Source organism: Apodemus sylvaticus, chromosome 1 (assembly GCF_947179515.1).
Source record: "Apodemus sylvaticus chromosome 1, mApoSyl1.1, whole genome shotgun sequence".
In the NCBI taxonomy this organism is placed as follows: Eukaryota; Metazoa; Chordata; class Mammalia; order Rodentia; family Muridae; genus Apodemus; species Apodemus sylvaticus.
In genome coordinates, this window is record NC_067472.1 from 183,079,730 (window position 1) to 183,140,768 (window position 61,039).

Genomic DNA, 61,039 nt, shown 5'->3' on the forward strand with positions numbered 1-61,039 from the left:
TTTATTCATCAATGTATACTTAAATCCCCCTGCTGTGCAATTAATACCCTTTCCTATTTAACTTCTTATGCTTTCCTATGTATTTAATGTCAATTACATTCTCTTCAACATACTTTATGAACCTATTTTAGGCTGTTAATTTGTCATACCAGGCTAAACAACACCAGAATTCCTGCTCAGACCACGTTCAAAAGAACCCAAGTGCTGGCCTCGCATTGACTTTTTCAATTTTCTTTTAATGTATTTTCTCTTTCGTTCTCAATTCTATCTCTGTGCCTTTGTTTCCTACATTTGAGATCAGAAGCCTGTATTTCTTTATTCGATACCTAAAAACACTTAAACAATTATCATTATTTCTTCTATCCTTAAAACAAACTAATATCCTTGTTTCCTATGTTATTCAGGCCTGGAGCATGTAATTTTTAAAAACACGCTATTGCTTTGCCTGTGACTGAAGCCGACCCTGGCTCCTTCCCTGCTTAGTTCTGAGACTGGCTGCTGCCCACACCACTCACAACTTCCCTGGGTGACACAGGATTTTCCCTGTGTAATTACATCAGTGCAGAGGAGGTCTGTGATTGGACAGGGAAAAGGGATGCGGGGCTAATTTGAAGAGACAGAGAGTCTCAGAGTAGGAAAGGAAGATGGCTGCTGACATGTACCTCCGTGGTGTTTTCCAGCCACAAGTAGCCATTTCACAAGATTAGAAATATTAGGATAAAGCTTTTATCATTATCAATTGGTTCTGAAATTATTGTATTGGTATCTTGTAAATCTGATTGAATCTGATTGGTTAACTAAGCATTAAGAGTCTTGATTCTCCTGGGGTATTGGATATTGTGATATGATGTCTGACCGTAGGGTGCGTGGTAGGGAGAAGAAGGGGGGCGCGCTGGAGAGATGGCCCAGCGGGAGCCCTGTGGTCTGGTGTGGCTGAAGAGTTGGCAAGCCCACTGGAGTGCAGAAGCGTGCTTTGGCCCCGTGGAGAGTTGGATCATTTTTTAATATTTCCTGCAACATCTGGGAGCTGTTTGGTTCTACCTGCTCACTCTCGGATTCCCTTTCGTTCCTCTCAGCTTAGCTTCCCCACGCTGCCATCACTGACCTGGCTTTTCTCTCTACCCACCTTTGCTCTGCAGATGAAAAGCGCACAGACAGCTTTATTACTTTAGAATTTGCCTACTTAACACAATGGCTGAACACAGAGGCTCCTGCCCTAAAGTTACAAGCTAACCTGTTTTAGGGAACCAGACTTTAGTATCAGCACCTCCCCCTTAGCCTGCCTTATCTCAGCGGGAGCTCTCAGCATCTGTGGCTTGAACTTTCCGAGGCCCCTAGAAGTCTTTGTGAAGGGCCCAGGGTAGATCCCCGCCCACACCTTTTGTTCTAGTTCCAAACCTGCGCAGCTAGGGGAGGAGCTTGACTCTGTTAGGCTCAGCTGAGAAACCAATTCTCCCCACCTCCTAATCTCAAGTCATGGCGTGTGTTTTCCATTTTGGAATCTCTAATTAATTTTTAAAAGTGAGTATAAGCCTAACACATTGGACTCCATCTGTTGCATAAATTAAATACGCTACTCAAATCTTCCCACTGGCAGCTTGCCACCCGCCAAAATGCTCTGATTCCACACACGCCCGGCATTATATTTAATGTGCCTTAAACAACAGTGGCTGGGCACTTCCAAACCTCTCCGCAGCTAACACACTCCCCCCTTGGATACTCCTAAATTATTACTTGCTAAAATCTATATTACATCTTTGCTACCCCAGACCCAGTAGGGGAAAGGGCCCCTGGGGCTGCTCTTCCCCCCACTCTTTCATGGCTGAATGTTCTCTCCCGCAGCTCTCATTTCGTACCCCCACTTTCCCGGCTTAGTGATACTACCTCCCCCTTCCTGTTGTTCCCTTGCCCGGGAAATCTAAAGTCCCGCATCTGTCTCCATGCCTAGCCGCTGGCCACCGGTAACTCTACTTACATTGGTAAGAACCAGCTGGGGACAGGGACCCTCAGCATCTCACACACAGACGTGCAGACTCCCATGTGATTTGGCAACCCAATTAATATAAGCAATAAACCAAATCTACAACTAAACAAACATCATTTTCATAAGACTTGAGATTGTAATGGCAGCTAGCAGAGGCCAGGTTTTGTGGCAAAGAAGGAGGAATGGGCGAGACTGGCCAATGGATGCAAAGCCACAGCCAGACAGAATCAAGAGGTTTACTGCTGGCCTGATCTAATGCAGGCTGCATATCTGTGGAGAAGCCCAGCCGGCAGGGGTCCTCGGTCCAGTCTGGTGGCTGGAGACGCTGAGAGGCCTGTTCCATTGCTCCAACACGGCGGGTTTAGATAAGAGGAGATAGCCCATGACTGTAAAGCTTTATTGTAGAGAAATAAAGTGAAAAGGGGGAGGTAGAGAAGTAAAAAGTAGGGGGAAAGAAAAGAGATAGAAAAGTAAAGAGAGAAAGAAGAGATAGAGGGGTGAGAGCTGGCCATGACCACGTGGAAAGAGGGGAAAAAGAATGGGGGAGGGGGCAGAGGAGTCAAGAGACAAGGGAGAGAGTGAGAGAAGAAAGGAGGGCAAGAGAGCCCCGGGAGCGAGGAAGAGCCCTGCATCCCCTTTTAGAGTGGGCTGAGCTACCTGGCTGTTGCCAGGCAACTGTGGGGCGGGGCAAACCTGGCTGCAGCTAGGTGATTGTGGGGGTGGAGTCTAGCCAGAACACTAGGGGTCTGGGGCGTGGCCCTACATGACTGATGGTCACAGGGTTTTGTCCAACATTTTACCACACGGTGAGTGAAGACAAAGATGGTGTACTACTACGCATTTGAAAGAGCAGCTAGAAGAGAGACTTCTGACAGTTTTTCAGAAAAGGAATAGTCAGTGCCAGTAACAGTTGCTTTTGAATGGATTCCACACATGGACTTGGATTAAAATATCTCATGCTATTTCCTAAATACATATAATCTATTTTAGTATAAAAAATCAGTATCTCATTTATTTCTTATGTTTTTCTGACAATCTTGATTTTTTTGAACACAAATAAACTTATTCTATATCCTGTAGGGGATTAGTCTGATTCTGCTTGTATTTAAGTGCTAAATATTGGTTATAGTGGGTTTGGGCTAATGCTGCTTGCATTCTAATGTTAATTTGGGTCCTCCAAAACCATTTGCACAAGAGAATACACTTGTAAGAAACCGAGGGATGCTGCCCCCAGTTAATTCTGATTGGCAAATAAAATGCCAGCAACCAATAGCTGCAGAGAAGAAACATAGGAAGGTTTTAGGTTTCCCAGACTTGGGAGGATGAGGAAAGAGAGAAGGAAGGAAGCCGCCATGCCTTACAAGTGTGTGCAGGAGAGAGACAAGAGCCACCATGGGGTGGAGACACAAGGAAAGTGCCCTGAACTCTAGGCCAAGAGAACATGGTGCAGAGAGAGGGCTGACTGATTGGAGTTGAGAGCAGCCAGGATGGAGCATAGAAATTATAGGTAGAAGGTAGATTCTAGCAGTATGGAGGGTAGGCAGTTACCCAGCTATTGTGCTACTTGAGACATATTAAAATAAAAAGGCTGTGAGTAAATTTCATTAGGAAACATAAACCACTGAGGTGGGTAGTAATCCCATACCAGGATTTATTAAAATTTATAACTACAAATGGCGCCCAACTTGGGGCAAAGACTCACTTTTAAAAAAATTAATAGGAGAGTCACAAATGAAAAACATGTCATCCCTTTAAGATTAGGAGGCAAGGAGAATCAGTTTCTTTGCCACACTGTGTGGTTTCTCCCCTAACCATGCATGTTTGGGACTAGGAGGTTCATGGCTTAAAATTAAGACACAGCTGCACCCCCAAGTTCACCCAGGCACACTGAGGCTTTCTCAAATGCTTCTAAGCTGTGACAGAGAGCTTAACCTGCAGATACTTGGAGCTCTTGCTGAGAATAAAGGGCAGGCTATACAAAGAGAAGGCTTAAATTAAGATAGGAATAGAAAATTTAATGGAACTGTAAGAAGTCAATGCTATGTCAGCAACTGGGTTCTTTGAATGTGGGCTCTGTGGGAATTCTGTGATCACTTAGCCTGGCATTGACCCATAAATTGGACTGAGAATAAGCTTGTACAGAAAATAGAAGTTAATTTAATTGACGTTAAATACCTAGAATAGAATGTTAATTAAATTTCTCTAAAGAGAAAAGGGATATAATTATATACCTACCGATGCTAATCTTCTTAGAAGGGAGGAATAAATGAAAATTGCTTTCATTGCTTTAAGGATAGAAGGGAGAAATAATGGTAATCGTCTAAGTGTTTTTAACTATACACAGAAGAATAAAGAAATCCAGGCCTTTGGTCTCAAATATAAGGAACAAAGGCACAGAGACAGAGAGAAACCCTATCTTAATAAATAACATTTATTGTTTTAAATTGTTTTAATTGGAGCTTGAGAGATGGCTCAGTGGTTAAGAGCACTGACTGCTCTTCTAGAGGTACTGAGTTCAAGTCTCAGCAACCACATGGTGGCTCGCAACCATCTCTAATGGAATCTGTCGCCTCTTCTGGTGTGTCTGAAAACAGCTGCAGTGCATTCATAAGCATAAAATAAATAAATGAATCTTTTAAAAATTGTTTTAATTGTTTTGAGTTGTTTTAATTATAAAATGAAGGTGGTTATAAGTTTGGTGGCATTTGTTTGTTTCTTTGTTTTTTTGTTTTTTTGGATTTGGTTTTTTGAGACAGGGTTTCTCTGTGTAGCCCTGGCTGTCCTGGAACTCACTCTGTAGACCAGGCTGGCCTTGAACTCAGAAATCCGCCTGCCTCTGCCTCCCAGAGTGCTGGGATTACAGGCATGTGCCACCACTGCCTGGCAAGTTTGGTGGTATTAATGACATTACTAATCCTCTGGAAGAGAGGGAAGGGAAGAGGCTGCTAAATTGAATCAATTGATTTTAAATTGTCAGACTAAGAACATGCTATTTTGGGTGAAGGGCTCTGTATTTGTGTTAACAGGAAAGGAGAAAAGGCTTTGTAACTCTCCCAAAGTAATATGGATCAGACATGACAGAGGAAGACCCCCTGGAGATCTTGGCTGTAAACAGGAAAGAAAAATTCTAGAAGACCGAACCCCCTACATGGGAACAGCCCTGAAACTGGCTGAGACATAAAAATGTCACTAGCCAAAATTTCAGCCATGAACAGCCAATAAATCTCCCTGGTTACACAATCCTCAAAATTCATCCTGTCATCTTTTCATATGGCATGAATGAAGATTTATTACAATTTGGTCATTGATCAAACTAACTCAAAAAAAAGACAGTTGTCTTTGACCTGCTCAAAGTAGAAACAAAAATTCATCCTCAACTGATCTTTGCACCTTCCACAATGCAGACAAATATCTTTATAGAACTAAATATTGGTTGTAAGTTTCACATATTACAAAATTAAACACCAAGATGCAGCTCTGACAAGATTCTCCCAAGGGATGCTGAGAGGACCTGCTGTGGCAGCTCCCTGCCTGATCCTGCCTCACCTGGTGCCATTTCCAAAGACTTGCTTCCAGTGTAGTTCAAGAATGGCTGTTGATCCTCAGTGACCTCAGTTCATCCAGCCTTTCAGATGGTTCCAGTCAGGACTTCAGTTAAGCCCTGAACTTTCTCAGCATACAAAAACTGGACAACAAATGCCACATCTAGCTTTCTCACCATTTTTGCTAATTTTCTTGTTCCCCCCACCCCTCAAGAAAAAAAGAAATTCTTTGCCCCAATTCAGCAGGGAGCAGTCAAGGAAAACCATTACCCTAATCCCTTTAGTTTTGGTGTCTGATTATCATTATTTTAAGAATTATAGATGTATTGTCGTTTTAAGGGGTAATTTGGAAATGGTTTCAATTTTGGACAGGGAAGAAACTAAATAGAGAACTTAGACTTGTGGATTTCTATCTTTCCTTTCCTCTTTTCTATCATTTCTTTCTTCAGTAAAGGGAAGGGGGTTGAAAGGGGAAAGGGAGGCATAGAGTGATATTATAGAAATTAGACAAATAGGGATGGATTAGTAAATTTACTCTTAAACAAAGCCTTTTATAGACATAATCTTACATTGGTAGAAAGCTTTATAGTTTGATGCAGAATTAAAATTATATTTCCTTATATTGATATAGAACTTAGATATTGATACAGATTTAAGGTGTTAATTGGTATAAATCTTTGTATATTGATACAAAATTTAAACTTAATTTTGTAACTCTTAGATAGGCATTGTGCCTATGCAACTCATTTAAGAACACAAGGCTGAGACCCAGTCCTTCTGCTAGCTGATAGAACAAACTTGTTAAGATGATTAAGTAATGCAAGTTAATAGTCAGATAGTAAATTCATGGTCATATTAGATTCTCTTTTAATTAGAATGAAATAGTTTCAGGATTATTCAAATAATAAATAGCTAAGAGTAATCATTATTTAACAATTCAATTAAAGTATATATAGATAGATGGTCTTCACTGAGTCAGAGATCCACAGAATATGACATTTAAAATCATCATATTATTAATAGATCTAAGGGACATGTCTGCTCCTGCCAGTGCCCCCCATTCCATTTCAAAGAAGATATTGATCACCATTACCTCCAGCCAGAGGTGGAGTTGCCTCAATTGTGGCAAGCTAGCTTCTGGGGAAGAAATGCCCTAACTTCATTTTTAGACAAATATGTTCAATTTTTTTGACAAAATACTGTCCAAAGGGGACAACTGGGTACAGGATAGCTGACTGCTAAGCTCTGTCAAGACAGGTTAAGCTGGTTCTTAATAATCCATGCTTCACTTAAGGTCTGTCAGATATTCTGGGCCAAAGGCCCAACGTCATAAGGAATACTGGGGACTGACCAGGCAGTCAGCTGTCTCTGCCAAACGTGTAAGTTTTGGAAGCTATGACTCACGCTTGCTGCATATTCAGGTAATATGTAATTCCTTTTCAAATCTCTGGCAGGACTGAAGACTAGTTATAGCCTTGCAATTGAACTTAAGTTGTTTAGCATTAAAGAAGATGTCCCAGGTTTGAAAGGATGGTTTTCAGATAGTAATGCAAGTTAAAATCAAACATTATTGGGCTAGAGAATCATAAACTCTTTAAGTTAGGATAGAGGATAGAAGATAGAACACTTTATCTATATTACTGGACATTATAAATTACCTTATAATTTTTACAATTGTTATAATTGTGTTCAATTTATACCTGAAAGAGAAGAATGAAAAGCAAATCACCCCCCCCCCCAAAAGAAAGAGTCAGGGCACTTCACTTTCAGTTTTTCAGGGGCACTGCCAGTTAATTCAGTTGTGTGCTTGAGGCTCTAGTGGTACCTATGGCAAAAGCCTTTTCTGAGCCAAAAGCATACTAATTGTGGTCTCCCGGCAAGATATCTCACTAGTACTGTAACCACACGGTATTCCGCTGGTGTTGCCCCCTGGACTCCTCTGACAGCCTTTTTTTGCATGCTGGTGAAGCCTGAGAAAGTTTATAGAGTACTGAGCTGGGAATGTCACGTTTTACCAGAATCATAAGGGCAATTTGAGATGCATCATAGGTTTGGCTATCATTTGCAGTCCTTTAATTACCTTTTATTAAAATCTTTATCCTAATTACCTTTTATTATTTTAATTACTCTTATTACCTTGGTATTAGTGTGTCTCCTGATTCATGTAGAATCTCTTAATGTGAAACTACTCAGAGGCACAGCCTGGAACCAGGAAGCAACCATACCATGAGAGAGGACCCTTGGATAGAATCTGTCTTTGTAAGATGGGTAAGCAGGTAGATTCCCCCTTCTCTTCCACAGTCCCACCATAGCATCTCTTCACATGATGTATCTTGAGCTGAGAAAGAGGTTTCGTCAGACATTAAACTCATTGACACACTGATTTGAACAGCGCTGTCTTTGAAACTGTAAGAAATTAATACATGTACAGTGTATGAATTATCCAGTGCTATGCTCTACTACAGGAGCAAAATCGCTCTCAAACAGATGCGATTGTCACATTCAACTTGTCTTCCAAAACTCCGATAGAAATGTTGAGAGGCCAAATCTTTTAAGTTCAGACTCCAATTTAGAGAACCTGTCCTAAGTTTAAATTCAGTTAAACTAACAGGCTGGTACCTAGCATTAGTTTCCAAGTGCCCCCCCCCAACAAAACCCAGTCTCTAGGCTAATCCCCAACAACACCAGAGTCTCTAGGTTACAACTCCAATAAGACCAGTGTCTCCAGGTTATCCCCCCATCAAACCTGCACCCCCAGGTTACAAGCCCACCCCCTGCCTAATGACCACCAATGCAAAGGGGAGCAGAAATTAAGTTTGTGATATGACTCCCAGCACCAACCAATTATGTTAAAGACCACAGTAGCTTTCCAATTAGATGTTTGCACATTTACCTCCCAATAGCTGCTTACTATAAAGCCTTTCCCTAATAGATATTCAGGGCTCCCCCATCACCAAAACTGTCCTGTGTGACAGTGGTGTGTTGGGAGTGGGTCCCAAGCTAGCTCAAATAGAATAAAGACCCCTCTGTGAGTTACATCAGATCAGCACCTGTCTGTTTTTTGAGGGGAGGATCACTAACATTTCTCTGGCACTACAAAGTTACATTAGAAAACTAAAAATTGAAATAATTTTTAAAAATGGTTGATTGTATCAAAAAGTTATGCTGATCTCACAGAATAAGTTTTTAAAAATATTTTTGGAATATATCATAACAAAGATATTCTTTTGTTGCAGGATATTTGATCACACTTGAACCCTAAGATTGTGTTAGTTACTGGGAAAAAATTGTTTCTAGCTGTCTTGTGGCTTAGCCCTTAACACACACCTTTAATTTCCCTGGTTGGAAATATATACACACACCTTTAATTTTACAAAACTTGCCTGTTTCATGTAGATTTTGGTATTTGTGTGGTTTCTCTTGTGACTTCCTTAGTTTAAAACAGGATTTCGGTGCTTACTGTTGACCTTACAATTTCCTACCTAGTTTCATTTTTACTACTGTAACAGAATTCAAAAAGTGGAACCATTTATAAATAATCAGTCTTATCTTAAGTTAGGAAGTTCAGTTTCCAAGTGCCGATGCCTAAGACAAGCCTTCCCCACAACCTCACAGTGACCAGCTCTCACACAGGAGACCCTCCTTGTTATAATACCATATACTCATCAGGAGTGAACCTTTCTCATGGCTCTGTCTAATTAGCCTTCACCTCCAGATAGACATGACACATGAGTAGGATTTCCAATTGAACCTTCAGGACCACATTCGAGCTTAAGGCAATCATTTGTTGCTTTCAGAAGTCTCACTCCACTTGTGCTCTGGCTCTGATGCCCATTCATTCAAGATTACACTTGACCAGCTTGTGAGAAATCATAGGGCAAGGTCACTGGCTATCAGCTTTGGCCTCACTTTGGTGATGAGCTTTTAAGGTCCTGGCTCAGGCCTCTGACATCATCATCATCAAATACCAGAGCCTGTGGTCATAATGATCTTGCTGAATCCATGAGTCATCCTAACGGGACCACATCCCCTAGATTCACCTCCATTTTCTGTTTATCCATCTCCTTTTTTTTTAACTACCTCCTTTTCATCTTTTCCCCTTTTTCTTCAGTCTGGGACCCAAGAGGATATAGTAATGCCTCCCATATCTAGGGTGTTCTTTTATCTTCAGTTAAACCTTCTAGAAACTCCTGAAGATATCCAAAAGTTTGTCTCTTATGTGATTTTAAGGTTTGACAATCAAAACTTATGGTCATAGGGGTCTTACTGAACAAATGCATATTTCTTCAGGTATCACCTGTCAATAAAAAAAGCCCATGGCAGGAAATAGAAAGTGGAGCACTGGGAAAAAGAAAGAGGATTCTGGGAAATGGTGAGAGGTGTGTGAGATTCATGAGCTAGACCCTGAGGATGAAGTGGGCTGGGCCTAAAGGAGAGGTAACTAACACAGAGATAGATGAATTCAGGTTAGATTCAATGGAGATTTGCCCCAGGAATGCTGAGGAGAAGGAGGTAAGAAGACAAGGAGAGAAAACCAGCAACATAGCTGAACCCAGGCTAGAATAAAAGGGATAATAAATTAAGAGAATGTCAGAGAGTAAGCCAAAGTTTATGGCCTAGGCATTCGGTAATCAATGTGTAGTCTCAGAGTTGTTGTTCTGGGAGAAGGGTCTGGGAAGGATTTTATTTTTTACATTCAGGCCTTGTGAGCAGGGAAGTGCAGTGGGGGATTCAGCGACTCCCCATGCTCTCTAGAGACTGGCAGCTGCAGCTGCTCTTCTCAGGAACCCTAATTCTTATCTCCAAATGGCCTTGATAGGGCAAGGTTCATGTCCCAAACCTGCCCCCCCCCATCTGCCCTGCAAATTGGAAAGGCAAAAGGCTAACTCCTCAGAAGGCTTGCTATTGGGGTGTCAAGCCACATGGTAGGAACTCGGCATTGATCAAGGTGAACTTCCTCTCCCAGCCTTTGTTGAGCAGGGATTCCTGTGCTAGTCAGGATCCTGCTCTACCTAAGGTGGAGTGCTCAGAGTGAAGGTGAAGTTCATTGTTCCTCCAGGTCTACAAATTCCTGAATTAAGCAGATGACCCACCCAGCTGCCTGAGCAGTGTAGCCATTGCCCAATGAACAGCAAGACCACTTCCCCAGAGCACACCCCCGAGTTTGGGGGAAGGGACTCACCCAAACCCTTAAATTGTCAGACCACCATTAAACTTTGGGCCTCGATCAGCAATTGGGTTGTCCTGGCCTCTGTTTTTTTCACTGCTCCCCCCTCCCATCTATCCCCAGCTTCTCTTCCAGGGATCCACTTCATTGTAACTGCTGGTACTTACAGAATGGTGCCCAACATGGGGCTGGACACAGGAAAGTCTTCTGAGGGGACCCTGTCTTGGCGAAGCTTCACAGAAAACGGAAAAAGATAGTATCCTGCACGTTGAGCAACTATAGGTGCAGAAGGATATTGACTAAGTGAGGCAGCATCGACCCAATGCTGAACTCACTTGGGGCAGACAGTGGAAAATGGGGTAGGAACTTTATAGGCGTTTGTCTGTAGCCTCCAAGAGCCGCTTCAGGACGGTTTGAAAAATGAAAGAGAAAGAGAGAAGGAAAATGGATTTTAAAACTCTCCTAGGGAGAAGTGGAAATATAGAGAGGTCCTGTTTCCTCTGTGAACCCTACTGGAGATATTCTTAGTACTGTGCAGCACACTTCCCTTTCTATGTATTATTTGTCTTTGGTGACACCAATTTGTATGTGTCAATTTGTGTCTGTTTTTGTTTGGTTGTTTGAATGACTGTTGTTCTATGTTCCATGTTAAAAAGAAAAATTGGTAAAAGTTTCATCTGCTGGCGGTCTCTTATTCTAGTTGCAGTTTACACAGCAGAGGCTGATTTAAGGTGTGACCTTAAATCACACCTGAAGGTGTGACTCAGCTAGGAGTCAAACATAGCTAGAGAGAAAGCTGCTTTTTAAAGGGGCCAGCAGTCTCAAGTTTTAGGGCAAGTGGGCTAATGGGTATTTCTCCTAGAAAAATCTCTGCAATTGTGATGATTGGGCTCAAAGTGCTTTTTTTCCTCTTAAAATTACAGCTAGAAAAGGAAAAAAATTCATTTGGATTAAATTAATGAGATTCATATAATCACTCTATTTTTGTTTCTAATTGGTCTTAAAGGTATAAGTATGTTTTTGCATGTCTTGAATATAGAGAGTATTGGCTTAGAAGTCATTGGGCATGACACCCCAATATGGCTCTGTACAGAAGTGCAGTGGGGGATTCAGCAACTGCCCATGCTCTCTAGAGACTACAGAGGCACTCCTCAGGAACCCTAATTCTTATTTCCAAATGGCCTTGATAAGGCAAGGTTCATGCTCCAAACCTGCCCCCCACCCCCACCCCACAAATTGGAAAGGCAAATAGCTATCTTCCCAGAAGACTTGCTCTTTTTATTTGGAAGGAGGTGTGAAGTGGAAACTTCTGGTTTCTTTGGAGATTTGGTCATGTCATGAGATGTTCTGGAAACCGTCTTATGAGAGAATGTTTTACTAAGAACAGATGTGTTTTTTCTGGAAATCTGTCTGGTGAGAGGGAGTGAGATACTTTGCTAGAGCAGATGCTCGAACACAAATGGTGGAGCATCTTGGTTTCCTCTGTATTGAACTGCCATTGCTGATTCCTGAATGGTGTTTGCCAGTGAATCAAGCTAAACTGCTGCTCTGACTCGTGTGAACTGAACTGCTGATGTCCTGACAGTGCAGATTGGATTCTCTCAAATAAAAAACAAAACAAAAAGCCCCAAAACACCTATTTCTAAACAGGTTCACATTCCCCCTTTGCCCTATTAATCTTTCCTTTCCACTGCCTCTGGTGGGCCGTGGGCAAGAAGGGAGGTTAAAGTGTGTTTAAGAATCCTTAGCAAAGTAGGTTTTGAAAATTCTAGATGTGCCCAGCATCCTTTGAGGAGCACCCTTCCCTAGTTTGGGATCCTGGATTGTGTCAGATTAGGGAAAGTTAGCAGAGTGCTAGTGCATAGAAATAAAACTAGCACACTTCCCATGGCACATGCTAAGCGAGGTGGAAGGAATATGAGAGGAGCATCGCAGGTGGCCCCAGTGTCCCAGGCAGGAGTGAGGGAGTGAGTGTGTACCTCCACATTTCCTAGAGCCAATGCTTCAGATGAGAAATGAAGTTAGTGCGAGTCGGCTGTGGCCCAGACATCTTTTTCAAGTGCCTTTGAAAAGTGCATTGAAAAGCTTCATGTGATCTTCACAGTAGCTCTGGTGAAATAAAAGGTCATAGGTCCCTCTGTGGAAGGACTGGAGAAAAGCTAACGAAAACTCTTAAATATTTTATTGCCATCCTTCCTCAGGGGAACCTAACCATTCCTTCATTCAAGGGGATCTGGGTCTGGAAACCGGCTCAAGTCTAGAAATTAGTTCACAGGCCTAGATTCCCTTTGCCATGATCCAGTGTAGCCTGTTTCTCTGCCATTTACTTGAGAATTTCTCTACTTACATAGATCAAACAAAAATACAATCTGTTTCCTATTTATTTCAAGCCTGAAAATACTGTGGTCAAATAGCCAGTATCAAAGGACCATACAAGTCAGATACCTTTAAATTCGCTTTACCTGTGCTGACCCTTGTGGACATTACTTTGTTTGTGCCGTCCACTATGACAACTACAGCCATCCTGCCTTTGGTGATTCAGTGCTGTGACGCCTGGCCCCTGCTACCTTGGGGTTCAATTAAGCCCCCTGCATTGAATTTATCCAACTGAGAAGCGATGTCTCCAACCCTGAGGTTGGCACAAGGGAAAGGGCAACAATAAGGCTCTTCAAATGTGCTGGTATCTCTCACCATTTTGTGTCTTATAGGATTCACGATGGGTATGTTGTCTGGGCCTTCCCATGGTGGAGGGTTAGGTTTACACAGTGTATCCGCTCTAGCATTGCAATTTCCCTGAGCCTTAAAATCCTTTCATCAACACTAAGCCAAGGGATATCAAGCATCTCCAATTCCTTTTCAGTAAGCTATCTCTTGACAAATGCTCCAGGCAACCATTCAAGCTTTTGACCTTTCTAAAAAACAAAAACAAAAACAAAAAACTGTGCAAGCTTTCATATGAAACCTAGAATCTCCACCCAGAGGCCTGAAATCAGTAAAGTCAGCCTGGCCCCATTTTATGTTCCTTCCTCTACTATCCCACACCCTTATACTCTGTTCAAACACATATTCCCCAGACTTGTGCTTTACTGAATTAGCAAACTCATTAAGCTCTTTAGCAATATAGTGCACTCCCATGGATTATATTTTCTACTCCCTGTCTAGGAGCCTGTTTTGCCTTCAGCCTGGTTTTTGATCTAGAATCAACTATTGATAAGCCCTGAGGGATATCAGTATTGTCACATCTTGCATCTGTCTAGGGAAACTCACTGATGGTGTAGCAAACAATGAAAGATTAATTTCCTCAGTTGAAGGTTGAAAGGGTGATAGTACATTTTCTGAGGCTAGAGAGACTTCTTCCTCAGGTCAGATAAACTTTGAGGATCTGAGGGTGCAGAGTTCAGCCCTTCCATATGCATCTCCATCCCATTCTTTACCAGTTAAATGTCCTTACTTTAACCAGGACTTGAATTTTCACTGTAATCTGCCAACATTGCAATGAGGGCTTTGGTTTGATTTTCAGCAATGTGAGCTTTGTAGCTTCTGTAGAGAAGATTCTCCTCCAGGGACCACTCAGAAAAGATTACACCATTTACGCACATCTGGAGCCAGTCTCACTGTTCTCTTCACAGTGGTCTGAGACTTTTATCGTGGAGCCCATACTTTTCCTTTGCCAGTTTTCCAGAAGTGCTAGGAGTGACGAACAAGCCTTATCATTTTCCTTATTTTCCACAAATTGTTAAAAGTTTTATGTACAGGGTCACCAAACCCATTGCTTCTAACAATTAGTGATTCTGCATAATCAAATGTATTTATCTCCTTTATAAAATAGTTCACACCATGGTATTTCTGTACTCTTTGAACTTCCAGGAGAGGCTTCAGTAACTGTGAGTGTTGGCAAATTGGAAATCCTATATCTGGAATACCTATATATATTCCATATATAATATGTATAATAATGTATATTATATTATAATTATGTAATATTATATATTATATGATTATTAGATATATATATAACTATTAGAATAGCTTAACAATCACTGTCTACCAACAGAAGGTAGATAGTATATGCCAGAATCTCAAGGAAGTGGGCTCTAATGCCAGTGAAGGAATGGACTTGCTAGAGAGGGCAAGAGTAAGCAGGCGAAGAGGTCAAGCTTCCTTATTCCACGTGCCAGCAGAAGGTGTCGTCCAGGTGAAAGATGGCTCTTACCACTTCAAGATGCAGATTACAAGTGGATCTTCTTATTTAAGAAAATAATTCCTCATAGGCATGCCCAGTCACTTGCATTTATTAATGTAATAATGAATTATTTAATTGTAATAAATACATCCTTATTTGCATTTATTAAATATTATATATTAGTGCTAATATATCATAATTATATATTTAATATAATTATATATAAAATTTATATAGTATAATTATATAAATATATTGTATATAATATAATTAAATATAAAATACAATTACTTCAAATAATAAATATAATATTTTTATTTACTGTATATTTATATATTAACTATATGCAATAGTTACAATAAAAATATAGACAAAAATATCTAAAAATAAATAATATTTAATGACGACTAGATATAGTCATTAAATATATGTCATATCATACATCTATCATATTTTATCTATTATATTTATATGTTATACATTATATACTATTTACTACATACTACATACTGCATTGCATATTACATATTTTCTATTTTGTTATTTTTATTCTATTTCAAATATCATATATCATATTATATATAAAACATATATAAGAAATGTATAAATAAATAATTATTTAATGACCATTAGATATAATTAAATTGATACCCAAGAATAGCCATCATAAGTCTACCACTTTTCAATCTGACACACAATTGTATCTCATCTCTTATCTGTGTAGGGTTAGAGTTCATACTAGTGAAAATCACCATCAATGCAAAGAGTAGAAGGACCTTCAATCGTGGTATAGATTTCTTTTTGAGACAGAGTCTTTCGATAGCACAGACTGTCCTAGAACTCACTGTATAGACCAGGCTGGTCTCAATCTCCAAAGCTCCACCTCCCTCAGCCTCCCTTGTGCAGGGAATAGAGGCCTGTACCACCATTGCCCAGCACCCTGGAGTGCTGTAGGCATAATGTTATGGTGCACTGTGAAAGATCATCCATGTATTATCACAATGCTCATTTCTGTGTTCCCATATCTGGTTGCAATCTTTATTCTAAGGATCTTCTGTCTCAATGTTGTGTAAACATTGCTCCCCAATTATTACCTGATTGGTCAATAAAGCTAGCTGAAGTGGAAACTTAAGGGTTTCCACTTTGGAAAGTCAATTGTGTTAGATGGTGTTTTGCTGGGGCAAACACAAAGGAGTGTTTTCTTGAAATAGATACAAGTAAAAAGACATCTTGCTAAAGCAGACACATGAAGGAGTGTTTTGCTGAAGCGGACATAGGTGAAAGGCTATGGCAGACTTGTGAAGGAACATTTAGATGAAGCAGACACAGGAGCAAGCATGTTATGCTAAAGCAAGCATGTGAAAAGACACACGATGAAGGATTCTTTGCTAATGACACGCATGTATCAGTCTGCCTTGCATTGCGTAGTTGAGCTCCATTGTCGGGACTCCGTAGAAAGAAACACACCAAAACACTTCGGGTGGTGTGCCACAGCTTCTTGCCACTTCCTTGGACTCTGGCTGATTGGCAGAGTGATGTCATCTGAGACAGACACATGTGCTGAGGCAGGACCCATGGAGGACACGTGACGTTTGGAGGGAGTATAAAAAGGACCCGACAGACTGTGACAGGTGCTGAACTTGAGACTCACTTATAGCTTCACTGAGAGAGGCACACCTGAGAACTTCTCCGGCTTCCATGCCGATCCCTCCTGTTGACTCATGCCAAAGCTGTCTCTGTTAGGTAATGCCATCGCTGCTGATATGTGTTAGTATCCCGACTCTACAGAATTGGACTGCTGGTAAATACATCAAGTGTTTGAGAGTAGATTGAGCTACCACTGAAGACCTGCCAATTCCTGAAAACATAGATGGGATTTCCTCCAAAGAACCATTTCTAATCAGGTCCACTTCCCCTGTGTCCTTTCTTTTCCACTGCCTCTGGTGGGTGATGGGCTACAAGGGAGGTTAAAGCATTAAAAAACATCATTTAAAATAGGGTTTGAAAAAATTACAGATAGTTGGTTAATCAATGACTGAACAGGGGAGAGAATCAATCTGGACTTCCTCCCAGGCAGGAGAGGGAGTGGGGAGAGGGGGCACAAATCATGGGGAGACATAAGGAAGAAACACCAGGAGCCCAGAGAGATAGATCACTACTAACATGCAAGTGTATCAGAGGATTGTGCCTTGGAGGCACCCAGATTAGTTTAGAGGACTAACCTAGAGTAATCCTGCTCAGCTGTTGTGCCCTTAAATCTTGATAAATAAATATAACAGTCCAGTCTCAATTATTTGGGAGCTAGCTGAGTAAGAGGAAAACTGAAACACATTCATTAAACAGCCACTAATGGAGCACACCATAGAATTCATACTGATGAAACCATACAAACATAAAGAATGTGGAAAGCCCTTTTCTTATACCTCAGGACTTGTTTGGGACAAGAGAATTCATAATGGTGAGAAACCTTATAAAGGTGGAGTGTTGGGAGGGCCTTCAGTTATGTTGACATCTTTATAATGCATTGCATGTTTCATAGTGGTGAGAAATCTTTAGGAAGAGTGTCTTAAGATCAACGCAGTATCAACTTTAACATCAACTTACTGTACTTCAGAGAATCCACGTGGATTTAAAAAACCAATTGATGTAGGGAAAATGGAGAAATGACTTGGTGCTCAAGAGTATTTACTGCTCTTGCAGAGAACCTGGGTTTGCATTTGGTTCCCAGGACACATAATGGGAGGCTCACAATTACCTGTAACTCCAGTGCCAGTGAATCTAGCCAACCCCTTCATCTGGCCTCTCTGGGCACCCAATTGTATGTAATATAGTACATATAAATTCAGGCATACATATACATATACATAGTTTTATTGTTGTTGTTGTTGTTAGATTAATCTAAAAGAATATTTAAAAAAATCCAATTTCCAACTTTACATATCCCTAGTTTTTCCTTTGTTTTTTTTGTTTTGTTTTGTTTTGTTTTTTTCTGAGAAAGGGTTTCTCTATGTAGCCCTGGCTGACCTGGAACTCACTCTGTAGACCAGGCTGGCCTTGAACTCAGAAATTCACCTGCCTCTGCCTCCCAAGTGCTGGGATTAAAGGCATGTACCACCACCGCCGGCTCTTTCCTTTGTTTCTTAATTTTGTCTTGTATATGTGCATGTTTGTGCGTATGTGCATGTCTGTGTACTTGTATCCTCCTTAATCACTCTTTGACCTCATTTAAAAAATATTTAAAATTTTGTTTTATATGTATGGGTATGAAGTGGAAATTTATGGTTTCCTTAGAAAGTCAGTTGTGTCAGATGGTGTTTTGCTGGGGCAGACACGTAAAGGAGTGTTTTTCCAAAGAGGACACAGGTGAAAGAATGGTTCGCTAAGGCAGACACATGAAGGACCGTTTCACTGAAGCAGACACAAGTGAATGGATGCTTTGCTAAAGCAAGCATGGGAAATGATGCGTGATGAAGAATTCATGACTAATGACATGCCTGTTCACCTTACATTCTGTAGCTGATCTCCTTTTGTTGTAACTCCATGGAGAGCAGCTCACCAAAAACTTCTGGTGGTATTCTGGTGGCTTCTAGTCAGAGTGATGTCAGCTGATACAGGCTCATGTGCAGTTTTGCAAGACAGGCTCACGTGCTGAAAGAAGACGTGTGGTGAGGCAAGACCTGTGGAGGACACGCAGTGTTTGGAGGGAGGATAAACAGGACTCCATGGACAGTGGCAGAGGCTTGCTTGTAGAGCTAATGTTGCAATGCTTCTTAGTCTCTCTTCTTTGCTGATCTTCACGTTGTTGAGAGAGGCATGGCAACCTCCTGTCCTAATCTTCTCCTGTCCTAATCGATCCTGCTAGCTTGTGCTGATTTGTCCCAGGCCTGGCTGTTTCTGCTAAGTTGTCCCACTGTTATTGATCAGTGCTTGCTTTCCCGACACTACTTAACTGCTGGTGTATTTGTAAAGTATTTTCAAGTGGATGGAGCTGCTGCTGCTGCTGCTGCAGATTGCTGTGAACTGAACAGCTGCTTTCCTGAGAGTACAGATGGGATTTGCTCCAAAGAAAATTTCTAAACAAGTCCACTTCCCCTATATCCTAATAACCCTCTTTTCCATGATTTCTGGCTGGATGTGGGCTAGAAGGGAGGTTAAAACATTTAAGAACCATTATTAAAAGTAGGGTTGAGAAAAATTTGAAGTTTCATGGCTATTCTGATTGCATGTCTGTGCACCTCATGCATGCACTGCCCAAGTGCCCTGAAGAGGGTATTGAATCACCTAGGACTGGAGTTACAATGACTGTGAGCCACTATATGGGTCCTGGGACTTGAACCCAGGTTCTCCGGAAGAACAACTTGTGTGCTTAACGCTTGATCTACCCCTCTAGCTCTTTTATTTTAAAGACAGAGCGCTTAAAGAACCTAAAAGGTCCTGATTTGGCAAGAGTGGATGAGCAGTGAACCTCACGGATCCTCTTGCCTCTCTGTCCCAAGCACTGGGGATGTGCTCAACACCCAGCCTGTTTATCTGTGTTCTGGGAGAAGAATTTCAGGTCCTCTTATTGTACAGCAGCCACATTGCTGACTGAGCCATCTCCAGCTTCATGGTTTGTAGTTTTGACGAGCACAGAATACTTATCACTGAACACTCCACATCCCAGATTTTAAATAATTTCTTTTTGGGTGGGTCATGGTTTAGATAGGAAATGCTGCTCAAAGACTCATTTGTTTGTTTGTTTGTTTGTTTGTTTGTTTGTTGTTTGAGAAACTGTCTTTCTATGTAGCTGTGTTTATCCTGGAACTCTATGTAGACCAGGCAGGCCTTAAACTTATAGAGATCCGCCTGCCTCTGCCTCCTGAGTGCTGGGATTAAAGGTGTGAGTCACCACTGTGAGGCTTCCTATGCTGACCGTGTGGTCACCAGCTATTACTAGTGCTATTTTGTGAGGTCCTTTGAACTTTAGAGGTGGTGCATAGCTGGAAGAAATACACGTGACTGGGGTGGATCTTTGGGGTTTTCTTCCCCGGTCTCTTCTGTCTCCTCTCTGCTTCCTATCTGCCAGGAAATAAGCACCTCTCCCACCACACTCTTCAACTCCTGCTCAACATCACACACCAAACATCCATGGCCTGAGCCCTCCGAGTTGGCAAGCTAACTCCGAGTTGGCAAGCTAAAACGAACCATTTCCCATGAATGCTATGGGAATCCAGTTCAGACCTCCCACATGTGAGGAGACCCTTAAGCCGATCCCAAGCCATCTGTCTTGCTTTTCTGTCCCTAGTTCCAGTAAATCTGAGTTAAAGAGGATTAATTTAGTTGATATTAGTTGATAATGAAAATCAAAGTGATTATACATTATATTATGAATTATTTTATAAATTAAAACATGCATGTGTGTCCCTCACATTTTGATTGTGTTCACCCCACTATTCTACCACTGCACTGTCTTGTCTTCGTCTCCTATTAGCCCCCTTTTTCATCCAACATAGTCTCCCCCCTCTGTTGTCAGCTTTTATGTTCTTTAGACTTACATTCTGCATATGAGAAAATAAGTAATATTTGCCTTGTTGAGGTCTACCCCTGCCCCAGCATATCTGTAACCATTTTGTTCCATGCCGGCCAGCTATTTCATCTTGTTGCTATGATACGTCTGCCTGTCACTGACGCAGAGACGTGACTTGACTCAGAACAAGGTCATGCTGCCTGCATGTCCTGTTACGTTCTGAGGTTTCTTAATCTTAAGAAATTCTACAAGCTTTATATAGGGTTCATCAGTTTAAAGGTCAATATGAACTGTTGTGTCTAAAATGGCTTGAATGAGAGCTGACCACTGGGCAGCACTTCCTGCACCTATATGTGCTCATTGTGATTTTTTTCCTTTATAAGCTAGCTGACACTTAGAAATGTTCATTGTCATAGCCTCAGATATTTCTGAGCTATGTCCCCAATCAATCAGTACTGGGGTGTGCATTCAATAAACTATCACTGTCTGACTGAGATCTGTGTTTGTGTAGTTTCTGGGGTAACACATGGACCCCCAAAACAGTCTTTCTGAATCTGGCTTGTTTCATTTAACATTGCGAGCTCCAGTTCTGTCCATGGAAATTATTTTTTTCTTTACAGTTGAATAAAACTCCATTTCATTTAGATGCTCTGCTTTCTTTACCCAGTCATTGGTAAACAAGATGCCTAGGTGAATTCTACATCTTGGTTATCATGAACAGATGTCTGTGAACTCAAAACTAATTCAGCTAGATCAATATCTGAAACTGAAAAAAAATTTTTTTTATTTTATGTATACAGACGGTTTGCCTGCTTTTGTTTATACACCACATGAGTAGGCCTGAGTAGGTTAGAAGAGGTATCGGATCTCCTGGAACTGGAATTACAGATGGTTGTTCCCTGTCATGTGGTTCCTGGGAATCAAACCTCATTCCTCCACAAGAATAGGAAATATTCTTAATCACTGAGCAGTCTTTCCAGCCACCCATATCTGAAACCTTCTGAGCACCAACATCATGGTGTAAGTATAAAATTCCTCACCTGACCTCATGTGACTGGTTAGGATGTATGATAAAAATACAGTCATGGGGCTAGAGAGATGCCTCAGAGACTAAGAACACCTGCTGTACTTGCACAGGACCCGGATTTGATTTCCAGCATATATATGGTAGCTTATAACCATCCATAATTTTAGTTCCAGATAATCTGACATTTTGACATGTGATGTCTGCTGGTACCAGGCAAACATTGTTACACATACATACACGTAGGCAAATCTTCACGCCCTGATAGTAAAACTAAATCATTCAAAGCAACATGTATAGTGTGATATACCCTTAGATAAGACTTAAATAAAACTATTCCAGTTAAAATTTACCAGCTTGTTGTTAAATGAATTAGAAATTGCTATGAGCCTGCCTGACGTAGAATGGGTTGAAGTGGGACACAGTCAGATGAAGGTGTAGCTTTAAAGACTGAAGATCTCCCAGACATTCTAGCTCTCTAAGTATACTGAAGGCTTGCTGACCACTTTTTAAGAGTCCTCATTCTGAGGGTTAAAAACTGCTGGCTTAGACAATTAGCTCACTGATAAGTGGATATTAGCCCAAAAGTTCAGAATACCCAAGATTCAATTCACAGACCATATGAAGCCTAAGAAGAAGGAAGACCCAAGTGTGGATGCTTCAGTGCTTCTTAGAAGGGTGAACAAAATACTCACAGGAGGAAATATGGAGACAAAGTGTGGAGCAGAGACTGAAAGAAAGGCCATCCAGAGACTGCCCCACCTGGGGATCCATCCCATGCACAGCCACCAAACCCAGACGATATTGTGGATGCCGGGAAGTGCTTGCTGATGGAAGCCTGGTATGGCTGTCTCCTGAGAGGCTCTGCCAGTGCCTGACAAATACAGAGGCGGATGCTCGAAGCCAACCATTGGACTGAGGGCGGGGCTCCCCGGTGGAAGAGTTGGAGAAGGGACTGAAGGAGCAGAGGGGGTTTGCAGCCCCATGGAGGGAACAACTGTGTCAAAAGGCCAGAACCCCTGGAGCCCCAGGACACTAGACCACCTAATCAAAGAATACGCATGGAGGGACCCGTGACTGGCTGAATATGTGGCAGGGGATGGACATCAATGGGAGGAGAAGTCCTTGGGCCTGAGGGTATTTGATGCCCCACTGTAGGGGAATGCCAGGGAGGGAAGACAGGAATGGGTGGTTGGGTGGGGGAGCACCCTTATAGAGGCAGGTGTGGGGGGATGGGATATGGGGTTTCTGAAGGGGAGACCTGGAAAGGGGAAACATTTGAAATGTAAATAAAGAAAATATTCAATAAAAAAGAAAAAAACTGCTTGCTTAGGCAATTAACACCTGTAGCCAAAGGGTGGGGAGGAGCAGATAGAAGATTACGTAAAGGAGCCTTTGTTCTAGCTCTAGTAACTCCAAGCCTGCTGGTGGAAGTCACAAGAAGATAAAGGGACACTTGTAAGTGATTTTAGCCTTTATTTTTAAGTTCTCTCTAAAAGTTCTCTAAGAAAGTTCTTCCTAAAAGGTTCTCCTCCTCCTCTTCTTCTTTCCTCTTCTTCTTCTTCTTCTTCTCCTCCTCCTCCTCCCCACCCCCTCCTCCTCCTTCTCTTCCTCCTCCTCCTCATCCTCCCCCCACTTTGTCCTCAGCACTTATACATCTTCCAGAATACATGATTACATGGTAAAAAGTCCATCACTAGTTTACACATAAATTCCAATCATAAATTGAAGAAGAAGTTTACAATAGAGAATGTTTACATGAATATCCATTAAGAGTAATTATCTGGCTAAACATTATTTGTCATTAACTCTACAAGTTCATGGAGAGTTAAAGACTGTAGTAAGCCACCTTTGATCATTCGCCATTACAAGATGGCACTGACCGGATGCAGCTCCCTGGTGGTAAACAACTTTAGTACATGTGCAGTATGCTGTATATGTTATCACACTTATATGCTAATGAAGAATTCACTTAGTTCACCTATTAGGAAGCGGCGCACTATCTGTCTTCTGCAGACGAGGCTGAAAGGCTATATAAGGGCGGCAGGGAGAGGGCTCAGGGCCTCCAGTAAGAGAAGAAAGCAAAGTCCTGAATAAAGCGTTGCAGAGAAGAACCTGGTCCTGTTGTGTCTTTCCTTGTGGGTCGAGGCTGGGCATGATATCTGGTGGTCCGTACGGGGACCTCTTTCGGTTCAGAACTCAATGTCAGGAGCAGTAGTGGTAAGTTCCTCAGGGGAGCGGGGACAATAAAAATTCCAAAGAAAAGGGAATTCAAAAAAAAAAGGGAACCGATAACGTTCACCTGTGGGGTGACGATAAGGCTACCAGCTGGGAACAATAAAGCTCAAGGTGACAATTGAGTATTAATGGATCATTACTTGCTGCTTGTGCTGCTGATTCCTATCTTTACAATTGCAGCCTTGATCATCTTCCTCGCCTAGGGCTGCCATAAAACCCCAGTTGATTGTGTGCTTGCTTAGTTAAAACGCAACCTAAAGTGCCTGTGGTAATCTGCGTGTAAATAAACGCGACCACAAGATGGGAAATTCTGCCAGTCATCCTGTGTTCATATCCCTGAACGACTTGCTGAACACAAGAGGAATAAAACTTAGCTCAAAAAACATACAATGCTTTATAGACTCCTGTGAGTCAGCCGCTCTGTGGTTTGCGGTCTCTGGGAGCCTGTCTACTGCTTCTTGGGATAAACTAGGCAAGGACTTAGATAAGGCATGGGAAAAGAAAGATCTTAAACCAGGCATGAGGCCCATTTGGAGGCTAGTAAGAGCTTGTTTGGAGGACAAAAACTGTGAGGAAGCAAAAAAGCGAGGGAACAAAGCTCTACAAGAGCATAGAGAAAGCCAGTCTGAAAAGGAAAGTGAAACTAGCCACACTATGAAGAAAGGAAAGAAATTATGTGACGCTGAGAAGCTATATCCTACCCTAGAAGAGTTTCAGTTAGAGACAGACTCAGAACAGGAAGAATGGAGTGAGGAAGACGAGGAGGAACTGGAGGAGGCATTTAAGTACGACAAACATCGTCGCCCTCTCTCCCAATCGGTTAAGCCGTTAAAAAGGGATGGCCGGGAATTGAAACCCTCTGCTCCTCCTCCATACAAAGAGGAGACGCCTATAAAAAGATCATTTTGTCCAGGCACCTGGAAAGTCGTATGTAGAGACCTTAATTTGGCCCTTCCTGTGTTAGAATGGGAAAATGGGGTACGTTTCCATCAGCCTTTAGATTTTAAAATGATCAAGGAATTAGCCGAATCGCCGCGGCATATACTGTTACTCGGCTTGAAAGCCTCTCCCATTCGGCTCTCACCCCTGCTGATTGGCAGCAGCTGGATAAAGCCCGCCTAAAAGACTTCTGAGAGAGCTAAGGGAGAGCAGGAAAGAAGTTCCCGGGAAACAAAAGGAAAGGGGATTTGCATAGTAATGAACTGAAAGTAAACTCTGGAAGTTAAAGATCCATGGGAAATAAAAGAAAGTTCATGAACCCTGCTCTCATCGCAGTGTGCTTTCTGCTAGCCTGCCTGGTTTTTTGAGGGAGTAGTTTTAGGTTCTGCTACTAATACGCAACAGCAGTGATAAAAGAAACTTATTAGGATGGGGACTTCTCAGTCGCATCCAATTTTTTTGGCTCTCCAAGAGCTACTATTATCTAGAATAGAGAGCTTCAGGCTCTCGTGAGCTAGTTAGAGAGGGCAGCCATGAAAAAAGAAAGAAGAAACACAGGAACAAAGAACAGACGCCCTCCAGGTGCCAGACAGCCACTCCGCTCTGCCAGCCCCGCCTTCTTATCAGGAGGGCGCTTCTTCAGTGCGCCCCCGCCCCGTACTTTCTGGGCGTTCCTTTTGCCCGGAAGTCTGGGGGCGGGGGCGCACGGAGCTCTCTTTGGCTTATCCAGTGCTCCAGGATCCGCAGGGCCAGAGGGTTTATGAAGCCCTAGATTTTAAATTTATCAAATCTTTAGCTGAATCGGTCCCTCTTACAAAGCATCCCATCAGGATGTGAGTTAGCTTCAGCTGTTGTGCTCCCACTTTCTAGATTTCTATAAGATATAAATCTCAGTTTTTCCATCTCAAAACTGGATAATAACAGATGTTAAAGCCACTGTGCATACAGGGTTCTTGTCAATACAAAATGAAAACATATGTATATAAACATTATAAATGATATTATTAACATTTATGAAAACTATTTTTATCCCAATGACCACATGGTGGCTCACAACCACCTATGATGAGATCTAACGCCCTCTTCTGGTGTGTCTGAAGACAGCTACAATATACTTATTTATAATTTAATCTTTAAAAAGGTGCCTGGACAGGACCCTTTGGGACAAGGCACATAAAGTTAGTATCCCAAAGAGGGTATATAGAAACATTCAGATATATAAGCAGATTTATTATTTATATCATCAAAAAGGTAATGGCTTAAAAAATAAATTTATATTTTTATGTACATCAAATTATAAAGATTTGTTCTTGATGTCCTCAATTTCTACTTCGACCACATAATGATGTTGATTCTAGAGGACTTCATTAACTTTTACAGATAATTGATACTCATGTTTCTAATTTAAAAAATCAAAATATGTGCATATAACTATGATTCATTTGGGGGCATTCTAGTTGCAACCGCTCTAGCAAAGGGCAACTGAGAATGCTGTGCTTATTTTCTATAGTTACATAGTTATTGCATATGTTATGATATATACTTGCTGTTCCAACTTAGATTGGAACAAACAATAAAACTGGCTATTTAATGAATAAAGGCTATTCATTTGAGATATCTTTAACAATTTGATTTTGTTATCCTCAAAGATGAGATAATACAAGACATTTTTACAAAACAAAACAATATCTTCTTAAAAAAGAAAAATAAAGGGGAAATGATATCCCCGTACATATAATTTAAATTATGCATATATATTTTTAAGTCATATATATTTTTAAGAAAATTTTAAAATTTAAATGCCAAGGAACGCCTTGCTAAATATATATGGCTTCCTATCACTAGGCATGCCAATGCCTAGATGAGATGGAAGAATTCACTTATTAGCATTGCTGTTGTCCTCAAGATAAATTAATTATGTTTCTTAGATATGCCTGAGGTTGTATTTCCTAATACGATCTTTATAGCCTCTGCATAAAAATAGTCTTGATTTTCATAGATGGCTCTTCTGAAGGAAGAGCTAGATATCTTATTTATAATCAACAGGAGGCTATAAAAACACCTGGGCTCAGTTCAGTTAGCAGAGCTGACAATGATATTAAATGTTTTTCAACTATAAATTATACTTTTAATCCTTTTACAATTTGCTTGTATGTTACAAAATTTGTCCTTTATTGGAAACCCATGGCATGTTTAATTTTAATACGCCATCAGGATCTTTGTTTTCACTATTGTAAAACAATGTCCTAACGCCTTTCCTTATCTCCAGCTTCCCATTTAGGGGTTTATCTATGTGGCCTTATGCCTCATCCCTGGAATTCCATCAGCAATTTCATGTTTCAGCTAAGACATTACAACAAAAATTCCATCTTTCCCGTGCAGATGCACGCCAGATCGTGCTGGAGTGCCAACAAAGTGTAGTTTTTCACAATCCCCCGGGTCTAGGAGTTAATCCAAAGGGCTCATGCCCTGAGTAATCTGTCATCTAGCGTTGCTCATGCAAGTGATGTGCAATCGAGCCTTAATGGTCAACTAAAAAGAGGCTTAATGGTTATAAACCAAAGAATTGATTTAGTACAAGAACAAATTGAGACTTTGTGGCAGCTAGCCCAATTGGGATGTCAGTGGAAGTATTCTAGTTTATGTATTACCAGCAATCAGTATGAGAATTTTACAAGAGCTGTGAATTTGTCTAAACAAATGTCTAAGTATCTTTCAGGAAATTGGACTGGTGAATTTGACGCCCTGATGGACCAACTCCGTATGGCCATCGTGACCGTGAATTCCACTCGAGTGGATGTGTCTTTGGCTGAAGGACTGTCATCATGGATCAGCTCGGCGGTGAATCATCTGAAGGAGTGGGTGGGACTTGGAGTCCTTGCTGTTCTCATGATTTTAATAGCATTTGCTTGCCTGTGGTGTATCTGTAGGATGAGGTTTGTCCAACAGAGACAGGCCACAATGATGGTGTAGGCACTCACAGCTATTGAAGCTGGACAGTCCCCCCAGGCCTGGCTGACAGCCTTAAAGGCCTAATAAGATGATTTCCATGCTCAGGATGCGAGGCTAAGCACTGCACTCAGGGGACCATGATTGAAGAGCCCTTGAGGGGAGCACGTTTGACTGCATATGGGTTGGTACCCCAGAGCCCGTACCTGAACAAAAGGTACCAGACGGGTTTGACGAAATCCATTGGGCCGATGGCTCAAAAGGACATCGAAACAAAGTCCATGAGTCCACTCGATGGGCTGAGAACATCAGGGGTCAGACCTCTACTCTCGCCTGATAGCGTGTGTAAAAATAAAAAAGGGGGAACAAACAAGAGCGGAGGATGCTTGGCCATGGTTCTGTCGAATTACCAGAATGCTTTTACCTCACTAGCTCCTCTTGCTCACATTAAGGGAGAAGAATTTTTTCTTTATAATATAACCGCTGTTAGGAATGTTAACAAAAGGGCAGTCAGACTTCTTAATATAACCATAAACTCACTTTTGCAAAACATGAGTTATTCCTCTGCCCCGGTTTGCCTCAAACCACCCTTTTTCTTCCTTGTATCAATGTGTTTGATGATTGACTAGATTGTAACAGTACCCATACACAATGTTATCTGTCAGAATGTTGGGATGGCGGCAATGATACTGCCTTGGTAGTTCACCTGCCCATGTTTGTGCCCATTCCAGTAATAGAAGACCCAGATACTTTTCCTGTGGGACAATTGTTCTGGGCCAAGAGAGATTTTGATATTACTGCTGCCATTATTACAGCCATTACTATATCTGCAGCAGCCGCTATTACTGCCGCAGTTGCTATGGCATCTCAGGTGCAGACTGCAGAGGTAGTGAATAGTATAGTTGAACAGTCTGCACGAGCCTTACAGACTCAAAATCAATATAATTCCCATTTAGAAGCTGTAATACGGCTTTTGAATCAGCGAGTAGACATTCTACAGGAAGAAATTGATGCACTTGTAACAATTGTGCAGGTATCCAGCGTTAAACATACTCCAGGATTATGTATTACCCCCCTTCAGGTGAATATGACAGCTCTAAAAGAAAGTCAGTACAATATCAGTGAATTCATTAAAGGAAATTGGTCTCTTGAAGGAGAATTATTAACCAAACAGCTTTTATTTAAGATAGCTTCACTTAATGCTACTAGATTGAAGCCAATCACCACGGAGGACCTGACCTCGTGGATCTCCAGCGCCTTTTCTTGGATCAAAGAGTGGGCTGGGATGTTAGCTATAGCCGCCCTTATGTGCTTAGCAGCTTTCGTCTGCCTTTGGTGCATCTGCCGCATTAGACGAGATCATGCAGCTCATAGAGCCATAGTTTATCAGGCTCTCATAGCCATGGACACTCAGGAAGACATCTCTATTTGGCTGGCCTCCCTAAAATCTTAGAAGCTTTCTCTCCAGGGTACACTGAGCATACAATACAGTTTTGGACCCAATGATACCCAAAGACGGGTAACTTCTTGGCGCTTGGATCAACCTAAGACATGGGGCCTGATGAGCGAGAGGGCAACCCTTTGACGGGTAAGACCAAGTCGCGACAGAAATGACCTAATACAGGGGTCATTGGTCAACAGAATGCCAGTGACCCAATTAGCCCTGACCTGGGACAGCTTCTATAAAACAAAAAAGGGGGAAATGTAGTAAACCACCTTTGATCATTCGCCATTACAAGTTGGCGCTGACCGGATGCAGCTCCCTGGTGGTAAACAACTTTAGTACATTTGCAGTATGCTGTATATGTTATCACACTTATATGCTATTGAAGAATTCACTTAGTTCACCTATTAGGAAGCAGTGCACTATCTGTCTTCTGCAGACGGGGCTGAAAGGCTATATAAGAGCGGCAGGATGAGGGCTCAGGGACTCCAGTAAGAGAAGAAAGCAAAGTCCTGAATAAAGCGTTGCAGAGAAGAACCTGGTCCTGTTGTGTCTTTCCTTGCGGGTCAAGGCTGGGCGCGATAAAAGACCATAACTAAGTTATTATTGAAGTTTTGTATAAATAAACCCATTCAATTTTTTAATCTTCTGTCCTTTCAGCTATAGGAAATAATTAGATCCCTTTTTACGACCTTTGGTTATTTTTTTTTATAATCTCTTGGAATGTGCTCTAAGTTGTAGGTGCCCACTTTCTATAGTAGAAGCAATAAACTCATAACACTTGCAAACTGGCAGAGTTCTTACAGCTTTGACATCAGAAAGAAATTAATAGCAGTCCACTTATAAAAGATCTTAATAATTACTAATATAATTTTAGGAACTCTTATAGGATCATTAATATTAAGAAATCATTTATTTCTCTATATAGCATCATTACAAGACAATAATACATTCTCATTGTTCTGCAGATATCTGCTCAAGGATGGGCTAATACCTAATGATTTTTGCATATATTTAATAATAATTGGAAAAGCATATTAATAGCAGGAATCTTTCCTCAAATGTAAATCTCCTTGGCCTTGCCTAAAGAAGAAGCGGACCCATCATAATGTCCACAATGGAACTATTTCAGGAAGACCACCTATGAGTGTTTAGCTTCTCCTAGGTGGCTCCTGGCAACAAACACTTAATATGTTATGCAAATAGCTCCTGAAATTGAAAGGCAGATGATTTCCCTTTTTGAAATCAAGCATAGAAAATGAAAAGAAAGCCAGATGTAGTGCACATCTGTAATTCCAGAATTTCAGAGGTAGAAGTAGGGACTGCCATGAGTTCAAGGCCAATTTTAACTACATTGTAAGTCTCACTATGCCTCGTGTGTTGGGGATTGGTTTTAATGTTTTGAATTAATCCAGCCCTCAAAATCAGAACTCTGCATGTCCAAACGCCAAAAGTCCTTGTCCCCAATTGATTTGTGATTGATTAATAAAGAGCCAACAGCCAATGGTTGGGCAGGTAGACTGAGGCAGAACCTTTGGATTTTCACACACTAGGTACTGGAAGGAGGGAGGAGAGTCACCATGAGTCAGGGGTGGGGGTGGGGGTGGGGAGGGTGGGAAGTAAGAGCTGCAGGAGAGAAAGGGAACCAATATATAAGAACTTGGGTAAGTGGCCACTGACCACTTCCCCAGTTGGGGCTGTGGTAATGGGAAGGTTTAGCAGTCTCAGGAGGACTAGCAGGGAGCATTTGCTAACAGGAGAAGGTTTAAGAGTGCCCAGCTTTTGAGGTAGCCATGACATGTCAAAATTTAACTGGTGTGTGTGTGTGTGTGTGTGTGTGTGTGTGTGTGTGTGTGTTGTGTTGTTGTGTGTGGCTTTCATTCACGAATCCAAATTGCTCCTGGGCAGGTGCATGCATGCACCCTGCCAACCAAAACTGCCACTATATTTGTATCAAGAAAGAAACATAACCAAAAACTATATTATGGGAACTGTACTGTGCATCTCTAAGGTAAACCTTAATATCGTCACCGTTTGTACTTGGGGGAAAGCAAAAGAAAGAGCAGAGTCTACATAACTGCCAGAAAAGGGACTAGGCTACAGATTCTGTCAAGATGCTTCTTAAAACCTCCATTTTTGGGCTGGAGAGATGGCTGAAAGATGGCCCTTGCAGAGCATTTAATTTTGGTTCCAGCAGTCAGATCCACCTGCATCTCTAGCTCCAAAAAAAAGAAACAGTATTTATTATGAATGAAAAATGGCATTTTATTTAGTACATTCACCACCTGTTCCTGTCCTCCATGGGTACCCAAACACATGGCATTCACACAGATACACACACATGCATGCACATAAGTTAAAATAAACCATTAAACTACTATTTCATTCTATAACACCCACCCTGTCCTGCTATACAAAGTCAGCAAGCCTTAGAGATGTTTACAAAGTTAGTTAAGATGGAAGTTTATGAAGAGACAAAATTAATTGGCTGCCAGATTTTTCTATTCATGCTACATAGATACAATTTCCCATAGTCCTCTGAGTACAATAAATATTAATCAAAAGGGGGGAATCAGTCTAGAACAGATTTAAAGGGAGCAGATATAGGCTCCTGCCCACAGAGGAATTTATGAGCTTCATTAACTGAAAAAACAATGTTCCTCTTAACATAAAGGGTAGCCTTTCCTCTGGCCACTTTTCTGGAGATTCTAGGATTGAAGAAAAAGAAACAGTATTTATTATGAATGAAAAATGGCATTTTATTTAGTACATAGCAGGTGAATGGAGATGGGGCCTTGGACAGCACCCCCCCCTTCTTGATATAAGAAACAAATCAGGAGACTTAAAATCTGCTTAAATTATTTCCAGAATTTCAGAGTTCTAATAGTAGGTCCCATCAGTGAGTATTAGAGGCAGTGATGGACAGCTTCTTGACCAAGTGTGGACTGACTTGCGGTAAGCTTTTCCAGGCAAGTTCCAGAAACCCATATTGGGCAATGCCCACAGGTTGGACAGTATCCACTCTGTTCTGCCCAGAGAGGGGTATCACATTACAGAACTTAAGGGAATGATCAGGGATGCGGGAACCACCACAAATCAGATGATAGAACAGCCGTTCTCCAGGCACTAGCTCCATGACCTTCAGAGCCTCTTTAGAGACGAACTCTTGGGGTTGAGGCTCTCGGCTCAGTAGCAGGTCCAGCAGTAACCTCTGGATTCGTGGAGACTTAATCTGATATAGGTCCATGAGCTGGTAAAAGTTTTCCATCCAAGTATCCCTGTCTTTGGCATACCGCTGCTGTAGCATCTGCAAAACATGGTAGAGCGCCACAAATGTCTCCCATGGAGGTAGTGCTTCTTTCTCTTCTGAGAGTGCCGTTGTCTTCTTCAATTTGACCAGTCTTGGGTGCCTGCTTCTCTTCTTTAAATCCTTGAATTCCTTTTGAAACACCAGTGCCAAAGTTTGTCTGTCTACAGATGCATGGGCCCCCGTGAGAATGTCTCTTTGGGCAGGGTAAAATTGTCGCATGTCAATCTCTTTGAGAGAATCCACTAACTGCTGCCTACGGGTGCTTCTATGTGACTCATTGAAGAGTTCCCAATTTACCCCCTTTGAGTCTGTAGCCCTACTGGCAATCAGTGGTAACAATGGTCCAGACTTAGTCACTGTCTTCCCTCTCCTGGAAAATGTGGGGCTCTGTATCTTCTCCCTCAAGTCTGGGAAGTCCTTGAACATCACGGCCGGGGACTTTCTATCTACAGTGGGATAGTCATCTCTGAGAACTTCCCTTCTAGCGGGATAAAGATACTCTGTGTCCTCGACGGCAGTTGAGAGCTGCAGAGCCAGCTTTTCCCTGTAAATCTGGGCCAAATGATCCCAGCTGACGGCTTCTTGTTTCTGAGCTTGGGTGGGTGAAATTATCTTCAGGTCATGGACCGGGGGTAATGCCTGCCACCCCTCTTTTCTTTTAACTGGAGAGGTCACTTTTAAGCGTGTCTGAATGTCTTTACTGGGCTGTGGGGTGTGACTTAAGTCTCTGCTCAGTTGTAGGTGCTGCACAATAGCCTTCAGTGTGGAAAGTTGTTTCCCTTCCCAGGGGCTATGTGAAGAGAAGTCTCCGAGATACTGGTGCAGTTGATGGTAACTCTCCTTGGAAACTTGCTCTCCTGCTTTCAGCCTTCTGAGAGTATTATTAAGCCAGCCCTCATCTGAGATATGTGTCTCTGTATGTACCGGGCTTGGATATCTTTCAGGTGACCTTTTAGGGGAAGAGGTAGGGGTTACAGGTACAGACTGATCCCTAGTTTTCTCCAGTGGAATGTCTTGATTCTTCAAGATCCAATTTGTTTTGTCACCTTTAGGCTTTTGTGGTTGTAGGATAATGGGTAATTCGAGCTGTGGTCTGTGGGGCCACTCAGGGATTTGAGTCTTTAAGCCAATTCCTAGAGCATGTGAAAAACGCTTCCTGTCTTCCTCCAAAGTTCCAGTCTCTTGACTTCTCTGTGAACTGGCCATGGAGTCTGCTTCAAGAAATCTATCCTCCCATCTTTTCTTCAACTCTTTTAGGAATAGTCCCAATTTCCCTTGTGGGGACCTCTGGGATGCTATTAAGTGACTTTTGCCCATGAATCTAGAATCTCTATCCATGTCAAGCAAGCCCTCATCCCTCAGAAATGTTTGCCATCCAGCGATACCTTCCTTTTCCCCAGCAAGATTCTCATCTTCCGTTGGTTGTTTGGAGCCTAATTTCATCGCTCTTTCCTTCTCTAAAAGCATCATTTCCTTAAATGTCCTCCTTTTCTCCATTTCCCTTGCCTCCTCTTCCTTCTTCCTCTCCTCCCATTCCTTCTTCTTCTCCTCCCATTCCTTCTTCCTCTCCTCCCATTCCTTCTTCCTCTCCTCCCATTCCTTCTTCCTCTCCTCCCACTCTTTTGTCCTCTCCTCTTCCTTCTTCCTCTCTTCCCTTTCTTTTTTCCTCTCCTCCCTTTCCTTCTTCCTCATCTCCCTTTCCTTCTTCTTCTCCTCCCTTTCCTTCTTCCTCACCTCCCTTTCCTTCTTCCTCTCCTCCCAGGCCTTTTTCCTCTCCTCCCAGGCCTTCTTCCTTTCTTCTATTTTCTTCTTCCTCCTCTCTCTTTCGTTCTCCCTCTCCTCCTTCCTTTCCTTCTCTTTCTTCTTTCTCACTTTCCTCTCTTCCTCCTCCTCCCCCTCCTTCCCACCCAGGCTTTCCTTTTCACTGAGACTCAGTTCCTCTTCACTGAGACTCAGTTCCTCTTCACTGAGACTCAGTTCCTCTTCACTGAGACTCAGTTCCTCTTCACTGAGACTCAGTTCCTCTTCACTGAGACTCAGTTCCTCTTCACTGAGACTCTCGACTTCACTGAGACGCTCGACTTCACTGAGACTCTCGACTTCACTGAGACTCTCGACTTCACTGAGGCTCTCGACGTCACTGAGACTCCATTCCTCATCCCTTAGCTTTTCCTCAACTGGCATTTTCATTTTCTGGCTGCTCAAGATTTCTCCACTTTGGATTGCCTCTCTCAGGCTTTCCTGGACCAGGCTCTCTTCTTCTTCACTTAGAATCTCTTCCTCTCGTACCCTGGCCTTGTCTTCCTTTCCGGGGTGCCCCAATTCTTCCTGGGTGAATTGTTCCTCCTTCTCTTTACCCAGGTCTTCCTGTGCATCCAGTCTCTTTTTCTTCTCAACCAACCTCTTTTCCCGATTCCCTTTTAGGATCATCCTCCTTTTCCTCTGTTCCTCAGTCAGTTTCTGTGAGTCCTCTTCATCAAGTCTGACCTTTCCGTCCAGGTACCTCCTCTTTTTCTTGGGCACAGCCTCCTCTTCCTCCTCTTCCTCCGGCCCCTCCTCCTTCTCCTCCTTAGTCACCCCTTCTCCTTCTGGGTAAGTCAAGCCTTCCTCCATTTCCATCTCAGCCCATTCTTTGATATTCTCTATCAGTGTCTTCAGTGGGATCTTTCCCAGCGTGCTCATCTCCAGGTGCTTGAGAAGGTCTACCAGTTGACTTTGCCCTAAGAGCTCTGCCTCCTGGAACCTTTTCAACAGTGTCTCCACCTGGGCTCTATCCAGGAAATCTTCCTTGTACTCCTCTAATAGCCTGTAGTCCTCCTCCAACTGGTCTCCCTCAGTCTCCACATCACCTTCTTCCCCAGCCTGCTCTCTCTCTTCTTCAGTTTTCAACTCCTGTTCCTTAAGTACTTCCCCTTCATGATCATAAATTCTCGTAATGGATAGCCTCTCTTCTTCTGGCATATCTGTCTTCTCAGAAGGCATTGAACGTAGTTTTCTAAGCATCCCAGCCAGGACCCTCAACATCTGCTTCCCAGCTACCCCCAGCTTGTCCTTGGCCCCAGCGTTTATCTCTTTAAGAGGAACCCTGCTTTCTGCAGCCTGTTCCTTAACTGCTGGCTGTATTTCCTCTCTGGGTTTTCCCCTAAACTGAGCAACAGGCTTCTGCTGGATTCTACCGGATAATGTCCTCTCTTGCTGGAGTAATTTTCCTTGCTTTTTCTTACTTTGATCTTCTGTTCGGGTTATTTCTGGCTTTCCTTTTCCTAACCTCAATCTTTCCTTGGCTCTCGGAATACCCTCTTTCATAAACATCACTTTCTCGTCTTCCTGAACCAACTGCTTTTTCCGTTTGATCTCCTCCTCCTTTTCCTGGAACTGACTTTCCTCTTTCTTACTCTGTAATCTCTCTTTCTTATCTTGTAGAATTGGCCTCTCTTTTCTTCCCTCAAATACTTCCTTGCCTTTTACAATCAGCACTTCCTTTTTCTTTGGGTGTTTCCTTTTTCCTGTAGACCATAATGCCTTTATTTTCTCCCCTTCTGAAACTGGAGTTGTTTTCTCTCTTAGCTGAAGTTTTGTTTTCTCTGGCTCAACCTTCACTTTCTGATATGGTTTTCCCCTTAAGATGACTGGTTGGTCTTCCTCTGATCTCCTTCTCTTTTCTTCCTCAGTTGCTTTTTTCTGTCCCCCCTCTTTCTTCTCCATCCCCTTCCCCTTGTCCTCCCTCTTCTCCTCCCCCTCTTTCTTCTCCATCCCCTTTCCCTTGTCCTCCCTCTCCTCCTCCCCCTCTTTCTTCTCCATCCCCTTCCCCTTGTCCTCCCTCTCCTCCTTCCCCTTTTCTTCCCTTCTCTCCCTGTCCTCTACTTCCTTAGCTTGCTTCACTTTCTCTGTTCCCCAGGACGCTCTCCTCTCCTCATCACTCGTCTGTACCCTTTTCCAAGCTTTTCTCTTTCTTGGTTGAGCTTTTTTCCCTGGTTTCCCTCTGGGTTTAGCTTCTGGGAACATTTCCCTCATTTTCTCAACCCCTTCCTTTTCTTCTAGATCCGGTTTCTTGCTTTCCTGAGCTAAGTGTTTTTTCTCCTTGGCTTTCTCTCCCTTTTTCTGCTCTTGCTTCAGCTCAGGCTTTTGCCAGGCTTCCCGCTGTTGTTCATCCTTTGCCCTGACAAATCCATCCTTTGTTTTCTTTTCTTTTGCAGACCAGTCTTTCTTTTGATCCAATATATCATCCTGCTTTGTCAAGCTCTTCGTTTCCGCTATTTCCTCACTCTCTACCTTAGATGACATCTCTTTCTGGGAATAGTCTGGCATACGCAGCTCCCAGTAATCTCCCTCCTCCTCCTCCTCCTCCTCCTCCTCTTTCTCCTCCTCCTCTTCTTTTTCCTCCTCCTCCTCTTTTTCCTCCTTCTCCTCCTTCTCCTCAGTTCTCTCCAATTCCCGGATTTGTGGCCTTTTTTTCTGGGCCTGTTTCTCCCATTCCCCAATTTCTCCCTCTATATCCCGGATCAGCTCCTTTCCTTCCCTAGCCAATTCCCCCTTGTCCCTTCCTGGCTTCTCCTCTTCCTTTTCCTTCTTCCTCACTGGGGACAGCGTCCTGTGTTGCTTGTCCCCTGTGTCCTCCTTGTGAGCTTCCATTGTCTTTTCCAGTCTCCCTTTTCTCTTTTCAAGGATTGATGGCCCTGCTTCAGTGAGTGTTTTCCTTTTTTCTCTGCGTTTCTTCTCTTGTCTCTGCAGTTTTTTTTCTTCTGGAGCTGTCTTCACATCTTCTGTAGTTAATTCCTTCTGTGAGACCTCTTGTATTGTTTTTTCCTGTGCCATGGTCTTTTCTGGGAGGGGTGATTTCTTTTCATCCATCATCAGTTCTCTCTCCTTTTCTTTACTAAGCCATTTCTGTTCCTCCTCTTTTCTAATTAATCCTCTTGTTTTTTTAAGTGTCATTTGCTTCAACATAGTTAACAGCTTTCGTGGGACATCAGACCTTTCTTTGTCACGTGTCAGTGTCTCCTCTGGGCGGGTTAGTTTTGTTTCTGATGGGATCAACTTCCCTTTCTTTGTTTCCTCCTCTGGGCGGGCTGGTTTCGTTTCTGTTGGGATCAACTTTCCTTTCTTTGTTTCCTCTTCTGGGCGGGCTGGTTTCGTTTCTGATGGGATCAACTTCCCTTTCTTTGTTTCCTCCTCTGGGCGGGCTGGTTTCCTTTCTGATATTGACTTCCCCTTCTCCTTCTTTGTTTCCTCCACTCGAAGGGTTGATTTCTTTTTTGCTATGATTAACTTCCTCTTCTCCTCTGGTTCCTCTGACCTGGTTGATTTCTCTTCCGGTGGGATTAACTTCCCCTTCTTGGTTTCCTCCTCTGGATGAGTTGGTTTCCTTTCTGATATGACTGACATGCTCCTTTCCTTCCTGGTTTCCTCCTCTGGATGGGATGGCTTCCTTTCTGATGTGATTGACTTCTCCTTCCTTGTTTCTTCCTCTGGGGAGGTTGGCTTCCTTTCTGGTGGGATTAACATCCTCTTCTCCTTCTCTGGTTCCGCCTGCGGAATGGTTGAATCCTCTTCCAATGTCGTTATCTTCGCCTTCTCCTTCTTGGTTTCCTCCTCTGGACTGGTTGGTTTCACTTTTGCTGCGATTATCATCCTCTTCTCCTTCTCTGGTTCCTCCTCTGGACTGGCGGACTCCTCTTCCAAAGTGATTAACTCTTCCTCTGCTTCCTTCTCTGGGTGGGATGGCTTCCTTTCCACTGGGATTAACTTCCCTTTCTCCTTTGCTTCCTCCTCTGGATGTATTCGTTTCATTTTTGCTGTGATTAACTTCCTCCACTCCTTTGGTTCCTCCTCTGGTTCCTCCTCTGGTTGCTCCTCTGCTTCCTCCTCTGGTTCCTCCTCTGGACTGGTTAATTTCTCTTCTTCTGTGGTTAACTTTAGCTTTCCCTTCTCCTTTGTTTTCTTCTCTGGTTGCACTGGTTTCTCCTCCTCTGTGATTAGCGTCTCCTGCTCCTCTGGTTCCTCCACTGGATGGGTTGGTTTCTCTTCCTCTCTGATTAACTTCCCCTTGTCCTTCTTGACCGATCTCTTTTTCTCTTCGAGTTTTGTCAACTCCTTGTTGTCTTCAATTATTTCCTCTGTTATTTTGCCTTGTTTTTTTGCTGTTGCTTTAGGCTTCTTTCTCTCTAAGATCCTGCGACTGTCTGAGAAATCTGTCCTCTTTGTCTTGTCTTTTGGAGAAATATCCCGTTTCTTCTGCGTGCTTATTTCCTCTTGATCTGCAGCTGTTGTAACTTCCCTCTTTATACCTTTCTTAGGCGCCTTTCTTTTACGGACATGTCGCCCATGCCCAGAGACCTCAGACTCTGATGGTATTGGATGTGAGATCCTTTTCCAGGGACAGAGGTCTGTGAAGAGATCCCAGCTGGGTTGGTCGGTGAGCACCATGTCAGCCAAATCCTCCAGTTCTTTGCCCAGGTCCCTTTCCATCCCTGGATGAGAACTCGCTATTCTTGAAGTGACAAGGTGGCAAATATCCTCTCGCCAAGACTTCCTCTCTTGGCGAGAGACCATACGACCAGGAATCCCTGCTATTCCACGACTGGGCTTTACAGGTTCTTTCTCTAGCTCAGCAGGAGGTGGTAATTTCTCTTGGAGTGCTTTAAGTGCTTTAGCCTCTATCTCTGAAACATCCTCTTTTGACTCCTCTTGTGCTATCTTTTCTTTTTCCATTTTCAAAGGCTTTTTTAAGTAAGTCTGGGTTTTTGGCTTTAAGGCCGCATCCTTGTCTGTGGCTCCCAAGGCTGCCAAGGCCTCTTCAGCTCCCAAGGCCTCTTCAGCTGCCAGGGCCTCTTCAGCTGCCAGGGCTTCTTTGGCTCCCAAAGTCTCTTCACCTCTCAAGACTTCTTCAGCTCCCAAGGCCCCTTTGACTCCCAAGACCCCTTTGACTCCCAAGGCCCCTTTGACTCCCAAGACCCCTTTGGCTGCCAAGGCCTTTTTGACTCCCAAAGCCCCTTTGATTCCCAAGGCCCCTTTGTCTACTAATGTCTCTTTGACTTCCACTGCTTCCTGGGTTGCTTCCCGGGTTTTCTCAGTGATGAGAGGCAGCTCTGGCATTAAGAAGCCATCCTTGGTGTCAACTTGTATGATTTTCCTACTCTTTCTTTGTTCAATTGGAGTCTCTAAAGGCTCCTTTTGCAAGTCTGTCTTTTTAATTTTCTTGGATATCTTCAGGGTTCTTCTAACTGTGGGATATTTGGAGAAAGATAGTAAGAAAATGTGGAGGTTGTGAGGCTTTCTGAGATAGATAGTTTAGTGAACTGTAAGTAGAGCTACTAAGGCAAAGGGGCCTGGGGCTTTAGAGTTTGTAAATGCTTTTATCCACGCTTTGACCTTGGCATTTGTTTCTGGGGAGTTGTCTTGGGAAGAGTGCTTCCTGTGAGCCAGACCCTCTCACTACGTTGGGCTGCTTTTCAGGTCCCTTTGACTTATTAGCCACAAATAAGTCCCACCCATCACCCCCATGATCACCCCCATAAATACCAATCTTTCTGGTCTTGCTCTGAACATGTTTCTTTCTTTTCTTCAGCCCGTCGATGATTTTCGATCCTGGCTCAGGTATAAATGCTTCCTTGTCAGCCATCTCCAGGTCCTTCTCCAAATCAATAGAAAAGCGAAGGGAGCCAGCTCTGTTTGACAAGCTCAGGTCTTCATTTAGCCGCTCCTTGACGCAGCCACGCAGGTCCTGCAAGTCATTGTCCTCAACCCTCAGGATGTGACTTAGAGATAAGTCATCTGACACTTCTTGTCTATAAAAGTAATGAAAGGAAGACAATTCTGAGCAATAGGTAAGACAACATTTAAAAAAAAAAGTGGGGCTGGTGGTGGCAGTGGCCTTAGTGTACACCTTTAGTTCCGGCACTCGGGAGGCAGAGGCAGAATCTCTGAGAGTTTGAGGCCAGGCGGGTCTACAGAGTGAATTCCAGGACAGTCAGGGTACACAGTGAGATCTGGTCTTGAAGAAAAGAAAAAAAGAAAGAGAGAGAAACTGAGAGAATGGGGGCGGGGGGGGGGGGGACTCAGTGTTTTGCTGTTAAGAGCACTGGCTGCTCTTCCAGAAGACCTGAGTTTGGACCTAAACCCATATGGTGGCTCACGACTGTCTGTAACTCTAGTTCCAGGGATCTGATGCCCTCTTCTGGTCTCTGCAGGCACTGCACACACATGGTACATATATGTATGTGTATACACACACACACACACACACATACATGCAGGCAAAACATTCACATGCATGTAAAAGAAAAATAAATCTTTAAAACATTTTCAAAAGAATCAAGAAAGAGAACAGAATATAAAAGGAAATAGAAGAGGAAATGAGGGGGGAAGAAAAATTAACAAAGCGCAGTGGAAGAGGCAGGGATGGATTCATTCAAAGTAGAGTGGGCTGAAGCAGAACATGGGGAAAGCATAGAAGAATGAGTGGAAGAAAAATATTCTTTTGGCCCCATAAAAATCTGGAAAAGAGACCTTTTTAAGTTCTCAAGGCCACTCAGACAAACAGTTCCTCTTGGCAGTAAAAGACAGAGCAAAGGGACACAGAGAATGTGGGGTTCATTGTTTGGTTGGCGGTTTGTTTTGTTTTAGTTTTTAGAATGTCTATGCCTGAACTAGAAGTAGCTCAAGTTAGCCTCAAATGAGATTCCTCTGCTGAGGCTCCTAATTGCTGGGACTTCACATGTCTATTGCCAAACTTACCTGAAAGAGTCCCAGTAATTTATAATCTGATTGGTTGTAGACTTTGGGGTGTGGCTGGTTTTGTTTTTGTTTTGGTCTTTTTTTTGAGGGTCACATAAACTCCAGATCCTCCTTCCCATGGCTCCTAGGTACTGGGGTGCTGGGCACAATTTAGGATTTCAGGGTTAAATTAATGCAGCTGCTCCTTTATGATGCCTGACAGCAAGAATGTGATAAAGCTCACCTCAGCTCACTAAAGTATAACCCAAGAGTCAGGGTGTAGTCCATACACAGCCCAGCAGGTTAATGAAGCAATGTAGAAGATCACTGTAAGATTTCCTCTGAAGAAGATTGTCTTAGAGTTTCATTGCTGTGAAGAGACACTGTGACTAAGGCGAGTCTTATAAAGGACAATATTTAATTGGGGCTGACTTACAGATTCAGAGGTTCAGTCCATTATCATCATGGCAGGAAGCATGGCAGCATGGTAATCAGATATGGTGCTGGAGAAGGAGCTGAGAGTTCCACATCTTGATCTGAAGGCAGCCAGGAGAAGACTCTGATTCCACACTGGGTGGAGCTTGAGCATGGGAGACCTCAAAGTCCACTTACACGGTGATGCACTTCCTCCAACAAGGCCACACCTATTCCAATAAGGCCACACCTCCTAATATGTCATTCCTTATGGCCAAGCCCTTAAACAAAAGAATCTATGGGGGCCAAAACTATTAAAACCATCAAGAAGATGCTTAGTGTCGTAGACATCACACCCCCAAGCATAAACACATCACAGAGAAGATATTCTGGGACCTCTGGATTTCCAAATCTTCAGCCTGTGTCGATCCTCTCTTTGATTCTTTCTTCCTTCTTCCTTTCTTTCCCCATAGTCTGGCTCTTTTTGAGGCAGTATCTTGATGAACAGTCCAAGGTGCTCTCAATTTCTTTATCCATCTACCTCAGTCTTCCAAAGGCACAATTACAAAGCAAGTACTACCATATCCAATTTGAATAATTTATCTTGAAATATGGATAAACAAAGGTTAAACATAAGACTGTACAGGCCAGAGAAATGACTCACAACCATCCTTAAAATGCAGTTCCAGGGGGTTAGACACCCTCTTCTAGCCTCCATGGGCGTGGAGCATGCACATGGTAAACACACATACATTCATGAAAAACACTCATACATATAGAAACATCTTTAAAAGAATAAGACTGTGGGTCTGACAGCTAACAGTGATGAAGGAACGCCTTGGAGGCTTGGTGCTGTTTGCCAACAAGATTACATTCATGAACTGTCCTTCCTGAGTACATGCTTTCAGGAGCTCCCCTGGTCCTTGTGCTTTTTCCCAGCGTTCTGTGGCCCATCATATCACCAGGAACACAGCAGGCTTCCTCAAGGGGAGGGTTGCTATAGCTGTCAGGGTAAATGTATCTATTTGTTCATCCAAATCCAGATTTTTCTCTGAAAAGCACAATATATTAAGAACATGTGTTTTGGGATTTTTTTTTGAATTATCAAGTATCTTCAGAGAAATTTTTTGTTTATTACACTTTTTTCCTGAATATGTGCCTGTGTCGCCTGGTACATGTATGGAGGACAAGGATCAACTTTTGGGAGTCAGTTCTCAACTCCAGCCATGTTGGTACCATGTACAGAATGCAGTTCAAGCTTGCCAGGAGCCACTTATATCATCTAAACTACCTGGCCAGCTTAAACTTTTATCTCTATACCTATCTTTTTATTTATTTATTTATTTATTTATTTATTTATTTTGTCTCCAGAAATTAGAAGGAACAGGGAAATAGTAGGTTATGACAAGCAAAGCACTTCTCATGACAATGGAGTTCCAGGGTAAAGTCACACTGTTTGCCACCACTGTTTCTAAAATCAACACATCGTGAATGAGTCATCTATGTGGTCATATCTTTGTAGTTGGGGGTTAATATAGGCAACCAAGTAATGGAAAGGCATGTCCAAGGCTCTCTAAGACACTTGAAGCAATGGACCACAGGGTGCTCTACTCTTAGGTTTTCTAAACCTACTTCATCAAGGGTTCTTGAATGCTTCGTCCTCTCTTCTAGCCCATCAACCAGAGGTAGGGGGAAAAGAAGGTTAATAGGAAAAGGGTAGTATGGACCTGTTTAGAAGTAGTTCCTTAGAGTGATTCCAATTTTGGTTGTCAAGATACCAGCACTTCAATTCAATAGCAAACACCAAGCATGAATCATTGCAGGTGGCACAATCCAACAGAAACTGGAAGGCTCCACTGAATCAACATGAGTCAGCTGAAACAACCAGAAACAGCCAGAATACCATAAGAAGTTCTTTGGAGTTTGTCTCTATGAAATGAAGTCCAATGAAGTATTCACTGCACAGCCAGTGAAGGCCAATGAAGTATTGCACGGCCAGCAAAGACCAGAAAAGGCCAGCAAAGACCAGCAAAGTCCAGAAAAGGCCAGCAAAGACCAGCAAAGACTATCAAAGGTCAGCAAAGACCAGCAAAGGCCAGCAAAGACCAGCAAAGGCCAGCAAAGACCAGAAAAGACCAGCAAAGGCTAGCAAAGACCAGCAAAGGCCAGCAAAGACCAGCAAAGTCCAGCAAGGCATTGCAATGCAAAAATGTCCTCTCACTGTGTGGTTCTATGTATCTTTCTAAACATTACACACCCTCTCAAAAGTCTGTTTTCAGCAAAATACCACATGCTCTCTCTCAAGGCAGCTTCTGGAAAAACATTACACTGGACAACTGAATTTTTAAATAAACCAGAACCTTCCACTTCAGGATGTGCTTGAAACTGGGAGTTCCTGGAGCCTGTTTTTAAAGACATGAACTACAGTTTCAGCGAATCACACAGATCTCTCACACTCCTGTACAGTGTAAGACCTTGAACACTGCAGTGTTTCCTCTGTGGTGGTGTGTGTCCTAACTTCCTGTGTTGGCTTTGCCCGCTCTCAGACTTCCTACCTCTGAAATGTATCTGTTGGCACTCTTGTCCTTGCCTGCAATGGATTCAGTATTTTTTTTCTAACTCAGAAGTCTAGGAAAATATGTATATATTCAAATTTTTAGTTGGCACTTCTAGGTGTTTAAAGACCCTTTCCTTGTATTCAAAGTTTCTGGTCTGATTAACATCTAATAGCAAACCCCGTGGTCTAACCTGTCCTGTCTGGTTCCATAACCTATAAATAGTTGGAGTTTGCTATGTAAATGGTTTCCTGTTAAGAGAGTTATAAGGGGCACTGGGGAGATGGCTCAGCAGTTAAGGACACTCATTGCTTTTGTCAGAGACCTTGGTTTAGTTCCTGGATCCCCTATGGTGATTCACACCTGCCTGTAGCTTCAGATCAGTTAACCCTGTTTTGACTTCCACAAGCACCAGGTATATACACCCATGTAGGTGTAATGTTTTGTGCACTGTGGAAAGTTATCCTTGTGTTATCTACATGCTGGTTTCTCTGCCCCTATGTCTAGCTGCAGTCTGAATATGGTATTGTAACGGTTAGCCTAAGAATTTCCTGGTCACGGGTTTGTATGAGCATCACTCCCTATTTATTCTTTGTTTTGTTAATAAAAGCTGCTCAGCCAATGAATGGCTGTCCAGAGAGAAAATAGGGCTGGACTTCCACCAGCCAGGGGAGGAAGGGAGCGAAGGAAGGGAAGAAGCAGGAGGAGGAAAAAGAAGAGAAGAGTTGTCAAGAGGAAGGGATTGCGGAAAGACATCATGGGAGAATTCACTTGAAGCACAGAGAGGCAGATCAAATGCAAATACTAAAAATACAAATATATGGAGATTTTGGCTAGGAGGTAGCTAGAGTAGCCCAGATTAGAATAGATCAATGACTGCTCAGTTATTGTGCTGTAAAGCTAATCAAACTTATAGTGTTTGTCTTATTCACTTGGGAACTAACCTGGATAGAGAAAAAATTATCATCTTTTAAAATTACTTTTACACATCCTACATGCTGACACATGCACAGTGTATATACTTAAATGCCTGAAAATACTCATATACATTAAATGAAATCATCTAAAATAATAATAAAGGAGCAGCGTGACGGGACTCTGCCCTCACTGTCTGAGCATGAGAAATGCTCACCATGTCCCCTTCTTGGCTTCAAATCAGGATTCCAGATTTTTGAGGAGCAGCCCTTTCCTGAAAACCAAGTCAGGACTAGACATGGTAACTGAGGCAGTGGGATCACAACTTCAAGGCTAGCTTGGGCTGCATACAGAGTTCTAGGACAATGTAGGCTTTGTGGTGGGAGATACTGTCTCAGAAATCAAAACAAAAACTACCAAGCAAATAAAACAAACTTAAAACTCAACAAAAGCCAGACCAGGAAGAAGTTGTAGCCATACTCTGGCTTTGCCTGGGTGATGTTATGAATAACACTATTTACCTTTTTGGCACTAGGCAGGAAACATTGTTAGCTCTTGTAATGTATATCTTATTGGTGAATTACCAAGTGCTTTTTAAAATTCACTTGAAAGCTGGTTCTAGAAGCAGGAATGGCTCCTAATATCAGACTCCAGAACTCTACACCCTGAATGAGGTCACTGCCTCCACACCAGTTCTGTGACAGAACAGAAAACCAAGCAGCCAAGGGTATCAACAGCACCGCGCCCTTGAGAAGAGCTGGAAGGTGAACTGTTTCCAACCGAGGCTGGTGTTTGCTCCATCAGACAAAATGTGGTGAGGAGAACAGAAGCTCAACTCTGGAGAAAAGGCTCTGGGCTATGAAAGTCCTGATGAGGACTCTAACATAACTGTCTCAAGGCTTCCTCAGCCTGTTTCTGCTAGATGGGGGTAGTCTCCAAGTGATGACATCATCTATCTGCAGCTACGTGTCCATTGACCTGGAAACCACACCTGAAGGTACTCTGCACTGCCTAGGACTCTCAGTCCAGAGCTCCAGCTGGATGCCTCAGCAGAACTTCCCCAGTGGAGTTCTGCAGGACATTTCTATACTCCCGATTTTGTGTTGTCTTTTATTTTTTTCCCAGTTGGGCTACCTTGGTGGCTGCTGTGGCTGTTTTGTAGCACCCAGTTTGATGGTTTAATATATACCCACTGAATCCACCTGTTATTTGTGATTTATTCTTTTACCCACTATTTACTTAAACCCAATCGTTCAAAACCAAAAGAATGGCTATCATGAATCGTTCTCTAGACCACACAAACATAGTCCTTTCCCCTGCATATTCTAGACTCAGAAGCATCGATCTTTGTCCTGGTGATAACAGAGCAGGCCAGCAGCAATGCTTCTGGGATATTAATCCTGGGGGAGGGATGGGAGTGTCTCTGCTAATCTTTGTATCTATGTCTACTCTTCCTCAACAGTTCTTCCTTCTGCTCCCTCTAGGGCAAGAGTCTCAACCTATGCTTCCTGACCCCTTTGGGGTTGCATATCAGGTATTTACATTATGATCTGTAACAGCAAAGTTACAATTATGAGGTAGAAGAACTGTATTAAAGGGCTGCAGCATTAGGTAGGTTGAGAACCACTGGCCTAGGGCTTTGATTTGCGGTGAGAAACCTGCTATTATAGAAACTTCCCCAAATATATACATATATGAAAGTAATTTAAATGGAGTCACCATATAATGGGGGAGAGGACATCCCAGCCAGACACACCTCCAAGGAAAGCCTCCATTGCCAGGAATGTTGAACTGTTGAGCCAAAGGGACCCCATTTATCTCCTCAAACATCACAAGATATCACCAAGTCTATTGGTTGTTTTCCCCAACCTGGTGAGAAAACTCTACTGCTGATGAAACATATGAATAGAACATGGAAAAGAAGAACCAGTGCCCAACTAGAAGCTCCATCCCTACCGGATAGCATTCATGGTCCTGGAAGATACTCTGTATACTACCAGAGAATGATAATCATCACCAAGCTACCAGCCCTGTGACCTTCAACAGGGACCTATCTGCGAGATACAGTACTGCATTAGTGGCAAAATATTGTGGTAGTAACCAACCACTTTTTGATAGAATTTAAGGCTCACTTCATGAGATGAAACTGATACTTGATGTTAAAGCAGCCAAGAGCCTGAGACTAAGTAGGTCATGGGCCTAGAGGAAAACCTACTACTAATTACTCTGGTAAAGGATCATAGCAATAAAATGACATGTTATTATGTGCATAGCTAGGTGTCTCCCTCAGCCCTCATCCAGAGAACATTCTTCTTGCAGTAGATAGAAATTAACAAAGAGACCCACAACTGGACAATATGCAGAAAGGAAGATAGTTTGGAGCGCTCAGTTCCAAATGGGATTTCTTCAAGTCTAAGGCTCAAGGATCTATGTGGAAGAGGAGGCAGAAAGATTCTAAGAGCCAGAGGTAATGGATGCCTCAAAGGAAACAGTATCTTCCAGACAGGAAAGGACTGATGCACATACGAACTCAGATACTCTGCAGCATGCGTAGACCTCCATGGGTGCAAACTAGATGGATCCCAGCACTAAGGGAAGAAGACATGGGCATGAGGTGTGCAGGTGTACATCCCTAATCAAGAAACTATTTGCAACTCATGCCTGCTGGGAGAGAGGAAGTCAGTTTCCTCCACTTGAGTGTCACTGGACATAGCAAACACACTGCAGAGCAGGGCTACCATGTCCATGAGTAGTTGGCCAACATAAAGTTCTGTGATTTTTTTTGGGTGGGGTGGTGGTGGGAACCTTTTAGTTTAGTTTTGTTTTTCTGTCTTTTTCATTTTCTTTTTCTTTTCCTTTCTTTCTTTCCTTTTTTTTTTTTTTTTTTTTTTTTTTTTTTTTTTTTTTTTTTTGGTCTTACTGGGTTTTTGATTTTTGGTTTGTTTTTTTTTTTTGTCTTTTTGTTTTGTTTTGTTTTTTAAGAGAGAATGTGGATAGGGAGATGGGGAGATGGGGAGGATTTGAGATGACTTGGGGAGGGGAAATACGATCAAAATATATTGTAGGAGAAAAACTAACGTTTATTGAGGCAGGATCTCACTATGAAACCCTATAAAACTCATGTAGAACTATGTAGACCAGACTGGGATCTGCCTCTCAGAAAGCCACCTGCCTCTGCCTCCAAAGTACTGTAATTAAAGTCATACCTACTATTCCCAGTCTGGAAAACATTTGTTTGTTTGTTTGTTTGTTTGACTGACTAATTGGTTGATTGTTTTTCTCTGTGTAGCCCTGGCTGTCCTGGAGCTTCCTCTGTAGTTCAGGCTGGCCTCAAACTCAGAGAGTCACCTGCCTCTGCCTCTGCCTCTGCCTCACAAGTGTTGGAATGAAAGGTGTACACCACTACTGCCGGGCTAAACTGTACCTTCTCTTTCTTGTTTAATTAATTAAGTTTTTTTTTCTATGCATTGGTGTTTTGGCTCCAGGCATGTCAGCATAAGTGTGTTGCATCCCCTGAATGTGGGAATTGAAGCCAGGTCCTCTGGAAGGGCAGCCAGTGCTCTGAACTGCCGCACCATCTCCCTAGGCCCTGTGTTTTATTATTTTGTATTATATATGTGCTCGTGTCTGTATATCTGTGTGTGGGTGTGTGCAGATGAGTACAAGTGTCTGAGGAGATCAGAAGTATTGGGTCTCCTGGAACTGGAGCTATAGGATAACAGCCAACTAGTTGGTGTTCATGTTGAGAACTGAACTTGTGTCTTCTGCAAGAGTTGTATGTGTCCCTGACTGCTAAACCATCTCCATAGAACTTGAGACTATGTTTTCAAAAAGCAAATTTATGTGAGCTGCAGAGATGGCTCACTTGCTGCCATTGCAGAGGACCTGAGTTTGATTTCCAGTATCCAAATAGGTGGTAATTCTAGATCCAGGGTATTTGACACTCTCTTCATGTCTCCACAGGTCCTGCACACACACACACACACACACATACATGCATAAATAACAAAAAAATTGTTTAAAGCCAAATATAAAAGACCAGATTGCTCAACAGGTTAAAGTCCTTTTGCCTCGCAAACCTAATGAACTGGTGATGGAGAAGTTGGCTGTGACATGATGCTTGGGGATTTTATGAATTGGCAGAAAAGGGAAAATCATTGATCCAACAGAGGCTTCGAGAATTGCTTTCCTGGATGCTGGTGGGTAGCAGATTCTATAGTAACAGAGAGTCCTAGTGAAGAAAAGGACCCTGGGATGGATGGAGTGAGTGCGAGGGGTGACGTGTTCAATCTCCCAGAATAGAGCTTTGCCCTCCTCAATGACCTGTGACCTTCCTCTCCAATGACTTCAGAGAGGTCATTTGAAGAAAATGAGGGGGAAAGGGGGTGGATGGTCACTAGAACCGTCCGTTAATGTTTTCAGTTTACAGTATATCACATAACATATTATATAATGTTTGTTGACATCGTTGGCATCCATGCCTACAAATAATTTGTCCTGTGCTTTTGAATAAATATGTTTGTGCACGTTCCTGTTACTGGGCATAGAGCCAAATACCAGTGTCCTACTTCCAGCTTAAATCAATGGAAGCAACTCTATTGTCTGTTAAGGTCAGGATTTTAGTGCTGTGTCACCAGATGAGTAGGTCTCAAGCAGCCTTTCTGTCAGGAGGGAGAATAATTGTGTACAAAGTAGAGAAGTGTCCAATTGTGTGACAACACTTGTGTAATAACATTTTGTTTAACGCTAGCAAAAATAAGCTGGAGAGTTGGATCAGTGGTTAAGAGCACTGACTGCTCTACCAGAGGTCCTGAGTTCAATTCCCAGCAACCACATGGTGGCTCGCAACCATCTATAATGGGATCCTATGTCCTCTTCTGGTGTCTGAAGACATCGACAGTGTACTCACTTATATAAAATATAGAAATCTTTTGGAGAAAGATTAAGAAAAGAAAGAATAACAATATAGAACAGTCACAGTGATGTGAACTACTTGTTTTGAATGGAAGCTATGTGGTCTTAAATCCTGAAAAATCATTGAGGTTTTATTTGCTGTTGTTTGTTTGCTTGCTTGTTTGTTTTGTTTTGTTTTTGTTTTTGAGACAGGGTCTAAAGCTCATGATCCTACTTGTCTCAGCTTCCTGAGTGCTGGGATTACAGGTGTGCATCAGTGACCTGGGTGCTGTTTCAAAAAATCTTAAAGTGAGGAAATGATGAGAAAATTAGTCAGCAGTAAGCAGCAGTCAGGATGGCACTGAGGGAAAACAGAATTGCAGAACAGAGGGGAGAATGGCAGAAAATAAACGTTGTGAACGGGGGTAAAGAGCAGAAGCTTGAGAGAAATCATAAAAAGGGAAGTTCACCACCCAACTTACTGTAATTCGCGGTAGACATGTGGTTGTCTTAGCTGGTGTAACAACATAGCCTTGCTTTGGATGCCTGTGTATTTGGACAAAAGTTGCACGACCTTGGCCCGCACAGCCTTCTCACTGTCCATCAATCCCATGATCAGGGGCACAGTAAAAACCTGGCTGATGAAGCCTAACCTCTCTAGCATTTCCCAGGCCAGCTCCCGGATGCTGGCATTGTAGTGCGTTATATCTTTGAGCAGGCGACAGGCTGTCTCGATTCGCATCCTCGAAGGGACTTGGTGAGTGGCAAAAATCTCGGCCAGAGCAGTGAAATACTTCCTGTATTTTTCCGTAGAACAGAAAACTGTGAGGTTGAGAATGGTCTCTACCAGATTTTCTATAATTCCGTCACTAAACTTTTTCCCTATCCAGCTCTTGTCTGACATTCTTTCGAGGATGCCATAAGATTCTCTCTTCTGCTCCTGGTATATATCCTTCAGTTTCTTGGTTCGCATTTCCATATCATCTGGACTCAGGGATGGCGCTGGGTGGATCCTTAATATCTCGGGTATCTCTTCGATCATTTCTTCATACGATAAGCACAGATCATAGCGTAGGAAGACCGGGGTACCATCAGGCCAAAGGCGGGCACGGATCACTGAGTTAGGGATGTAGCAATCTGGAGCAAAGGGCCATTTGTGCCCTTTGCCAAAGAAGCCTTGGAGTATCCGGTAGGAGTTCAGCCCATCCCAGCCAGGTACCTGTAACTGAGCAGCGACGGCATCTGGGTACTTCAGCTTGGTGTCAGAAGTGGCGAAATCAACATATTTCTCCTGTGCATAGTACAACCCAGGTCTCTCTTGAGTCATGGTGGATGTATGTCTGCCCTCCTCTACAACGTGGGGCACAATGTCATCAAAAGCGATGGCCCGTTTGTTGATGAGGGTCTCTAGCCCCTGGAGTTCTTGGACACTTTGCTCCATGTACATGAATTTGGGGACAAATATCAACTCGAAGAGGAAGAAAAAGCTGGGGAGGAAGGGCTTTGGGGTCTCCAGTATATCTTCTTCGAAGGTTAAAGTGCTTAGGTTGAACAGGTAGTTGGGGGGGAGCAACTTTAGGCAGGATACTATGTAGATGCTTTGGTTGAAAGTCAAGAGCAGGTCACCTCGACTATTGGCGAAGCAGGGTGAACTAAAATGCAGTTCAGATTCAAACTGGGTTATGAGTTTCCCACGCAAGTCCCAGACCCGAACTGATCCATCCGTGGCTCCTGTGACAAAGAGTTTCAGGGAGAGGCAGATATCAAATGAAGTGATAGCACATTCATGCAGTGAGGTCGTGTGTCTCGTCATAACACTAGACTGCGATGCTGCTTCTGAAACATCTTGATAGCGCCAGAGAAACCAGCAGGAGTGCTCGGTGATGGCCCCCACAGAACCTGGCAAGAGTACCATATGTTTTAAGGGATAAGCGCAGAAGATTGCAGACACAGGCTGCAAGTCCATGCTCCTCTCGGAATGCACCGCTTTTGTGAGGTGTATGTAGTTGTCCTTACCATAGGAACACACCAAGGGACTTTCTTCAAAGCCCTCTGGCGTGCATAACGCCAACACTGGCCCAGAGTGCACAGATTTCTCTGTCCGGGCAGAACAGTCCTGGGATAGGATTCTCACAATGCCGCTCTCGTGCCCACAGAACATCAACCCCTTTTTACTGTCAACCAAATGAGACCCACCGTAAGCCAGGCATTTTATTTTGTCTTTGTAGTTTTCCGAAGTGCCCAGGAGATATTTGGCTGGACACGGGGAACGTGTGGCATCAAACACTAGCAACTCTGCGCTGCCGATTGCCACAAAGAGCTCCTCTCTCTCTGAGTGATAGGCCCAAGCCACAGCCTTATCCATGGCAAGCAGGGGCCAGGTTACAATGAGGAGGTCCCCGGTTACCGGAGACAGGAAACGCAGCAAGCCGTCCTCTGTGGCACACAGGATACGAGTACAGTTATGGCCACAGGAGACCCGTTGTATCTTCTGAGGGGCAGAGCCGCAGATGTTGAAGAGGTTGTAAAAATGGGGCAGTAAGTACAAGGAGAAACCAGACGTGCTCTGGCAGAAAAATGTGCTGTTATCAATAAATCGCAGCTGCTGCAGATCTGTGCCGACATCCACCTGTCTCAGTAAGTTCCCCGAGGTGAGGTTCCACTCCTTCAACATACCATCGCTGCCTGCTGTGAATAAGGTGAAGGTCTCAGGCCGACTGTGGATGGATATCACGGATGAGGGGTGGGCCATGAAACTGTTGAGGAAAGCACTGTTATCTAAATCCCACGCGTGGATCTCTCCGTTCTTGTTTCCAGCATAGAAGGTGTTCTGTGGCACACAGCTACAGCAGCAGGTAAGGGAGAAGCCACCGGATAGGAGAGTGAATGTCTTCACTTCTTTAAGCTGGCCTTGACCCTTGTGGGTAAACACCCTCACTACACTCTCACACAGAGCTATCAGGGAGCCCAGGCTTGGGCTCATGTGCAAGTCCTGTACAAGTTCATAACCTCTCAGGGTCACTTTGTTAGCCATCTGGAGGCCCTTACCATTAGCTACAATGAACCAGATAACCACAGCTCCCATAGTACCAGAAAAGAGCACCTCGGTGTCTGAGTCATAGCAGAGACAACTGATGGAGAAGTGACAGGGCACCGTGCTCAGAGCTATGAACGCCTGGTGGTGGTCTCCAAAGAGCCGCAGGCGCATATCTTCACAATAAACTATTAACAGGCAATAGGATGCCACATGGACCATCGACTCGATGGGTGGCACTTCATCTGTCAATGGGAATTTCATCTTTGTGAGCTTCCTTTCCTCTTCTGTATCTTTTTCTTGTATCCATACTACTGCCTAGAAGAGGGTGGAAAACAACAGAGTCTGGTCATGGTCAGTAGAGCATCTCCAGGGATTGCGCTGTAAGAAAAAGCCTGCCTATCTCTTGTAGACAAAGGCAAGGTTTGGCTTTAGGGGTTTCATAATTCTAGGTACTGGATGTATGATAGAAGCCCCAGATTTAAGAACTTTTTGTTGGCCTTCAGTCTACTTTATAATACACATGTATTCTTTGGGCCTGATAGTTATCAGTGTAAAAGGATCACTAATCTAGGTCAATCTGGAACATGGAGCTAGGTATTAAAATGAACTAATTTTCTGGGTGTGTGGGGTCTTTGGTCCCAGCACCCAGTATGCTAGGGTGGACAGCTTGCACTACATAGTGAGTCTGAAACCAGCCTGAGAAACATAGGAAGACCCTGTCTCTATGACTGGATAGATGGATGGATGGATGGATGGATGGATGGAAGGAAGGATTGATGGATGGATGGATGGATAGATGGAAGGATGGATGGATGGATGGATATATACCATGAATTTACTCATAATCTCATTCTGAAACATGGACATTTTAGATACGGGACCTATGCATTGCATTATAACGGAAGAGGCAAAAATGAAGTAGTTTTACATGTGTCTGTCTCTCAAAGTATTCCAACCAGTTAAAGGCGATGATATAGGTGGTGTCCAGTGAATACAAGCTCACGAAAGGTGTTTTCTGTAAAAAATAAGACTCGTGGTATAGGATCTTGGGCAAGTCGCTCAGGACAGACACATTTTTCCTGACTTCTTCATGAACCTGAAAGTAAAGTGTATCAGGAGGTTAGAAAAATGAACTGGACTCGCTCATTGGAGACACCCTGAGGGATTCATTGAGAATGGCTGTTTGGATCTTTTCATGGTTTTGTTTGCATTTCACTTTCAACACTAAGGGCTGGACCTAGGGGCCTCCTGCATTTTAGGTGAGTGTTTTTACCACTGAGCCCCATCTCTAGCCACTCAACAGGCAATTCCAGTAAAATGCTCTACGGATCAGCTGAACCCCCTTCTTACTTTGAAAATATTTATTTTTATTTCATATACATGGGGTTCTTCCTGTATGCATGTCACACCTATATGCAGTACCCAGAAAGGCCAGAAGAGGGTGTAATCTTCTGGAGCTGGAGTTACACACAGTGGTGAGCCTTCTGGGTACTGGAACCAAACCTGGGCCATCTAGAAGAGTAGTGAATACTCTTACCCACTGAGCCACCTCTCCAGCCCTGTCTGGCTGTTTTGAAGCAGTGTCTCACTATGGAGCCCAGGTTATTCTAGAACTTGTAACCATCCGGCACCAGCCTCCCAGGTTTGACAGGTAAGCCCTACCATGCCAGTCTAAAGAGTTCATCTTTTCTTCAAGATCTACTTTTATTAAATCTTTAAGTTATGTGTATGGACATGCCGGTACACACCCTTAATCCAGCACTCAGGGGCAGAGGCAGGTGGATCTCTGTGACCTTGAGGTTAACCTAGACTACAGAGCAAGAGTTCCAGGACAGCCAGAGCTATATAGACAAACCCTGTCTTGAATAGCAAAATTGCATGTATGTGTGTATGCCACACGTGTTGTGGGTACCTTCACGTACGAAACAGTTATTCATCCATTGAACAAGGTCAAGACTGCACTCCAGTGGATTATACTGCTTCTCTGTGTGTGAATAGGTACATGTGTGCACCAGAAGTGTGGGACCTCTTTGCAGGTAATTGTGAGCCATTTGGCGTGGGTTCTGGGAACTGAACTCCACTCTTCTGGAAGAGCAGTACGTGTTCTTAACTGCTGGGCCGTCTTTCTAGCCCCCTTAATGCCATTGTTCCAACATAGAAGAGAATGTTGGTCATGCCCTACCCATGCCCCATCCTCCCAGGGCAGGAAGAGATAGATCATTTGCCCAGCCCCACCACATGGATAGCTTTCACACAATCACCTCACTCTCCTTCAAGATCTCATGGATGGAGGATTTCAAATTCTTCCACTCAGGGATAAGTCTAGGTGAGGGCGAAGCCTTAGCAAACTTCCAGATCTTCCTGCTCATCTCGGAGTACAGAACCTGGGAAAGGGGGAGAGAATGTTTGAACCTCGCCGTCTGGTTGATATCAGACTGGAAACTAAGGGAACTGAGAAAGCTGGAAGAACAGCTCGTCACAAAGGGAGGGATGTGTGGTTGTCAATGAGGAAAACGTCTTTGCTTAGATTTGTTTCGTGTGTGTGTGTGTGTGTGTGTGTGTGTGTGTGTGAGAGAGAGAGAGAGAGCATTTTGCCTGCATGTATGTATGTGCACCCACATTCATCTTGGTACCCCTGAGAGGTCAGAGGAGGGGGTCAGATGGAGCTGCCGTGTGGGTTCAGGGAAGACAACTTGAGCTCTCTTCAAGAGTTGTAAGCAGGCTGGAGAGATGGCTCAGAGGTTAAGAGCACTGCTCTTCCAGAGGTCCTGAGTTCAATTCCCCACAACCACACGGTGGTTCACTACTATCTACAAATGGATCTGATGCCCTCTTCTGGCATGCACGTGTACATACAGGTAGAGCACTCATACCTAAAATAAATATTTTTTAAAAAAAAACAAAGTTGCAAGTGAGGCTGAGAGTTGTAGCACGTGGTTTTGGGGTTTTTTTTTTTTTTTTTTTGGTTTTTTGGATTTGATTTTTTTTTTCAAGACTAGCCCTGGCTGTTCTGGCACTCACTCTATAGACCAGGCTGGCCTCAAACTCAGAAATCTGCGTGCCTCTGCCTCCCAAGTGCTGGGATTACAGGCATGCGCCACCACCGCCCGGCTGTAGCACATGGTTTTAATCTCATTACTTGGGAGACAAAGGCAGGTAGGTTTCTGTGAGTTCTAGGCCAACCTAGTCTACATAGTGAGTTCCAGAACAGCCAGGACTACATAGAGAAACCATGTGTAGAGATGCCTGGTTCTGTCTCCCAGCGTCATGTTCCCAGAAATTAGACTCAAAGCATATTTACAAATACATTAGCCATACAGATAGGCTCTTCTCTAACTGGTCTAATTTAAAACACCCCATGTATTTAACCTACTTTCTGTATTTAACCTACTTTCTGGCATGTGGATGGCTACCTGTGCTCAGGTACAATGCATCTGTCTCCTCATATCTTCCCAGGAAATCTTCCCACCTGGCTCTATCCCAGAATCCTCTCTGCCTCCCAGATGTCCCACCTCTATTTCCTGCCTAAGCCACAGGCCTTAGGCTTTTTAATTGGCAGGTGATACATCCATAAAATACACAAGATATATTCTCTCTAGAACACTGTCTCAAAACAATGACAAAAAACAAATCCAGGACCTGAATTTTCTTCACTCTCCTCCCCAAGTCATGGTCTCACCATGTAGCCCTGGCTGGACTGGAACCTTAAATTCCCAGAGATCTACCTGCCTCTGGTTCTTGAGTTCTGAGATCAGACCCATGAGCCGCCACATCTGGCAAGAAATGTTTCTTTTTCTCAACTAAAGCAACTCGAGAGCCACAGTCGGAGGATGGGAATCAAAAGGCTTTACAATCAAAACATTTTAAATGCATTATAAAACCGGGGCTCCATTACTGCGAAGGGTCACCCTGAGATCAAGAGCAAATGAGAGGTGAAACAGGAGCTGAGCGCCACAAAATTATATTTATAACCCCAGATTCTGGGCCACGCCCCCCCCGACCTTTTTCCTTTGGATTTCTCAGACTGAACAGTCCTATCTTACAGACAGCAGATGTCTTAGCCGTCTCAGAGGATCTGATACCGCTTATCGCACATCCTGCCAGCTGGGGACCCCTGCTTCTAATATCATCCAATACCACAGGCTTCCCAGTCACTTTACATCCCCCCTCCCTTCCCTCCCTCCCCCCCCCCCCCGCCCCCGACCTACATGACTACATACCCTCAGTTCAAGACACAAAGTCCACTGACAGGTTTCCATAGAAAGTGAGTCACTGGCTCCAACACCATAATGCACTGGGCTGTCCAAGCCCCCTCCCCCATCCCACAGGTGTTCACTGATACTTCAGACTTCCCCACAACCTGAAACTACCCAGGCAGTGTTGGAGGCTTCGGGGGGATAGGGAAAAGGGGGATGGGTTTAAGGAATCAGTATTTTACAGCGGTGGATTTCTCTGGTCCTGAGCTTGTGAAGCAGCCATGTTGAACAGGGCAGGAGCTGGACATGATTAGATAAACTTTACTTCATTTACGTGCCTCCTGTGCTGTCCTAGAGGTCAGCTTCTAACTATCTTAAGGTAGGGCTGACAAAATAACTTCGAATTTTGGATTCTAGGACACAGCTTGTACTAAAAAGAAACTGTGGGTTTTGGAGCTGGGGATATAGTTTAGTCGGAAGAATGCTTGCCTAGCACGGATTTGATTTGAGTACCATATAAAACCGGGCATGGTGGACAGCAGTAGTCCCAGCACCCGGGAGGTGAAGTTCTAGACCAACTGCGGATATATGATACTCTGTCTCAAAAACCAAACCAAACCAGGACCCAATGGAAAACAACATGAGCTAACCAAATAAAACCTATCCACAACTGCGTATCTCCACCCCCGCCCCGAAATTAAATTTTAATTGATTGTCCTACGTTTTTCCTTGCTAACTCCGCTTCAACCTAGTATCCTTCCTTCTCCAGTACAGGAAAACCCAGCCGCACAAATAGTATGAGGCGGGGCCAGAGAGACAGACTCCAGGCAAGGCAGAGTCCCTGGATATGCATGGATGTGCCTGGGTACCGCTGGCCTTTATGACAGAGGCCTTGCATCAGCCGCTCACGTGTAAGGGAGGGGCTCTGTGATTATCAGGGGTTTCTATGCCACCCTTTATTAGGGTTAGCATGGGAACCAAGCCTATTATAGAGACCACGATGGTACCACGTTTCTCCCAGTTCAACAGCCCAGATGGGTAGGAGAGTGAGGAGGCCTCTTTGAGGTAAGTAAGAGGAAGCCCTCGGGTTCGCATCATGCCCCTCCATCTTCTGGCCTTGGGACGCTGGGCTGGAGTAAGCCAGTGTTCCAATGGATTGGGTTGTTGCAGTGATGGGTGAGAGGCTAGCCCAAATCAATCCTGTCCACCCTATTTCTCTCCCATGTTCTGCAAAAACTCATTCTGGCCCGCTTGGGCGGACAGACCACAAGATAAGGTTACGTCACCACACAATAGTGTGGAAAATCGGCAAGCCCCATCTACCGCGCATGCGTATAGCACGAGGGTGGGTTAGGTCAAGACAGATGCGCAGGGGAGAGACTCAGACGCGTGCAAATGCGCCAGGAGATGGAGCTATTCTAAGAGCCCTTTGGATGTTTTTGTGGCCCAGCGGCAGCTTGGAAGTTCATGGGGCCTCCACACTGCCTCAGGATCGTCTTATGAGACCGTCTGTCCTTCTTCAGTCTCTGGCCTGGGAACCGCACCCGGAACCATGGAACTACGCGTGCGTGTTCAGTGCTGGTAGCGGCAAGGGTAGATTTCATTGTGTTGGGGAGATGGCTTTCAGGGTCGATGGCTCCCAGGTTCTGCAGTTTCCCCCTTTACTGATTTAAGCTCTAGTCGGTGTTCCTTGGTGACAGATTATGACAGGGGATGATATTAAAGTTCCCATCCTTTTAGGTGAGGTGGTACATGCTTTTAATCCCAGATCTCAGGAGGCAGAGGTAGGCAGATCTTTGTTTTTGAGGCCAGCTGGCCTAGTAAGACCCTATCTTAAAAATAAACTTCCTATCTTGTCTTGAGTTGAGGACAGTACGGACCCTGCCCCGCCTCAGCTTGAACAGTTTCCCTAGTATGGCAGCTTTTAAATTCCTTTCATACTGCCAACTATCATTTCTAGAACTGAAAATACTTATATTATGCCTTACATTTCTTTTGCCTGGATCTCCGCTGAACTCAATCTCAGACTTTAGAACCTATGACTGTACAAGAGCACCAGTCATCAGTATGTTTTTAAAACTAAGGAAAGAGCCAGGAGGTGGTGGCGCACACCTGTAATCCCAGCACTCTGGGAGGCAGAGACAGGCAGATTTCTGAGTTCGAGGCCAGCCTGGTCTACAGAGTGAGTTCCAGGACAGCCAGGGCTACACAGAGAAACCCTGTCTCAGGGGGAAAAAAAAAACTAAGGAAAGAACATTACCTGTGGCCACCATGATCAATAGTAATATTTTATTATTATTATTGAGACAGGATTTCTCTACGGGAACTCACAGAGATCTGCAGGCCTCTGCCTCCTCTGAGGGCTGAGATTAAAGGGGTGCGCCACCACACATGCTAAATGTCATGGTTGACTTCGGATTGTTTTCTCAACCTGCCAGGACCATTGACACAAAAGATCACTTCCCCCATTCTTTCATAGACTTTTTTTGTTTAAGAATTATTTGATGTATAGAAGTACAGTGTAGATATCTTCAGACACACCAGAAGAGGGCACCAGATCCCATTACAGATGGTTGTGAGCCACCATGTGGTTGCTGGGAATAGAACTCAGGACTTCTGGAAGAGCAATCACTGCTCTTAACTGCTCTGAACCATCTCTCCAGCCCCTCGCAGACTTTCTTAATTTCCTTTTCTTTTGTTTGTTCTGGAACTGGCTGTCTATACCAAGGTGGCCTCAAACTCAGAGATCTCCTATCTTTGCGTCCCAGGTGCTAGGACTAGCGGTGTGCACCACCATGTCTGCGCTGCTGGTTTCCTTTGACTCTCTTGCTCCTTCTCTGGCCCGTGTCCTGCTTCCTTCACTTCTGTCTGACCCCTAACAGGTGAACCCTCAGTCTTCAACCCTGTTCTTTCTATCATCGTTTCCCTTGATTTTCTCATCCAGTCTTACAAATCCTATCTACCCATGGATACTGCATTTAACCTAAGTCCAAACATGTCTTCCGGGTTGCAGATGGATTATATTTCCTTACTTTGCATGCAGTGATAACTTGACACAGGCTGAAGTCATTCTGGAAAGAAGGAAGCTTACTTAAGAAAATGTCCCCATCTGATTGGTCTGTGGGCAGATCTATGGGGATGTTTTCCTTATTGATGACTGCTGTTAGAGAAAAAGGCTTATTTCGCTGTAGATTTTACAGTCCGTCGTGAAGGGAAGGGAGGGTTGGGACCTGAGGACAAGAACTAAAGCAGAGGCCGCAGAGCATTGCCACTCACCGGCTCGCTCAACCTGCTTTCATACGGAACCCAGGACCAACTGCCCAGAGGTGGCACCACCCAAAGTGGTCTGGACCCTCCCACATCCATCCTTAATCAAGAAAAATTACAGCCCAGTCTGATGGTGGCACTTTCGCCATTTAGGTTTAGGAACCAAACATCTGTGTACATCAGGCCAACAGCTGGCTCCATCAAGTAGACCTTGGTGAATCAGTTGATTCATCGGGATTCTCTAATGGAGCACGAGAGTCAAAGGCAGCTGTTCGCTTCTGGGAAGACCACCACAGTGTACATTGTGCAACCACAGGATAGCTACAGATGAAAGTAATATTTGATGATTTTTTTGTGGTGATGCTGGGGCTTGAACCCAGGACCTTGCACCTTTCTGGGCAACTATTATACGTCAGAGCTATATCCCAGGCTCTTGTCTGGCAATTTAAGAAGTGCTGGCTGAGGATGAAAGTCAACAGGGCCCTGTGTTCATCCCACAGTGCTTAAGGGGGGAGGGGAGGGAGATGGGGGTAGGAAAGCGGAAGTGCTGAGCCAGGGTGGTGCGTGCTGGGAGAGATACTGTCATGTCCCACATCCTTTCATCTCACTCCATGTTAGGGTCCAAGAATCACCAAGGAATGATACCCCAGACTCAGATAGTACGCAAAAGCAAAGAACGTCTATTCAACTGGATTTCCTGCATGCAGGGGTCTCCCCATTTGGGAATGACGACTTCTGGTGGATTCTCAGGTCCGGCTTTT

At 43.5% G+C, this 61,039-nt stretch overlaps 1 protein-coding gene across 1 annotated transcript; it reads right to left on the minus strand.

Moving 5' to 3' along the window:
• Positions 1 to 31,872: 31,872 nt before the first annotated feature.
• LOC127696581 (WD repeat-containing protein 87-like) lies at positions 31,873 to 60,377 on the minus strand. The gene is made up of 9 exons (XM_052199428.1): positions 60,288 to 60,377; positions 55,077 to 55,199; positions 53,744 to 53,911; positions 50,261 to 53,130; positions 39,808 to 40,073; positions 37,275 to 39,509; positions 34,864 to 35,792; positions 34,194 to 34,773; positions 31,873 to 33,743 (listed from the first exon to the last, which is right to left on the minus strand). Exons 1-9 carry the CDS (start codon positions 60,375 to 60,377, stop codon positions 31,873 to 31,875), a joined length of 9,132 nt encoding a protein of 3,043 aa, XP_052055388.1.
• Between the last annotated feature and the right edge of the window lie 662 nt (positions 60,378 to 61,039).

Coding starts and splice junctions, on each gene's coding strand:
- LOC127696581 (XM_052199428.1), bottom strand. CDS start 60,377: ATGGATGTGGGAGGGTCCAGACCACTTTGGGTGGTGCCACCTCTGGGC. Junction 40,074..50,260: donor CATGTCTACCGCGAATTACA/GTAAGTTGGGTG, acceptor TTACTTTTATAG/ACAAGAAGTGTCAGATGACT. Junction 35,793..37,274: donor CCCAGAGGAGACACTGACAC/GTGACAAAGAAA, acceptor TATGGTCTACAG/GAAAAAGGAAACACCCAAAG.